This window comes from Mastacembelus armatus, chromosome 17 (genome assembly GCF_900324485.2).
Source record: "Mastacembelus armatus chromosome 17, fMasArm1.2, whole genome shotgun sequence".
In the NCBI taxonomy this organism is placed as follows: Eukaryota; Metazoa; Chordata; class Actinopteri; order Synbranchiformes; family Mastacembelidae; genus Mastacembelus; species Mastacembelus armatus.
This window is the reverse complement of record NC_046649.1, coordinates 18,774,371-18,846,459: the sequence shown is the minus strand read 5'-3', so window position 1 is coordinate 18,846,459 and position 72,089 is coordinate 18,774,371. Positions and strand designations below refer to the sequence as shown.

Sequence of the window (72,089 nt, the reverse complement as noted above, 5' to 3'; positions counted from 1 at the left end):
TTACTTTCAAAATGTCCTTGTCATGTCACAAAACAGAAGCAGATGAGGCAAACAAACATATATTCCATTCAATTAACAACAAGCGTTTATGTCTTGATGATACTGCATAATATTGTGGTATAATCACTTTGCTTTACCATAATACACATGTCCAGATGTAAGGACTGCAGTAATTTCTAATCCTCACAAACAAAAGCTATTCAGAGATGCAGACCTATCAAGCCATTCAAACATCCGCCCTGACTTTTTATGTGAAATGAAAAGGATGGATCATCATATCCTTCCATGCCTGGCATGGCTGCTACTCTCTACCTGCCAGCCTCTCTGAGGTAGGGGGAATATTACATGGCTCCTTTTTTAATGTTCTCTGTAAATCCTGTGGGGAAATTACCCAAGCCCGGTCACCACCGTTTGTGACAGATGGAAAACCTTTCCAAAGGGATTATGATGCCCTAGACTTGCTCTCGTTCTCATTTCTTTTAAAGCCCAGGTATCAGTTATCTGTCAGCCGAGCTCTGGATTGCCTTGACAGAGGTGCACATGTCTCACCTCGCCCCTTGCCAGTGAGTGGATGAAATTCCCCATTATGACTTCTCTGTCTCTGCCACTCACAGCTATCAGGCAACACAATGACATGATGGCGATATTTGAAATGCAGCTTAATAGTGCCCTGGTGGGCCTTGTTACCACTATCACCCCTACCCACGAAAAGGGTTTATAGTCGATCACTAGTGTGCCACATTCGCAATGGCCCCTAGAAACAGGATTAACTTAAGTACACATCTGGGATGACACTGTTTGAGGAGGTTTTGACAGACAGCTCCATCAAAGGGGATATTGTTGACTTTTCTTTTATTGAGATCTAATGTAGTGTTGGGCAAGGGTGGATCTAGCCACAAAGACTTGATGTGTAGACTGTTGTCAGCATGAAATTCTGAGAACATTCCCAGAAATACCCTCTTAATGGCAGGTAAAATTTCAAAGGTTTTGTGTTAACTTAATTTATTTAATTTTGGTTTAATCTTATCATAAAACAATATAACATAAAACAGTAAAAAAAAATCAAATCCAAAACAGAGATACAATCAGTATAGGGAATAACTACAGTTCATAGTGTGTTCTTTATTTGAGTGCAATTTTATTTCAATCATTGGTTACTTTATAGCTCTGCTTACTACATTTGTTTGACAATGGTGGCTACTTTTCAGATTTATATACTTATACTTGTGTTGATGTTAATTTGACTAAACTGGGAGTTTATATGCAGGACCTTTGCTTGTAATGGAGTTTGATATTGTTACCCAAGTAAAGGATCTGAATACATCGTCCATCACTGGATTTAATATGCAAAAATAAAACTAACATTAAAGGCAATACAATAACATTTAACAAAATAAAACAGAATTCAAGCATTGCCCAAGATAAAATGACAAAAAGACAACATAAACTATTTTTACTATCCTCATCTCACAGTAGTTTGAATCAGGATGTATTGGCTTTATGTTTTTCCATGTGGAATGGCTTTGACAGTTAATCAATATACAAGTGTCTCTGTCCACTGAAAGTATTTTCTTGTTTTTGTACTACTTCATTTCTGTATCTTCTACTTACTGTATACTCGCAGTGTTGTATTGCATACACACTAAGCTCGGTAGGATATGTTAGAAGATACATTTTTCCAAAATTCATACTTATTAAATGCAGAAAACACAGAAAATATGCTCTATGGCACTGATAGCTGATCCTTTTGCCTACCAGAAAAGAAGAAAGTTAGTCAAATTCACATGCAGAATTTTAATGGAATGCTTACAACTAGACTCCCTGTGGACAAATAATTCATAACGTCAGCTCTCCATGCTTACACTACTGAGCTCATATGCTACTAAAATGTGCACAGAGGTTAAATATTCAAAGAGCAAAAAATAGACTGTAATGGTATATTATTAATCAATAGATTTATTCTCAGGATGTTATTTTTAAGACCACATCTTCAGGTTTACCACATTTGATTATAATCTATGGGTAACAACTTAAGTTTTTCTTTATGCAAGTGTTTCTGAAATTTTTTTAATTGAATTTCACTTGTAAATATATTTAGATGCTTTGCGAATAATATGACAAAAGTGACTTTAAAGCACCTTGATAGACAAGCAGTTATGGATAGAGGAAAGACCCACCAATCCACCCCTATTGTTAATCATTTCCAAAAAAACAAGCATAACTTGTAGTTTTGTTAAACACTGGCTCATAGAAACAGCCATCATTTGTGGACAAACAAAACCACTGAAAACCTGAAATGACCATAAAATGGATTATAAAGCCAACAAGACTTATACTTTATCAGTATTTTACCTTAATTTTATTTGAAATTTTTTTGAAACAACCATCAAAGTACAAAAAAACACTCACCCAAAATGTATTACCTCAGCCCATAATACGATTACTGCTGGACATACCCAAGCTGATGTATGAAGGTACCTGTCCCCCCCACAGCCATGCCAACACAAATCTGACACTAAAATGCTTTTTCTTTATTTGTGGTGGATTATATATGACCTCAACAAAACCTTCAATTGAATAAGTTCACCGCTGCAGTATGTTTTCCTTCTATACTCCCGGGTCTTTCTCCAAATGTGATCTTATATTTATGTAATATTAATGATAGGTGTGTGACAAAGGTTTGGAGATTATGAGAACTGGTCCTGGTCCTGCACATTACCTCTTATAGCTTTTTATCAACAGTATTATTTTTGCAAAGCATTTTAGCCTTAAGATTTCCAACTACACTTACTGAAGAAAATGGCACAATTGGAATTACATTGTGTTTTCAGCTCAGTAGAATTAATAATATTGTCATTAGGAAACAATTGACAATCAGCTTCCCTCCAGCTGAAAATAGTGGGTTCTTCCAAATTGGACACTAAGTTGTAAATAATAGGCTGTTTGAAGCGCCTTAATTATGTCACATGGATTATTAATATTTCTATTACATTGAAAATAGAAGCACAAAAGGCCAGGACAGCATTGTTTGTTATTTTGTTCAAGGACCTTATGCTCAACAATCCCAATTAGCCACTTTAACTTGTTTTTTGTATGCCCATGACACCAAATATCTTCCATTAAAAACTAAATGAATATAATAAATAAATCAATAATACCTAAAACACCTTTGAATGATGATTTTAGTCTAATTTTAGGCTTTTATATTGAATTTAATTAAACTGAATGACTTGTGTTCTCCCACTGTGGTAAAAGCAAATCTGTCCATTGGTCGAGGCCTCCCTTCCTCTTAGAACCATTTAACACCTATGTTTTGTCAGCTAGAGATGCTAGATAATCAAGTGTTGTAGGATTGTTAACCAAAATCATTTATAAATGTGTAATCAGTATAAAGATGTATTTTAAATATAAATATGGATATCAGTTATGTTCTAGTTATCCTCTATAGCATAGGCTAATCATTCAGTGCTAATGTAAGCATAAGTGAGGATGGAGGACATCCTTGTTAAGCAAGAGTACAATAAATCCCACTGCAAGTTCACATACACATCAGACCAAAACCCAATTTTGATAGCCTGTAAAGTAAATATCGCCATTCTATTCTGTCAAATGTTTTCTCACCATCCAGTTATATTGCTAGCGCTGGATGCTGAATTGATTTTGCTCTTGACATTACATGAAAACATCTCCTTATATTACTAGAGGTCAAATGACTAGCAATGACATTTACTTGATCTATATGAGTCAAACACAGGCCCACGCTCCCTCTCAAGCCATATTGCAAGCATCTTTACAAACACTATTAAACCGGCTTAAGGGATGAAAATGTATATCTTTCTGAGTGCAAACCATGTTCCTTCATGCAAAATAGCTTACAAATCCACCTCATTGAGTAATAGTAGTACTTTTTTTTAGGTTTTCCACTTTCCACTGATATGCTGTTCCAATTTCTTTAATTCAGCCATCAGAGTGCATGCATGTGTTGATCTGTGGACACAGACCAGCCTAACATGCCTGTCAGACTGTCAGTATGTGACCTAAACCAAATGAGGTGGCAAAAACGAGGTAACACAGTGGCCTCTTCAGCATAAATACTTCTGTCACTTCCCGCAGTGCCACTCTGCTATTGTTTTGCCCTGCCTTTCCTTTTTCAGTGTTCCAACATATCCATCTAAGGCTAAAAAATCCATTATTTCACTTGCTCTGGCACATAAGCAAGAAGAAATAGAGAATACACTTAACGACATGAACACCAAGTCTTGACCCAAGGGATTAGGAGACACAATTCAATACTTGATTGAAAAAAAATCTTTAATGGAAGCCTGCATTTGCTATTCTTGTAACCACTTGCTTTTTGTGTAACATAATATTCCCACTAGTCCACTACTACCCACAATATTAGAAAGAAATAAAGCCTGAAGGAAGCTCATTTCCATATGTAGCCCCTCTCATTGCTGAGAGTGGAGACAGTACTCTATATACAGTCATTGTCTACAGCTTCCCCAGAAATATGGATACACTGCCTTACTCCTCCGACATTCATTTAAATGGCATTCCTTGTTTCAGTTGCGTCATACCTCCCAGGTCCATTGTTTTGTGCTGTCCCATTAGCTCCCAAAAACAACAAAGGGAAACACCCATGAGGAATGGTTTCAAAAACTCATTTGCAGAAACATCAATGACTCAATGCACAGAACATAATTTGTAAGTTTGTGTTGTGGAAATGTTTAGCTAATAAACACTAAACCATTGTATCTGCTGAGTTTCAGGAACACCTTGACATTTTAGGGAAATACATTTATTCGCTGTGTTAGCAAGAGTGAGAAGAAGGAATCAAAAAGCTGTTTTGTCTTGAGTGTTCGAGGTGTTTGTTTCAGATACCTGTGCAGGCCCTGAACACAATAACAATGCCTCACTATTTGTTGAAGGTGTCACTTGCTGTATTTTACATCAATTATTCATGACTCATTATAGTCTTGAAACAAAATAGATTTAGTGAAATTGGTAGTTTTTTTGGTACTGCATATTACATTTAGTGCCACTGGGTAAGACTTAAAACGCAAACACACCCTAATTTATTTTTGTTATTTTTTTGTTGTATTATACACATAAGCGAACAGAGTTCTGTTGGCATACGATGTCGATATGGGTTATTTTTTCAGCAAAATTTATAATCTGTGGAAAACTGGCCTTTTCTGTTCAGTTGAGCCAAATCCCCTGGTCCATCCCTAACCAAGAAAACAAAGTAAACAAGACTTTGAGCATTAGCATTATCTAGCATTAAAAAAATATATACTCAAAACACAAAACAAAACAAAAACAATGTTTTATATGAATGAGATTTTTTTCTACAGCAAAGCCAGTGAAGATGACACACAGGCCCTGCTGTGCTGTATTCAGAGATATTTAGGGCTGACAAACTATAACATTAAATGTGATATACAGCAATACCATGGCGTACCTACTGACACTCCCCCCACAGACATACATACACACTGAAGAGCCTCTCATATACAGCAGCTAGCTCAGCTACAACACAGGTATACACACACTGATGTTCTCGAAGGGTCATAAACATGGTTGAAATGGCTGTCAAAGCTCCACCAAACTCCCTGTCTCTCCAGCAGAGAAAAATAAAATCCAACAGTAGCTTCTCCTGGCTGGTTAACTTTGACTCTGTCTCTGCTACACCAAGCAGCGGTCCCCAATATCTCCTGGATGTCAGCGTCAAATTTTCGTAGCCACAAGACCACCCCTCCTACAATCATTCCTCCCCCGCTGTTCAATTACATATTTAAATATCCTGGAGTACAGGCTTCTAGCTTCATTTGGGGGTTTATTTATACTTTAAAGGGATAGTTCAATATAATATGTTTATGTAGTGAAGGAGGACATGAGGATAGTTGGTGTGGATGTGAAGAATACAGAGGATAGGGTAAAATGGAGGCAGATGATTCGCTGTGGCGACCCATAAAGGGAGCAGCCGTAAGGAGAAGAAGAAGAAGAAGTTCAATATAATATGTTTGTTTGTCATCTAGCCACTTGAATATTGCCACTCTCATTTATGGACCTAGAACTAGGAGGCATTTAACTTAGCTTAGCATAAAGAAAGAAGGGGAAACAATTGCTTGTTGCCTAAAAAGATCACAAAACAATATTTCATTTGTTTGATTTGTACAAAAAGACAACACTGAGCTATTAGTATGACTTACTATATCTGCTGTAACTTTTTTTGACAAGTTTATAATTCCAGAAACCTACTACCTTTTGAAGGTTTGATCATATATCAAAAACAAATTAAAAGTTCGGACAGATTTAAACTTAAAGAGTAATCTAAAATCGTTTCTCAAAACAGAAGCAGTAAATGAATAATCTCTCTCCAGAGAAAGTTTGAATCTGTACTCATTAGACCTTACTCTTCCTTTGGACTTGTGAGTTTTAAAGTCTTAAATATTTAAACTTTTAACTCTTCCTTTTATTTGAGGCTGCCATCAAGGGGATATTTTGCTGTGCATGTTTAATTTATTTTCATAACTGGTTATAGCCAGATATGTTTCAGAATTGAATATACCCTTGAAGAACTTGAAGTATAATTTTACATTTTTCCTGTACGTCACTATCTAATTGAAATAATGATCAAAAAGTCAGTCTCATAAGTACAACAGAAAAAGCTTTGATTTTAAGTTGACATCTAAAAATTAAATCTTTTAACTGACCAAGCCTCAGAAATAGGGGGAAAAGAAGCAGCAGGGAGGGTAATCTTTGGAGACAGGGTAGTAATTTTGCTAAGTGAGTCATCAAAGATAGTCATTTAATCCCAGATCTGTCCCAGACAGGAACAGAGAATTCTTTTGATCAGGAAATGAGGCCAACACTGGGCCTCCAGAGAAATACCCAAATCCATTTTCGGGGATTGAAGTCAATTCAGGGAATGAAAAAGATCAACAAACTATCTATTTGTCAAAAGCAAAGCCTGTGGTTATCTAATTAAGTAAAATATACACAAGTAACTATTCATGCACAGTGGTCATGTCTTCATGTGGACTTTTGAGAAATTTACATTTTCTTCACATTTTAGCCATCAAAAGAATAAATAACAAAGAAAGGACAAAAGACAAAATCAGCCCGTCACCCAGTTCCTCAAAAGTCATTCATGACATTAATAAAACATGATGAATAGATGTGCAAATAATATTCGTTATCCATGCATTGAAATCTATGCCCTGGTAAATACATAGCTGTTTATGTTTTTGTATTATTGTCAACATGTTTTATACCATTCACCATTATGCAACCATAACTCTTTCACCCACAGTAATATCACAGCTTTGACAGTTGTCCTCTATTATTGAATAGAAAGAGAGAAAAAAACACAGGTGGATGGCGTTTAATATTTAAGGGGTTTCGCTGGATTCCAGCACCTGCCTTGCATACTGAAGAAAAGCTGAGGATTTCTCAGCTGACCTAGCCTGCAGACCCTGTGGCCTCCACACTGCTGTCGATGCCCAGACACCCACTACCCACCCTCCCAACCACCATATATCTCAGCCCATCCCTATCTTCTCCACAAATCCTGGTCTGCACCCAAACACTTTGCCTTCATGCTTTATTCATTTTCCATAACATGAACATCACAAGTGAGTCTCTGTCTGTCAGCCACTCTTCAGATTCTGGGATTAATGTAAATCCTGACAAACAAAGAGGATTCTGCAGTGGATGATAATGGATAGGTGTTCTTTTTTTTTTCTTGGATCATAATATGAATTCATTAAGACTGTCTATAGCCAGGTGATGGCTGCCTATTTCAGCACAGACGTGACGTTTTGTTTAAACAATGTTAAACAATGCTTCCTCCAGATGAGGGGTGGAGATAGAGGTGTCCTTGTTCATCAAATGTTTATCATGATTCCCACACACTCCTTTCTTTTCTGACAAATCAGCTGCAACACTTTTACACCAACATTTGGGGAAGATATGCCGCCACACTCCCTTAAGACTCCCAGCTCTGACGCTTCTCATTTTTGTCCTCTCCGAAGCTCTCAGCAGGGCAGGATGAAATGTTTTATGTTTAAAATGAAAAGAGGTGTCATGAGGCATCACTAAATGCACAGGGACTGTGTTTGATTGCTTTGCGCTGGTGTGGGTCTAGGGGCTGTTCTCATGTCTGTTTGTTGCCTATCACTTGCTGCCGGTTTGCCTCATCATAAATAATGCAGTCTCCACCCTGCCCATCCAACAAACACCTAAATGAAGACAGCCTGCATTGCAGATTCTCAGAATGAGTAAGGTTACTTCAAGGAGCACGGCAGACCCAAATAAGAAAACAACAGGAAACGTTTGACAAGGATGCATCCATTTGAGGGCAGTGTTTACAAATATGTGTATTCTTGTGTGTGTGCGTGTGTGCGTGTGTGTGTGTGTGTGTGTGTGTGTGTATGTGTGTGAGCGTTTGTTGGTGTAAGCATGCTTGTTTTCACATGTATCTGCCTGTGTGGGTGGAATAAATAAAGGTACCATACACATCAGGGGTAGTATGGAGAGAGAACAGAGAATTGTGGGTGAATATGTAAGCCTGTAAAATACAGTAGCTCTGTCTCCCAAAATATCATGTTTTTGGTGGAGATAAGATTGGCAGAAAAAGATATGTATGTGATGACAGTTATCTTGCACATAAAAGTCTGCTCAAGCAATGCTCCAGAAAACTTATGGCTGAGACACTCCAACAATCGAAAATCTGCTTCCCCTCTACTTTTAATCATCTGAGTTGCTGATGAAATAGCTTAGCTGGAGGCATATCACTGTCAGTTTATACTGGGAGTAAACTGTTCTGACTGCAGTATACCAATGAATGGCTTAATCTATAAAGAGATGATGTTTTAAATGTTAGTAATCTATTTATAGATACTTACGTGTTTCTCAGTTTGTATTTAGATAGTGTAGTCTGCAGTTATGTTAAATGTTAGTGAGTCATTATTATTAGGTGAAGGGTATACCCATGAATAAAGCTCTCCCTTTATAAATGTTAATAAAGGCTCGCAGGTTTCTCACTTTCTAATAAGTCATTTGCAAAACGTAGACAATCATCTGCAATTCTGAATGTTAACAAATAATTAAAGGTTGCTAATGAATGTTAATAAAATGTAAATAAATGTGATCCATATGCTCTGCTTCCCCTTTTGAAAGAGGTACAGTGACAGTTGAATGGTCTTTCTGATGAACTATAGACCAAGCAAAACGACACAAAGGAAATATGATGCAACTGTCCTGTTGATTGTTCAATTGTATGTGATTTTGCTCATCCCAGGCACGTTTAATTTTCAAATTTAACAAATAAATATAAAAAACTGATTATCTTATATTCCCTGCTGTTGGTGCAAATATTTCAGCTGTGGAAACATATTTGTAACTGACATCCGAATCAATTCTATTGATTGGTCTGTTCCTCTGACCTGATTCGCTGGGAATTGAATAAACATAGAGAAGATCCTCCCTATCATTAAGAAACATGCTGACTTTGAATATGCATTCATTGTTATGCACAAGGTCTCTATCTTAAGTTTTGACATCAGGTGAATTGGAGTGGTCTTTTGACCCAGGTCTGGATCTGATCTAAGAACTGACTTAACGACCACAGTTGTCTCCATCCCTGATGCTCCTCACTCCACGCACACATTATGACACGCTAGTCATATAGTCATATATTTGGTATAACGTGCAGAAGTTAATGTTACTGTCAGATTTATTTTGAAATAATATCTTGACATGTTTGGTGGCTAAAAACAAAAGGTACAATAGCAGTAAGCTACGTTCTCCTACAATATGTTGTAATTTCAAAGTGAAATGAGAGCAGTTTAGGGGAGCCATCAGTGAAAGCAGCTTTGTTATTCCTTGCTCTGGCTGGAGTGTTTGAAGATGTGATCTCTTTCCTCTTGATACTAGTTCAGTTTATGAGCAACAAGAGTCCCTGTGGTTTCTAACATCCCAATATGTTAACCTCAGTGAAAAGTAGATTAGACATGGGTGAGTGAATGCTTAGTCAGGCATTTGCACTCACAAATCAAGATAGTGGACTTTATTTTACAGTGCATGCTAACCAACCGAATCAGCATTCTCTAAGTGTACCTAAACATTAACAAGCAGTCTCCACATCAAAATATGTTACCCTCAATCAAAAGTAGATTAGGCAGAGGTCAATGACTACCTTGTCAGCTGCCAATGGTCCATGTTGGAAATAATGAACCGCTCAGAACATGACAGACACAAATAGCATGATATATGAGAGTAATTCGCTCAGCACAGACTGTGCTGGCTTAATTGATAGTCAGGTGATTAATAAGGCAGAACACAAGAAAACTCCAATCAATTAACTGTTTCATGTTTACAAGGAAACACCTACACAGCACTGCCTGTAAAATAGAGAGATGCATTTAGTAGCGAACCAAGAATAATGAATGGGTGCTTGGAATTTTAATTAATGATAGTAACAACATTTGTCTGTGCTAAACCATGTTAACATGCGCCCAGCGTTGGTTGGTTATACTCTGTTGACTATCTCCTGAGTGTTTCCACAAGACATATTCAGCAGTACCATTCTCTGTAATACAATCCAAATTATAGATAATTGATTCTGGGATACATTCCATCTAAGTCTGCCTTCTGGGAAGGAGGCTAGTGGACATACAACTACTGAAAATCTTCAAAACAGGAATGTCAAGCCAAGAAACAGTATCTTGATTTATTGTAATTGTGTTCTTTATTTGTCCCCCTGACAGAAAGACGTGATTTAATAAACTTTGCAATATGCTCCAACAACTGACACCACTGTTTCCCAGGAGTCAGCCTTTAAACCTCACCAAATGTCATTCTGGCAAAGATCAAGCGACAGAGCAATTAACATGTTATGGTCAGCTAGTACACATTAGTATAAAACCACCGTACTGCCGAGCACAGACTGGTTATCAGCATGTCAATCCACCAGAAATCATTAAAGGAAATCTCAGCTCTCCTCTGCACCACATAAAAAGTCTAAACCTCGTCAGGACACAGCAAAAGAACCTCCGGGAATATGTGGACTTTTTGGCATGCCATACCTAATAAATGTCAAGTGGCTCACATGGGTTTGTAGACTTGTGAATCAAAACTTAGAGTTATTAGAATCAACATTTTAACATTAAAAAATAAAGCCAAAGGAAGAGCCATGCAAAGGCTTCTCCAGTTTATTACCTAATGGTAATATATATCATTTTCACTTCTGAAGACAAGGGTGTTTTTGTTTTTCGCTTTCATGCATGCTTTGTGACACCTTACACACTTTGATTCTATCATTATGAATACATTTTTTTCAAGGTCATCTTGTCATAAAAATTTAAATAAGCCTGTGGCAAGCATGAGCTAACCACAGTACATAAAACCACAATTAAACACTCAACAGCACCATCTCATCTGTCTATTGAAGTGCAGGGGCAGGAAATAATCTCAATGTGTCAATTGGCACATCATTCAGTTGGGAATAGTCAATAATATTATCTCCTCATTAGAGTTTAAATTTTAATGTTGATACTAAAAGAATGCCTTTATCTTCTTTCCAATTATAAGGAGAGCTTTTGATGAACTGATTTGTTATTACGGTTAAAAATGACTCGTGCCATTCATCATGTTGTGAAATGTAGCACAGCTCCCAGAAAGGTTGGCATGTTGCCCACCGCTCACAAGGCAAGAGATGCCGGGCTCCAGCTGCTTATATGCCCTGGTTTTGGTGCAGCTGAGGTGCCACCCGCTTGCTTGCATACCTGGCAAAGAATGGAAGTGTGCCTCCCACTCAATAAAACTTTTCATTCCAGTACAGTATTCCAGTGTAGAGAACACCATTTTATCTATCTATCTATCTATCTAGAAAGCAATTCCAATTATATGATGCAAACAAATAAAAGCCTTAATTCCTATGTGTCATTATAATTCCTTCAGTAGTGAATACCCTATTCAATATTTCATTTTACTTTGTCTTTAAATTGGATTTGGTTCTATCAGCACTCTTCCAGTCCAGGTACCATCAGTGCATCTTAATGGGGGTGTGTGTATATAGACTGGAAATGATGGGTGTTAAAGCACGGGGTTGTCTGTTTTAAGTATGGATGAACTTATTTAAAAGTACATTTACATCAATACCTTCCTTCCACTATTTGGTAAAGCTGTTGCATGTAAATTTTATTATTAATTTCAACAAATTGTTATTAGATAACTGAGATATTTGTGTAATTATTGTAAACCAAGTAGAAGTGAACTGAGGTTTACCTAGATTGCCGGTCTTTTTTAGCACTTCATCCTACACTGTGCGCTACTGTGTAAAGCCTGATGAACGAGAGGAGCTGTGATAGCCAGTACTCCAAGGCTTTCAGTGGTTCAGTGGTGCCCTATGGAACAACCACCCATGAAAAGATGCCAAAGAGAAGCCAGTAATGTCAGGGGCACAACAGTAGAAACATGTTCTCTGCATCAGGATGTGGTCTATGCTTTGACATAGAGTTCCAGCAACACTAGAGTTAGCTTCATATTCAAAAATTACTCTTTTACTTTATCAAAATTTGTTCAGCCTGACATTGTGTTCATATAGAGGTTGTGACTGGAAACTCAGACAGTGGCATGAGCCATAGTGACAGGAAAAACTCTACCAACATTACCAAGATTTTCTGACAAATTCCAATAAATTCAACTTTGAACTCAAATCTGCTAATTTCCACAACATCTTTTTAGAACTGACATCAGAAAGGAGATGTTATGGCAGTAATTTTACCACAGAGAACCATTCATGAAAAGCTAGTTGCTCTGTTTTGACCTAAACAGTCATTGTCAAGTGCATCCATTTTGCCTAAGTAATTAGTAGTTGCAGAAGTTGTGGTAGCAGGTTGTTAGAAGCAGTTGTTGCAAATTTAGATGTGTTTTTTCATTTTGCTGTGTCAGTCCCAGGCATATTTTGTTGTTTATTCACCTAGGACACCAGCTAAATCATTTAATGCTTTGTACAGAGCTGATTGGTCACTTGTTTCTCCGACCCAGGGAAAGTGTCATCAGTGAGAACAATCAGTGCAGTGCAGGCAACACTGGTTCACGACGACACTGTCAGTCACCATCACTGTGTTTCCATTTGTTTATGACAATTATATTATGGTAACACAGTAACAGTAGGTCACTGAATCACTAACTGAAAGAGGTGAGGACAGAAGTAATTACATGAAGCTGTATCTGTTTTATTTTACAAGTAAATAAAATAAATAGGGTTGTTTACAAAATTAAGTGTCTCAGATGAACACACACACACACACACACACACACACACACACGGACACACTGCAGTGCTTGAACTAATTCCAAAGTGTTTGGAATTAGTGGAGTTTCCTGACCCTCCCATCTCCTTCCTTACCCTGATCACTTCCTGTTCTAAGCTGCTCTGCAGTGGCTTTGGCATACTCTCCAGAAAAGTGTCACATATTTCTTGTATACAGAAAGTTTTATGTGTGGTAACAACCCACTCAAATTCACAAGTATGTCTCACTTGGTGAAAAGCTACACTGTCATGTGCCACGATACGGCAGCTCAACTTGTCACTTTAAAGGTGAAGTTGCACTCCAATTATCAGTAGGCTTTTGGTGACGCAATCAGCAAAGGTAAATAGTTATGACAACCATCTTAACCCTAACTTTACAATAGATGAGCGATGTTTGTCAGTAGTATGTGGATTTTCTTTAATTATAGCCAAAGGGACTCTGGAATCTTTATGTAAATCACCAATACCTGTAAAAACAACGTTTGGGTTAACTTTCACAGGGAATTGGGAAGTTATCTAATATTTATATCCCCTCTAATTGCATGGCATAATTACAGCCTTGGCCTTAAGAAAGGGTTTGGAATAAATTGAATTAATTTGGCAGCCATAAGTTGTGCCTGCATGCTGATTCACTGTGCTCCACCTCTGGAGAAAAATCTGATTAAATACACTAATAATACATTTAAATCAGATAGAAATACTTTTTGAGATAAAAAGCCTGAAGCTGTATGGAATCAAAACAATGTTCCAAATCTCAACACAAGTGGAGCAAATTGCAACCTACACCAGACCCGATGACAACGGGTTTGGAAAGTGGCCCAGTAGATTCATTCTTTCTCCCCATCTTATCTCTGCAGGTCTGAATATTTCTCCTCTCTCTATATCTGTCTCTCCTTCTTCTTTTTCCTTTTCTCTTTACTACTCACACACAAACACACACACAAGTACAGGACTGTCGATCCCATCCCCCTCTGCGGTCTTCCAACATGCAGGTGGGGTCACAGATGATTAAAGCAGTGGCAGGCGGACTCCACTTTGAAACTATCAATAGACCCCCGGGAGCTGAATCAAACAGCAAACCCTCCATCTCTGTCAGCCCAGGCTCTCAGTGGCACCAAGGAAGAGGACATGCAGTGGGTGAGAGGGCAGACTCCACCCCTGTATCTTCATCGTACACTGTAGCATGCTGCTGAAAAGCCACGAAGCAGCTATGGAGGAATTCCTAACTCTCAGTTGTGATTTCAAGCAGGCTTTGTGGATTTATCCAGCTGACCCCACAGCTTTTCACCAGAGGGTCCTAGAGTAGGCTGTGTTCTGTAGATTTTTTTGTTTTATTCCCACTCCTTCTGAACTGCAGTTTGCAAATATTCATATTCAGTGAACTATGGTCTAATAGCTCTAGCTGTGCTACTGTTTATGCAATTAAAAAAGATAAATCAAAGATGCAAACCCTCAAGGCCACTTTTCACAGCCAAACTGAAGCAAAGGTGATTCTGATTTTTAAATTTTCTAGTACTGGGTTGTTTTTAAAACTTTTTTACGTTCTGTTTTTAGCCATGATGAATCTAACTGACTTTGGTGATCCTTTTCTTCCAGCACAGATATTCATGCCCCTGAGGCTGAACTGTAATAACTTCTATGACTTTCCATCTAGTGCCATAAAATTTCGGTTGTCCAATTCAGTTGTACAATACTATTGGACAGTCCCCTCATGGGAATGGCATTACACAGCTGTATTTTGTGTCTTGTGCTAATTGCCAAATGTGGCAAGCTAAACTAAGATGATGACCATGGTAACAATTGTTCCTGCTTAACACCAGCATGTTAGCATTGTCAACTAGTGCATGTTAGCACGCTGGTGTTAACTGTTAGCTCAGACCTCTGCTGTGACTAAAGATTTCACAAATTATTTTTTCAAAAAGAAACTCATTCAAGGGTGACTGTGTAAACTGTTAATTTGGATTAGTTTTAACTTTTGACATTTATGTTTTTGTATTATGTCCATGAGACATGCTTATAGAGATGCATTATATATGCATGATTAGCTCTATGTATCTATGTGCACAACTTTAAGAAAAAATAAAAACAAGATATCTCTATATAAATTACACTTAGCCTATCTATCTATCTATCTATCTATCTATCTATCTATCTATCTATCTATCTATCTATCTATCTATCTATCTATCTATCTATCTATCTATCTATCTATCTATCTATCTATCCCCTGCTTAGAATCGAAATGAGCAAGCACAGTCATGCATGTGACTGTCAGGGTGGTATGGTAGTATTTCCAGGAGGAATGATTTAATGGAAATGTCAAGAGCAGCAGTCGCTCCAAGCAAAGGCTGAACTCTCTGATACAATGTGAGCCACTTACCTCAGTGGGGATGAGAGACTTGTTGTCATTCAGCTCCAGTCTTGACCAAAATCTGCTTTTATCAGACAGAAATGGCATTGTCACTTTTTAATGGGATTACAAGTCTTTCATTGCATATTAATTTGCAAGAAATCGATACAGGCGGTGGTGCTATTTGGGGGCATTTTAAACACTTAGCTATTTAGCTTACGTTCTGCAAAAAGTGTGATGAAGAGCAAGGAAAAGAAGGATGGAAATTACACTATAATGTACTGGTGTGTGGTTTCTGAAAGTAAGAAATAAAAAGACAGTGCAAAGCAAGGTCAAATTCAGTATGTGAAAAAGATTAATTCAAAGTAGTTACTCCTAAATTTTGAGAAACCATAGAGGAATTAATGGATATAAGGAGTAGGGGAAAGAAGGACAATTGAATGACTAAATGCAAGAAACAGAAGGGATGAGGAGGGAAGAGTGAAACCAAGTGGAAGACTCAGTTCTTTTTTTATTATAATAAACTATATTCACTGCAAACAACTGTTACAAAGTGCTTTAAAGCATTTTTAATGAGTAACATTTTACTTTCTTCATTGAAAATCCATTGAGCAGGTGGTGAAGTTGCCTACAGGGTGCAGGATCTGTCCAGGGTGCTGAAAACGCATGCAAGTAGATTTCAAAAGAAAGTGAAATCACTTTAATGTGAGAAAACTGAACAGCTTTCCTGAGCAGTTTGCACCTCTGCATTTCTTGTTAAATGATTTACAAACAACAACAGCAAAAAGCCTGTGAGCACGTTGTGTCTTTGAAAGAACACAAGCCTCCTGCACGCCCATAGAAATATGAATGAAGAATAAAAGGCTAGAGTTACTGTATTCTACAACTCAGTAGTTCTGAGCTTTTATTGCACCGACATGGGATACGGTCTACTCAATTACTGTGGTGACCTTCAGCTTGGCGCGGTTGTTCTTATCGTGCAATCTCCACCAGTTGGCATTACACCACAATTAAAATGCGTGTTCAAAGCGACCTGTCACCGCGGTCGTTTGCCGTGCTGCTTGGCACCCTGTAGTGGAGAGGGTGACATCTATGACTCCTCGCCAAGGGAGCCCGGTAGACGCACCTAACTGTAGTTATTCTTTCAGCTCTGCCTTCAAAATCCACCGAATAATTACAACAACAACTCCGACCCAGGGAGTTTTTTCTCCTTTCCTTTTCCTTGTTTGCAAGCGCAGTTCCAATCCCCTACATTCTTACATGAAAGGTAAGATCTTTTTTTCGTTTTCCCGAAAGCATCGAGTCCTGAAGCGGTGTGGTGGTGGTAATAATCTGTGTCTGTGACTTGACTCGGTTGTCGGCGTATAGGTAAACAACCAAATTAAATTATATTTCCAGAAAGATTTTTTTTCTCAACTTAGGTTGCATTCCAATTGCGTTGTAGGCTACGGTGAATTTCTGCCCGGAGGATTCGCCTCGTGTTAAGTTTGCCTGGGTTTGCTCTCCTTGTGCATTCCTGTCCTTTTTATGGCTCCTGGAATGTGATAATAAAAATGCAATGAGTTTACTTATTGGTCAGAATTACACGGCGAACGCTCTTCGTGTATGCCGTGTGCCTTATTGCAAGTGAATATTGTTTTGTATGCTGTATTGTTTTGATAGTTGTGTTTTCCAAATGACATCAGTGCCTTTAGGCTTGCAGCTGTTTGGGCTGAGAGACTTGGATGCTGCCGTGGAAAGCGATGCAGCCCATTGCTGAGTAATTATCGAGTAACTTCACATAGAATATTCAAGTTTACTGCCTCTGCAAATGTTTCCTTAAGCGAATCAATTCGTATCCTAATAAAAAGCAAATTTCTCCATCTAAATAAAAGGAAGATAATGCACTGTCGGCGATTTTAAGCACCACTGCAAGATATAATTAATTTCTTTGTTTAATTCTAGAGATGGGTTGTCTTTAAAATACAACACCGGTCTCGGTGACAAAACAACTAAGCTCAGAGGGCTCTTCCAATACATTTTTGCACAGCAAAGCAAATTTAACAACCGCCTATAAGCAAGGGCTGGAGTTTAGATTTACCAGTCAGTCAGTATTATCTTTAGGACCCGGCGGAGCGCTGATATGTAACTGGACATAGTGGCTCCATTTGAGGAAGATTGGTTATCTCTCTCTTCCTTTCCCTTCCACAACTCGGTAGAGGTGAGAAATCTATCTACCCTAACGAATGGACCTCAAGAGTTGCTCTCCATCGGGATGTGTTTTGATACGCGCTGATGGACTTAAATGAATTTGTGACCAGTGTGAATCCCCTTAACGGCTACTTGAAGTATTTGTCGTGCGCCATTCCGATGAATGCTGCGCCAAGAGCAGCCCTGCGTAAAGTCAAACAGCTTGTGTGGACACCGGTCGATACTCGGCGGCGTTTGTAAGAGCGAAATAATAGATCTGAATGTGAACGACTCCGGGAGTGCTATCTGGAAGGAAAGGCTGTTCTAGTGAAGCGCACAAGTTTAAAGAAAGTTGGGACAGCGTGTTCTCTCCACGTGAATACGCACTTTCTGCGCATATATCGCTTTTTTTTGGCGCATCTGGTGCGAAATTAGAAGAAATTAGGAAGCGAAGAATCAGGCAAAGGCTTATGAAAATCTCTCCGCTACTACACTTGGCTGTAAATAACTTGTTGAATGAGCTGCTCGACCCAGGAGCGTATTTAAATGTGAGTATTGCTGTATTTAAATGTGAGTATTGCTGTATTTTGAGCATCGTGTATTTCCCTTTTGCCTATCGTCATTTGTATGATGATGACATTCATGAGTAAATGAGCAATAATAGGGTAATTACAGTGGGCTGTATCATGGGCGGATCGTTAACAGTAATCAGGCTTGAAGTAGGTTAAATGAATAAAGAATGAGCGGCTGTTATGAAGTACACTGTAAACACTGCAGTACATGCGTTTTAGCATTTTTTTTCTTTTTAAGTAGTTTTACTGTGTTCTGTGTTTTGGAAGGCATATGGACGGTCATAAATCCGAATTTATACGGCATAGACGTCATACAAAATTGTTGTTGGTTTAAATGTGTCTGCATTAGCATAAGTTGTTTAATGAACAAAATGTTACTTTAACTTGGTGCGCAACAGGTCAGTAAAGTCAAATAGGTGTGACTCGTCTCTGCGCAAAGTGTGTCCCAGAATATGACGCATAAGACCACTGTTCTGTCAAGTTCTGTCAAACTGGTGCTTTCTTTGTATCTCAGTTCAAATTGGGTATATGATCAGATAAAACAACAATATTGGAGTTTTCGCTCTGTTCTGTGATTGCACGAATGCTACATGTTCTGGATTTTAAATGTTTTCTACCTGCTTTGCATTTTTGCTTGTAAGCCGTTCAAGAAGAGAACTTTAAATTATACATGGCAGAAGATTTATGTGGCAGTGGTGCAGGCGCACTGGCTGGTTAGCTGGCTGACGGGTTCCACACAGAGGGGCCCTCACATTGTCATCACATCAACCACATCCTCTCAAAAAAGGCTATTTGCAGGAACACAGTCTGCTTTTGTCATACTGTAAATAGAAAGGAACCTAATGTGATTTCAGTTGCAGAGGTTAAAGGTGCAGCCCTGGCACTGTAATTGTATGTTTTATGTGTTTACAGATACAGTGCAGCAAGGTTGGGTTTTAAAGACAGAGCGAGACAAAGAAGATGGGGTTTAAAGAAGAAAGACATAAACTGAAAGATTGAATTGAGGGATCCAGAGAGAAGGACAGAAAAACAATCACAAGACAAATGTGTGCCAGTACAGACATGCTTCTGCTTGCCAGTCGATCCCACTGTGACTCATATGGAATAGTTGGGTCTTGGCTTGGAGAACGTTGGAAGCATTAACCCATTTATTGTTTCACTCATCAGCCAGCCACCGAGCATCAGTCTGCTCAAACTGGCTATGGATCAGAAGTTATTGGTTGGAAGTCAGCAAAATCAATAAACCCAACGAGGCAGTATTGTATGTGTGCACATCCAAAATCCTGACCAGGTGTTTGATACAGAAAGGCAACACAATAAAACAGCAATTGTTGCAGGAAAAACCACAGAGGGAGCATCAGTCTGCCCTGTCAGTGCCTTTTTTTGTTTTTATATTAAAATCAATAAAAGTGTCATCTTGCAATCAGTGATGTCAGTCCATACAGTCGTTGTGGAGGTCCCAGTAGGAGCAGATGTGATGTCCTGTATTTCAAAACCACGGACAGGTCCTCTCCACATTGGCCCTGTAGGAGCCAAGAGGCAAAGATGGACAAAACACAAAGCCACACTTTAGTGGGATTACTATAAAATAAAGGGAATACATCCGCCATGGTTTTTAAGAGTCTGACTAGGAGTTTGTAACCAATATAAGCCACGGGGCACGGCTGCCTGCTGACTTTTAAAACACTCTGCCATGCTTGAGCAGCCCAGGGGATGGAATGCAAGCAGACACAAGGGGGTGTTTCAGAGACTTCAAAAACAAGTGAAAGAAAAGAGACAGAGAGAGAGAGGAAGGCAGAGAGAGGGGGAGAGAGAGGTGAGGTGGTCACCCAAAGATCTAAGCTCTTTCTCTCCCTGCATAGGGAGAGCTGCTCAAATATTGATGACTTTTAATATAGAATCTGACCTCATATTTTTCTCGGTGAAATTATGACTTTCCTAGATTTCTCCTCATATTTTGAGTGGCACTGAGGTAGAGATGCAGGGACAGGAAAAACAAGGGCAAAGATTATAATTTCGATGTTCAGGATATTGCAATTTTACCTTTGTCTTAGGAATTTGATGTTATGAGCTATGTAAAACCTCCACAACCTGGTAACCAGGTCAGCACAAAGGAAGATTATGACTCACAGTCGTTATCATACAATCACACAGTCATACAATAGATTTGGCTTTCAGTGATGGTTAAAATTAAAAATGAATTGGCTTTCTAAATTGTGTCAGAACACATTATATCCAGAAATTTTTCATTATAAGCCTTTTTTTTCCTCTCACTTTAGTCGTGTTCTTATGTTGAATGATATCTGTCCATGGTTCACTGAGCACCCTGACACCTTCCTTTTAAGATTTCATTACTCTAGGTTTCTATGAATTAAATCCAATATTCCTATGGTTAGTGCAATTTGCTGTCACTTATTAGCTTTGAATGTTCCCTATTAAATAAAATAAGATAAGTGACCTCCACCACCCTGCTGCTGGTACCTAATTTTACTGTCTTTATAATGAAAGTCAACCTCTGTATTATGAAATAGGGCTTTATCTCAGTGTGTGTGTGTGTGTGTGTTTGAGAAAGAGAGAGAGAGAGAGAGCAGGAGAGGTGAGAATGTTCCATCCCATGCTGTATCTCTGATCACTGACTGACATTTATATTTATTAAATTTGATACACGGATCCCCATGAAAGAAATAGCTTATTCATCACTCAGACCTCCAGTCATGTTATCAAATTTGTAATTGGACTCTTTTTAGTAGTTGTTTTGATTGACATGAGCACATTTAAAGAGCCAAACTTTTTCCTTCGCACAATTTTTTCTCTTATTTCTTCCCTTCTCCCACTAGAGGTCTGTCAAATGAAACCTGGTATCCATACCTGCTGACATGACTCACTTTGAAGGGCTGAATACCAGCACAGATAATTTCTCTGACTTATATTAACGTTTTTTCATTACATTTGGAGTGTATTCAAGCCTATAGTCATTTTGTAAAAGGGGCATTAGGTTAAGAGAACAAAAGCAGTAATTGCTTTAGATGTGGTCAAAACCCATTCAAATGGGCACCATTTTCAGTCTGAGACAAGGCAGCCAAATTAAAATACTGAATTCTAATGCATCCATATCTTAGTGGGGACCACAAAAACCTGCCTGCGTGTTGGAACACACAAGGAGACGCAGTGATTTATTGGGATGAGTTCCTGTAAATTTCATCAGAATCTTTGTTCTTTTAAATTATTAACACTTTTCTTAAAATCTCTTTATGAATTAGATTGTTATGGCTTGACAAAACTCTTGATAAAATAAATACTTTTTTGATACAAATCCAAAAGCGCTGCTCTCCCCTGAACATAAAAGACTCTCCCCATGCTTTAAACCCCAGGTTACCTGAAAATCTTTATTTCAGCAGCAACTGTCAGTCACTGGGGGGCGGCTGTCGCCTGAAGGATAGAGAAAAAAGCTGCTGACCGGAAAGTTACTGGTTCAGCTGCATGTATCAGCTGGGGGAATCTGGGCACAGAAATTGAATAAGTAACCCCTTTCCCTCAACAAGTGCTGCTGAAGTGCCCTTGAGCAAAGCATTTAACCTCCAGCTGCTTGAGTGCATTCTACATGATCATGACAGTGTGCCAGTCTTTTTTAGGACTGGATAGGCATTGGAATAAATGTGATGTGACGAGGCAAAGAGAATAACTGTACATATGTGTTAAAATTCTGCCATTAGCTGTCAAAGGTTAAATTGAAATCTTAGTACATTTTTATTTCATTTTTTATATCAACTCCTTGGTACATAGACTTCTTTTCACTAAGGCAAAACCTCAGGCCATCTGAGCACAGTGACAGTCAACAGTAACTTAACTCCCATTTAAAGTGTCATTACACTGTTTGAGGCAGTTGTATATAGCTGCTCCATTTTATTTTCCTTGCTACCCCACACACTTTTTACCTGAGACATTGAGATCGTGTGGGTCTCCACTGACTGCTGCCAGGCACCATTACCTGACGAGTTAGGCCATCTGACTGATGGCTTGTGATAGCTCTGAGAAATGTACAATCCCTCAAATAGACCATTTCTGTCTCCCAATTTTACTTTAATATTTCCCAAATGCTTCTGAAGGCATCGGGACAAACGCAACTCCACATTCAGCTATAAAGGAATAAGAGTCGGAAAAAGCAATAACTTAAATGCAGTGACTTGACACATGGAAATAAGCCTTTTTGTATGAAAATGGAGATTAGGCTTTGCAGAACAAGCTCGGTTTGATTGTATACCGTGTTTTTGGCAAGGTTATATTGAGGGACACATATAAACAATGGAAACTTGCATTGTGCTTGTGTATATTATGTATGCATGTATGGTAGCAGGTAGTAGAGCTCACAACTTATTCATCTTAGTGTCCTCTTTCAGCCTCTGTTAACCCTCTGGAGTCTGAAGGGTGTTTTGGGGCCCTGGACAAGTTTTGACATGCCCTGACATTTGTGCTTTTTTCAGTTGCTTTTAAACATATTAATGGCTAAAGTCTGATAACATTGTAATCAGAACAAACAGGGCTACAATAATATGTGAGCAGCATGTTTATACACGATTGTGTTTTTGAGAAAACAGTGTTTATGCATGGTTAGTGAAAAACTATCAGGAGAAGATGCCACAAAACGCGCCGGCACGTTCGTCGACCCCTGAGGATTGATGCAGTATTTCCAGTGTTTTTGTGTGTTTATGTGATCTGTTTTATTCACCAAAAGGTCTTTTTCTTCTGTCCTTTAGGATGCTGCCTCTGCCAAAAACCACAATTGACAAGAGATCAAGCTAAGACATTTGACAGCTACTGTCTTATGAAGAGTGTCACTCCCCTCTGCACATCACATTGTGACCGTTAGTTCACCTTTTCATCAACGCGCAAGCCTCCTGAAGAAGCTCACTTGTTGACACAGCTCATCAACCAGGCAGAAGTGGCAGCAATCGAAGACAAAATAACTGAATGGGGGCTCATCTTTGCCTGAAGCTGTTCACACAAAAGTAGCAACATGGTGCCACAGTTCCCAAATGCTCAATTGCATTGTTCAAAGCTGCAGTTAATTTAGAAAAATCTCAGTGATATTGTAATTACTGTCACAAAACAGCAACTGTAAAGTCAAAAAAGAAAAGAAGAATTCCACTGAAATCCTACAGAATGAGATCAGTGATGCTTTGGCCCATATTCTTCACTCTGCAAGCTGTATGCACTAGTGTGGCACATGCCATGCAACATTACCCAGCAGCCTGGGGACACTATGACGTGTGCAAGTCCCAGATCTATACAGAGGAGGGCCTGGCGTGGGACTACATGGCTTGTCAGCCGGAAGCCACCGACATGACAAAGTACCTACGAGTGGCCCTCGACCCCCCAAATATCACGTGTGGAGATCCACCAGAAACATACTGTGCTTTGGTGAGTCGTAACCTCGCCTGTCCCCTGATGGAGACAAATGAGGCTGTAGGCAGGATCTCACGGCATACTGGGTCAGGGATAGAGATCAGTGCATATAAAGCAATGTGCTGCTGCTGCTGCAGCAGAGATTAATGTACACATGGACCCAGTGTGCATTAGAATACAAGTACTAATATCCAGCAACACAGTCATAAGCTACACACACACAGAAATGGAAACAGACACACAGCAGTAAGAACAAATCTTGGAGATGTTTTTAAACAAACATGCATAAGTAAGTGTAACTACAAATGCACATACTCAGTAAACAGAGTCATGACAAAGACATGCAATCATGTACTAGATTTGTGAGTACATGTTCACACAGACTTACAAAAGCATACATGAATATATACTGTACATGTATAGTATAGTCACACTATCATCCACAGAGACCAAATTACATCAGTCAAAAAACAAAAATTCTTGTCAAATTATTCTACTTCAAGCCACATAAGATACAATGTTTTAGACGCATCTGAAAGAACACCCACCTTTTCCTTTCTGTATTCTTTTGCAAAAACCTATTGCCTTCCCTGGTTAAATTGGTGTGTTCTGCAAAAATTGCATACACCTGCAGAAATCTAATATTAGTTTTCTTGCTCCTATTTAAAGTATTTTCACACACACAGTACTCTTGCTTTGTAGTCTTCTGTTTAAAAATGTATTAGTATCAAGGTAGTAGCTGCTGTACAATAATACGATATCATGACACTGGATTTGTGGAAACCCAAATACACAAAGTGCATATAATGCACACATATATCATTGTATAGATGACTGCAGGTGTACACTCAAACCCCACAAAAAATGCACACACACACACACACACACGCACACACACACACAGAGCAATGAGCGTCTTTGAGAGTGACAATGTAATTGTACTGGTGCAGTTATTATGCACTGCATGCTCACTGCAGTGTTCAGTGTTGTGTTTCATTGGCCCTTATCAACTATTATCAACAGTTCAGCCCCAGGTTGCATTTGTTTAGAATCACACTCAAAGTAAGCAGCAAGAACCCCTAGGCATTAAAGTGCTTCATTAGATGTTGTGTATGTGCCCACTGAGAGCTCCTGCAAGTAAATATTTACCAATTAAAATGGGCATCTTTAAAAGGAGAATTTTTATTCTTGCAGCTCCAGATGGCATTGAGACATTTAATGCCACTGTAGGATGAAAAAGGAGCCAGTCTCTAGTCGTGTGTGACGTTCTGTGAAGATTTATATCAAAACAAACTGCGAAACCTTTATCAGCCCAGTAGATTATCCTGAATATGCAGTGTAACATAACACAGGAGCATAAAGAAGTAAATAGAGAGAAAGCGAGACAAAGTGGTTGGACTGATACTTCATTTGACTATAGTAATTGTTGGTAGTTAAAGATACCATGTCACTATCTTGTCCATGTTTCTCTTTTCATTTATTTGGAGTAGTAATTTCTTTGACAACACACTGCATACATGCCTTAATGAATTGCTTTATTTCTTTTATGGTATTCTTTACATTTTAAAATTATACTCTATTCCCATGTTTGTAAAATGTGTTTTTCATTTATAAATGTATGGATATAATTACAGCTTCTGGCATTCTGGAACAGTCACATTTTATATAAGGAACAGCAAGCAGGGAGGACTTGCACACACCAGGCAGGCAGGCAGATGTAGTGCACAGTTACTTTAATGAAGAGGCAGATCGGCTTACTTAAAGTCCAGGCAAACAAAACCAGGCTGGGATAACAGAAGGTGAAGTCAAAACAGGCAGAGACAGGCTGGCGGGCAAACCAAACAAAAAAATGCCAGAAGCACAGACCAAAGGTGGAGTCTAAAAACAACACTGGCAGGGGGTCAAAATCAGGAAGACAAAAAACATGTATAGGTTGACAAGATAATAGTACACATGGAACAGATGAACTGTGAGGATGTGGCAGAGGACATAGGGAAATGGGCTGCTATGTGTATATATCTTTGGACTGATAGTGAATGAGACAGTGGGCAGGTGGGCAGGACAGAATTAGATGATTGGAAACGAAGGAAAATCCAGGGACATCTGGTGGCTGGAGGGAAAACAGGAGTACAAATGATCAGGCTTGCGACAGGAACTGTGACAGAAACTCGATTACTTATCAGCAGATCAGCTGTCTAGAGAGACTGGTCACTCACTGCTCATACGTATTGTTCTATGTGGGTGTGACTGCAGTGGCTTGTTGCACTACAACGTTCAATGGACAATGTTCAAATTGTGTTCAAATGTATATGATCTCCTTGGCATTAGTAGATGATGTGGATATCACAATTATCCATGCATTGATATGATTTATATGAAGAGATGGTACTACTGACCAGTTAGATGCTGTGGGAGTATTCAGTATGTGCTGCAGTATTTATCTACATTTTAGACAGAGAACAAATTTGGTTATAGGGATGTTGGTGTGTTGCTTGGTCAGTCCAAAACTTTGGTGCAGACTGAAATATTTTAACTAAGATGGACTGACATCCTATCTTGTACATATATTCATGTTCCCCAGAGTCATACAGACTTTGGTGCTCTTTATGTACCACTATAGCAGGTCAAAAATGTTCACTTACTGTATCCAGTGAAATATAACTGCAAGACAGACTGGAAAATATTTTTGCACAAACATTCATAGGTACGAAACAATGAATTCTAGTGACTTTGGTGATGTTTTCACTTTTCAGTCATCAAATTAACGTAATGAATAATTTTTGCTTTAGACATTAGTGAAATCCCTGCAGGGGTTAAGGGGGTACAAAGAATATTGACCTGCCATAATAGCACATAATCGATCCTTTCCACCCCATGGGCAGAATATACCATTTACTTTCTATATGACTCCAAACGTGTACCCTCAAACTGTGCCTCGACTTACTTAAAAGGTTTTTTAGATGACCCTACATCTGACTGTCAGCATGTCTATCACCTCTGACATGAATTTGAGGTCATCATTGTCCAGATGATCAAGAACACAGACTCCTCCTGCACTCGCTCAAATGTCTGTTGTGTGTTTGATCTGTTTACATTCTCTGCTGGCACACAGGCAGTCTGACACCAGTGACCTTATCCACCGGTGCTTCCTGAGAGTTTGTTGGAGAGGAGAGGAGCATGCAGATGAGCTCTTTTAGCCAATCGTAGTTGCCTGCAGTTGTGAGTCCAGTCTAATCAGCTTTCCCAGGAGTCAGATTCTCTCATAAAGGATGGTCAAAGAATCCTGGATGGCTTGTCCCTCCTCCCTTTCCTCAGCCTTGTGCTTATGATTCCCATCTCTGTCACTCAAGGGTATTTTTTTGACCAAACTAAGCTCTGCCAAATATAGTTATGACAGAGTCTGTACTCATGAAAAGGGCATTAATCATTCAAAAGTGGTTATTATACAACTTAAGGTTTGAGGTTGTTTATTTTTTGGATGAAATGGCAAAGATAGCCTTTAGGTTTTGGTTCTGAATTTAGGCTTACATTCTCTTGAATGTTTAGGACAAGCGATAAGACAACCCTGGATAAACAGAACCTAGGCCAGGTGTTCAGCACAAGGGGGTTGGCCTGGTTTTATTTTTAGCAGGCCTTGAGGGTTTTTTCAAAATGTGTTGGTATCAAGGCTGTTCTCCTGTGGTTCACTGTGACACTGTCACTCACCATCACCACAATGGTTTAGGCACGCTTTTACTATGTAACAAGCAGTGCGCAAGCTAAAATGAATGAATGCATGATTGAAATGCATACACTTTAATTTAGCAGTGCAGTCATAATGTTGGATTAATTGATAAATTGTCCCTTATTACTTGTAAAAAATTTCTTCATGATGCTTCTTCTCGTAATTAATGGAAGACATTTTTAAAATTCATTATTAAAACAAATTATCTCATTAGACCCATTTGAATGGTTGTAGGTGAGGCAATTATTACACTATTGCACCACATGGGCTCTAATGAATAATAGCCATTCATGCAGAAAAATGCCTGCTGAAACACATCTGCATCTTAAACCTCTCATAATCATTTTTGATATGGTTAGCAGACATAAGAGTGCTTTTAATTACAGTACTTCTCTCACTCTCTGAAGTCCATATCAGGTTAGCTTTGCTGGATTTAATGGCAATTCACAAAAGTGGCAAGCCATTACATCGACTTCACTGAGAGAGGAGATTTAATTTTCATGCAATTCAGAGTTATACCACTTTTTTGTTACAAAGTAATGAGCATGGACATGTTTATCCCACAAAAGTAGCATTTGGTACATTGTTGCCACATCTTAAAATTTTCACAGTCTATTTTCACAGGGTAAATAAAATCTGTTTTGTTAAAAAGACTACCCTGTCAAGCATTTCTAACTGTGACTGCCATGGTGGAGTAGTGTTTGGATTAGTGTCCTACTGATTAGAGAACTTTTTACCTCGTGGTTTTGTGTTTTGAATAGTGGCAGGGAATATTTCCAAGTAAGAAGTTGAGAGACACGCTGTTCTCCCACAACACTTACAGTGATCTGGCACTTGATCTAAATGAATGAATGTGAGCTTTGAGTTAGGTGTCATCAGCCCACAGACGCCACAATATCTGCAGTCATTCTGATTCATGTGCATTGTCACATTGGCAAGTGTATAAACATTCGTGAGACTGACTCAGTAATGGCGTTTATTTTAGCTAGTCTGAGTCTATCTGGGTAGATTCTTGTAATTCCTCTGAACTTTATTCTGTTCTCTCAGAATGGATGAAAGGAGTTGTGGCTGCCAGTTCACCACACGGCCCCCATGGAGGCTTAGGAAGGAAAGACAAGATGAGAGCTCCCACTAAGCTGCTCGGAGACTGCTGAGTTATTGACAGTCAATGCAGCAGACTTATCTATGCTGGCAATGGTAGGAGTCATTGTGAACTTTCAATCTGTGTCTTACATGCTCACAAGAACTGACGTAATAGATTTTAGAAAGAGATATAGATTATAAACTAGAGAAAGGGATGTAAACTTTGCTACATAGGCTGTGAGGTCATGAAGAGAAATCGTGAACTGGCAGAATGACTAGTCAACTTTCTCCTGCAAAATATGTTTATATACTTTGGAGGGGAAAAAAAGTTAGCACCTGTAACAAGGTCTCTGGCAAAATTTTTCTCCCATCCAGGACGCTTCAGGCACCTGTAACCAGAGTTTGTATGCTGTATCCCATGCTGAACAATGAGAATATGACTACTTGTAGTGTGAAATGGGTCCCTCACTGACATTAAGGCACAGGAAATTATCAGGCAACTTTGCACATCCCTCAGCTCTACAGCATTTTCACCTCTTTTAGTTCATTATTTTAATTTTATGGCCCGCAACTTTACTGTTTTTGTGTAACTGCCCTCTCGAGAAGAACCACAGTATCAGTCATTTCAGCAAATGCCCCAAAACAACTTCTATTTACATTCAAGTCACAAAGCCTTCAAGACGCTGTAGTAAATGTGACAGGCAAATGAGGAATCATCATCATTTTCTGTACTGGTACACAGCTTTAACAAAAAAACATTGTGTTGCAATTGAGTTTTGCCACCAGAAAATTCTTTTTTTCTACTGAGTGTACTCAAATACATTGGTTATTATATATAGTGGTTATTGGTTATTACATTGGTTATTATACATGGTGCCCTGTATAGTAAATAGAAATTTATTTCAGACGCAAACTATTTCTGTGGGAAACCAGTTAGAGCATCAGTATCATGAATTGAGTCTAGTTCTATTTGCTGAAATAACTAATCAGTTCAGAGGTCAAACCTGAAATAGCTATTGCCCCTCGTTGATCTCTTTACCTTTTCTTCTTGGGGAAAAAGTCACTCACCCATGTATTTGTTTGGCGACAGGGAACAGTTGGAACATTTAGCTTTCCGCCACCCTGGTGCCCTTGACTCTGTTCTGAACTGGCCCTGCCCAGCCCATCATCACTGCACCACTGCTTACAACGACACCAAGATGACATGCAACATGTCCCTTGACTCTAGGAGAGGGGGGAAATCATCATTTATTCTTTCACTCAGCTGCCACCTCTTTTGTCTTCTGGCTTTTTAATTTCTGTGTCCCTTGTTTTCTGTCAGCTGATGACGCATAATATCCATGCATTGATTGAACATGTGGAAGCTGGATGCTCCATATGAGGTGAGCACTTGACAGATAAAGATATGTCGGCATTATGCTCTGGTATCTGTGACAGGTTAATTCTAAGAGGTTTGTAAATACAAAGACAGATGAATTATGCATGGAGGTATAAAGAAAAGTGATGGGCTTTGTGGTTAGACTAGACAGAGTCTTTCAGAATGGCTTAATATTTGAATGCATGTTTTCTATCTGAAATGGAGCAGCTTTAATTGTATGTATAAGTGCTTCATTCTTTTTAGATTTTCCTCCACACCCGGCACAGTACTTGAAAGCCAGTTTTAAATATGTTTTTCATAGGTGTAGACAGGACTATTGCTTTCTCAGCACAAATTCAAATAATTGCAGTTTTGCTTTTGTTGCCCGTAAGCTCAAATTACATGAGCATGCAAATCCAAATCCACATGCAAGCTCAAACTCCCCATTATCTATATTTAAAATAGAAACCTTTATAAACAGTTCTGTTTTTCTGTTTCTCATCCCAAATTGTACAGTTTTTCTGGTGTGTTTTACCCTAAGCTGTGTTCTGTGACACGTGATGGAACCAAGTTACTTGGCAGGGCACAGTCAACAGCTGGTGCTTGTGATGTTATTTTTCATATGATTAAATGAAAATGAGATATACAGTATATTCCACACTTAATATACCCGAGATCAGGGCACGCAAATGTTTTGAAGCAGTGCAGCACTTAACCATGTACTCGAAACATACATGGTTAAGTAATGTTAAAACCCATCAAATTTTATTGTGTGGGCCTTGTGCATATCCAAAGGTTATTGAAGAGAACAGTTTTATCTTTAGAGCATTTTCTGTTTAGAAGCCAGTTGTTATTTTAGGTACAATAGTTTCAATTATTTTTACACAAGTTTATCTAAGCTAGCAGTGTACATTTGAAATAAGCAAGTGAAAGTGGATTGAGTTCAACCCTCATCTCTTTTCAAATTCAGCATCTGCAAACTTTACATAAGATGTTAAATCATCTTACTGTAGTTTGAACCTTGAAGCAGGGACATGTTTGAGGACACATATTGGAGGAGATAAGAAGGTATTTTGGAATGATTTAAAGGAAATCCTCTTACCTCATGATATTACTCAGCTTGCTTTCTTCCATAATTCAGCCATATTTAGCTAATTTGCTGCAGACCTCTATGTCAATGCATTTTTGCCGCTCCTCTGCCAAAGGCGTTATGCAAGCATGAATATTACATTGGTGAATCACTGTGTTTGTCCTACACCTCACTACACAAGAAACAATTTGTTGTTTCAGTGTATGTGTGTGTGTGTGTGGTGCCTGTCAGTACCAATGAGGCAGTTCTTTGAGAGCTTTCAGTCAAGTGCTTTCCTACTGATGATGTTGTGGTGACCCATGGACCACATCTACTTTAAGTTTGAATCCCCCCTCAGCACCCAGTGTGGCTCCGGTTTTGCCGTGTCTCTCAGCTTTTTTAGGATTTCAGTAAAGGTATAAGAGTGTAACTAAACTGTCCATTATGTAATTTTAAAAATAAAAGGAATTCATTCACTATTAAATTTAATTCTTCTCACGCTCACGAGCTTCAGAGTATGTACACCCATTCACCATCCTTTTATTTTTGACAAGCTGAATGGGATTCTTGTAAAAGATACAATAATTGAATTACCCAAAAGCTATTTGGCAGGCAGGTTCTTTGTTTCTCCCAGACCAAACGCCCTCCACCCAAAAAAAAAAAAAAAAAAAAAGAAAACTCATCTTGGCTCACCCATCTGTCAAAGATTTTTTCTTTAGCAGGGAAGTGCATGTGTGTGTGAAGGACTTCCCCTCCCTCAAGACACTGTCTATAATTTTGGCCAGACTGAGGAGTGTCAAGCAATCAAGCAGTGCTCATGGGAGAAGAACACATTAAAGCTTTAACCTCAGAGGTCTCTGTTGGTGTGAATACAGCTGTGTTACAAATATAGCCTTTTAAAAAAGGCCTCATTCACCTATTTACCATGATAACACAGCAAATAATCTTCCAGAATATTATGGTTATAAGAAGGTTGTAGTATGTAGCTTCTGTTATAGTGGCTGATATAGTTAACCCAGTGCGTCTGTGCAGCATCTCTGGCTAAAGCATAGGAATGTGACTTTTCCTAAAATTATTCTTATTCGTGCTTGAACTTAGATGATGTAATTGATGCCAGCCTCATTTCTGTGCATTAATTATGGAGCTGGAGTCAGGAGGGAGTTGAGTTAGCTTAGCATAAAAAATGGGAGTAAAAGGAAACAGCCTGGTTAAAATCCAATGGCAAAAAATCCTTGAAGGCATCTTTAAAACTCACTGGCTGCATTCTATCTTGTTTTTTTTTCTTCTTACCTAATTTACAATAAAATTAGAAACCTATCTCTTATGGTTTTATGTGGAGTTACACATTTATGGGTTGGGCTAGCGACCTGCACTACATTACACATACAGCCATGAAATTCTGTTCATCTAATTTTCAGCACAAAAGTACAAGTATTCCTTCAAGTTATTTTGGAAGTTCTAATTATTTTCTCATTTCTAACAGAGCTGAGCCAGGTGCTTCCCATATTTCCAGCCATTGTGCTAAGTTAGACTAAGGACTTCTTGGTTCCAGCTCCTTACTTAAAGCAAAGGCATGACATTGACATCTTTTTACTTATATGCACAGTAACTCTGGAAGCAAAAGCAAATATTTCTAAAATCTGGACCTGTTTCTGTAAGGTATTATAGAGTGTGTGACATATCAGCTTTTAATTGTGTTACCTCTAAAATCCCAAAGAAGTCAAAATGTTAGCTGTGTATTTTGAAGCTTTAGAGGGCAGAGCTGTATGTTTTTGTATTCATTTTTATTTTGAGAAATCACAGTCTGAGTTGAAGGGGCAAGACTTGAAAGAGAGATATAGTGGTCAGATGGCAAGCAACTGTTGTGACTACAGTTGCCACCCGTCCCTTATAATAGTGGATCGACCCTTATTTTTTCACACTGAAGGTGGCAACCCTAGTTGCAACCCACCTCCCCTTAGGAAACCCAGCCATCATGTTGTCAGCCCAATCGATCTCTGAGAAAGAGTGAAAGAGACTGTGCTGTAGAGAGAGAGAGGATGGGGAGAGGTACGGATGAAAGTACAGAAGGGAAAAATGTTCGTTTCAAAAAGTGGCTGGTGTGATTTTATCATGCTCAGTGAAAGGGTGACATTTCAGTAATGCTTTATTCCTCACTTTGGCATTTCAAATTAATAAAAGCCTCTAATAACTATGCAGATTAAAAAGATGGGGGATGAGTTGACACACTATGAGCTAACACACTGATGAACAATGCAGCAATTTCACTCTCACTCGCTCTTGTTCTTTTTTCACTCTCTCAATTTCATCCCAGTTTCTATCAATTTCTCTGTGATGACCTCTGCATCTCATTGTAAATGGCTGAGCACTGAGTCTGTGTCACTTAGAATCCCTCAGTGTAGGATTTTAATATGTTTTAAAGCTGCTTATATGAAACTAGCTAGAGTCAGAATCAATAATGCAATGATTCTAGAATAGTTAATCAGTGTATTGTTAGGATGGAGGCATACTGGGGTAACAAATTAGACTTTAATTTTGTTTTCAATTGTTTCAAACTATACAGCTTAATAGAAGTAAAACTAAGTTGATTATTTAGAAATTCCAGTTTGTACAAACAGTTACACAATGTGTGATAAACTGTGAGGCTTGGTGGTGAGATGTGACATTCAAGATTGAAACTATACAAGAGGCTACGAACTCAAAAACATTCATAGCAGCAACATTTTAGGCCAAAATCCACCATTTCAGTGGAACTAGTACAGGTAATGAACTTGAAGATGAGGTCTGAGGGGGTTTCATATTGAAATCAAATTGCTGCTGAAAAAACATTGATTTGTAGTTATACATATAAGTTATCTAAACTAACAACATTTTATCCACCTGCCCAGTGTTTCTGAGCAGTTTCTGGTTGCATACCAACCCCAATGTGACTACAAGAGTTTGACAGGTCACTGCATTCAGCTGTTGTGTTGTGTCTATGATATAAATTAATGCTTAGATGAGATACTAGAGTGCAATATGCAATGCATAGGTACTGCATGAGTATAGAGCTGGTTGAAATATTTAATCATGTTAGATGAAACACTGTACTGAATACTGTAGAGAATAATTCATTCCAAAACTCGACACTATACATCTTTCAACACACGAATTTTGTCATATGGGTGAGACTATTTTTATCCAATGTGTCTTTCTGAATGAGCAGTGTATTAATATTTTAGGCATAGCAGAAGCCAATGAGACTCATACTTACCAAACTGGTATTATTAGTGTCATGCTCTGTCTGTATTAGATCAAAAGAAATACCTGTAAATTCATTTGGTGTGTTTGTTTTACACACAAACATCTGCATGTGGAAAATATTCAATCTAAAGTATTTTGCCAAGAGTGATATCAATTTTTACCACACAAGCAGGCGATGTGTCTGCTTTGGGATACGGAGCACAGAGAGAGATCTAGCGAAGCCTTAAACAACCTCTCATTATGGCAATGTTAAAGCTTTTTATTGAATCCTGACATCAGAGGGAATCTAATCCCACACATAACCTACCTCATGACCGCGGCAATGTGCAGCAACGCACTGTAATTACAAAAGAAAATACACAGCTATTCATATACATAAAAACAACAAATACACATGTTCAAATCGCTCTGATGCAGTTCTCTGTACATAAACCCATACAGATTTACACACTAAACCAAATGTACACACAGATGAGAGCCCACCACCATCCCCCATGATAATAAGGCGGTGTTAAATTTACCCCAGTGGGACTCTACCACATGGGACAGATAATGAGGCCAGGTGTTAATTAATGTGGAGTGCGTTTCCCCTCGTCTGTTGACGCCCCGTGAATCCCAATCAAGGCTGTGACCCTGGATCGCGGCGCGGTTGATTTGCCAAGCAGTGTACTTCAGAAGGCCAGACTGGCTGTGCTGCAGTCCTCAAAGGGACTGCTTTGGCGAGGGCTACATTCCAAAGGGCGGAGTGCTTGGCATGGGGCAAATCAAAACACGAGCGCCGGGAGAAGTTTGTGTTTTTGCTTTGATCAGATGTCTGCGCCGATAGAAAATTACAGCCATCAGCTCTGCTCCCTCTGATGTGCTGTTTACTTCCCCACCTGATGCATACTGTATGTTTTCATTTGTGTGCAGCCATGCCACTTAAAGGAACATACTGATGTGTTTTCCTTCTTTAAATCCTGACATTTTTTAATGCACTCTATCCAGTCTCAAATTATCCCTTTTTTTTTTTTTTATTGTTTTTTTTTTTGGTTGTTATTGTTCCAAGTGGAACAATAGGATGTAGGTCTGTAAAAGCATGGGGACAGCTTCTTCACTGTAACTTGGTCCACTCTAATGAGCATCTCATCAAATGGACAACAGAACTGTCACAGAAAATGTAATGCTGACTGAGACCCAACCCTAATTATTCTTACTCTTAGTAATATTATTGTAATTTCACCCACTGAAGTGAGGATATTGCAGCTTCTGCAACACCAGCTTTGTTTTTTTACATTTCTCTCTTTCAAGTGTCCTGTGGAAGTCTAATACTGAGTTGATGGAGAGCAGATCGATTTGAAAAGTCTCCACTGACTATATTTATTTTTGACAAAAATGCATGTGTGCTTAGTGGCAATAATGTACTTACATTAGTAGTGGTATACAGTGGTTTCCAACCTTTTTAGCCTGTGATGCCTTAAAATGAAGCCATATTTAGTTGTGAAAGCTCACTGGTTACAGCAGATTAAGTGAGGTTTAACCAGTGCTTTTCTGATTCTTTGAATTTTTAGAGGCCTGAAGAGCTGAGACTATATAAAGCTCATGTGGGCGACTTAATTTTCATACTACACAAAAATGAATGTATGTTAGTTGTTGCCTGGAAATTTTAAAAGTGCATTTAAATTTATAAAACACAAGCGCAGGCATTTTATCAGGGAATTATAATATATGGGGTTTATAGCAAATAGATAAAAGTAAAACATGGAAAAGTAGCAATATAGTTTAACGCAGCTGTTTATGAGGTATAGATCCTTTAAGGTTGAGTGACTGAGTTGCAAGAACAAGACCATTTTGATTGTGCAAGTTCATTACTAGCACCACAGCAACAAAAACAAACATTACAAATAAGAAAACAAAGACACAAAAGGGAAAGATAAAATAAATATTAGGCTGTGGTAAGTAAATAAAGCAGAGAGATTATGAAAGACCTAAAAGCAATGAAATGGTTGTTACTCCGAGAAACAAAAAGTCAAATCAGTGATGCAACAGCATTTTACATTTTACATTTTACATTTTTACAGCATTTACTAATTAAAAATGAAAAATGATGAAAGGAGTAGCACTGAAGCAAGCTGCATAGAGGTTTTTGCAGAATAACATGCATGCACCCCAGGGAGTCTGAGTCCAAATTAACAGTCCTGATGAGTCTGTGTTGCATTGATTGACCATTGGCACTTTAATGACCCTCACGACAAATGGACAACAGAACTCTGACAGCAAATGTAATGTTGAAGAATCAGACCCAATCTTCATTATTAATATATATCAATATCAAAGGTGGCACCATCAGTGTTTGTGCAGGCGATGAGGGGTCAGCTCTCTATCTACTTAGTGTTTTTTAGAACTCTTCTGTGCATGTGTATATGGGCACTGTTCTCGCTGCTATGTTAATGGCCAGAATTTCATGGGGTCATTACTTGTCCTGTTGGACTGTCTCGTCTGGGGCTTCATGGGAAATTCTACTACATACATGATATTGAATTCTCATTATCTGTTGTCAGATCTCTGACATTTATAAACCTCCAACCACAGATATGAAATAATGGTGCACTCACAGGTCAGATGTCAAATCCTCCTGTCCTTCATTCCTCTGAAGGTCAGAAGAATGAAAAGGCTGGCTCTGTTGTGAGCCACTGCTGGCCCTGACTGCAGGTCATTAAAGCACTATTGAGTTTCTGCCAAAGCTCTGACTCTCCCAATATCTCACCATGGCTCATCTCAGCTGTCTCTTCCATCAGGGCTTATACCAAACTCTGAAAAGATCCACATTCAGTCTCTGTGTTCACTATATACTTGAGCATTCCCTCCTCTTAAAAAGCCGACCTAGATCTACTTTGATATCTTTTTGGCCTGTCTTCCCTGTATCACCACAAATGTATCATCCTGAGTTATATCGACGTACTGTGTAAGTGCAGAGCAAAGAGAGCTTACCTTTTGCACTGACTCAAAGTTGAGAATTTACTGTGGTCTCTGATTGGCATCCTGTGATTTTGTCAAGTGGTACTTCAGTTTAAATCAGTGTCATTTTTGTTTTTCTAGATCAACTCCCTGAACACTAAATCACAGCCGAGTGATATCACAAAGCTGCCATTTATCAAATTTCTCCTCATCTGGTGCACCCCATGAATGAGGATGGGCATCCGGAAGTGTGATAAAGGGGGTTTGGGCCAGTGACAGGTCTGCAGGTGTCATGCGGCAGGTTAGGAGGTGTAAGGCCGAGCAGGATGATGGGGTGATTAATCCAGCAACACCTCAGGTCCAGAGGGAGAGACTTCTCTCACAGTCACAAATGCTGTGTTGCAAAGGAAGTTACTGAGGGCTCAGCATAAAACTAACAAGGTACACACAGGTCACAGACTCATTAATGTTATATTACTGTATGTTTCACACTTTAGCTTTATCTCAAATGATAGATGTAAAGGTGACCAAAGCCTGTTGGCAATAATAACATTGTCCTCTCCAAGTTTCAACTGGGAAATGCGTGAGAGCACTAAAGGCAAATCTTTTTTTTTTTTCTCTTTCATAATTGATTATACTTACAAATAAAGGGATTTCAACCTTTAAGATATTTCTTGGCCCCCTCAAACTGTGTCGACATTTAAGTGGAATGTCTCAGCATTTACTTAATCAAATCAAATCAATTCAACATTTATTTATATACTGCTTTTAGACAATAAAACTGCACATAAAGTGTTTTACAAGAAAGAAAAATCAAACATTTACAAATTGATTAACAAGTTAACAACCATACAATCTCAAAATAATGACCAAACAGGACCTGAGTTGTACTATGGCATTATCCTTTAAATTTAATTTAGCAAATGAAGTCATAGTTATTATTTTAAGACATAACTGTATATAGTGCAGTAAAGAAATGAAATGCAGTAAAACAATGACCAATAGAAGCATCATTCTGAAAAGGCATTTTGTTATAAGGCAACAAAACTGCATATATCTTGTCAGGTAATAGAGAGAGGAAGTTTAATAAAAGGGAGCGAGGCGATTAATATACTGTTGATCACTATAATCTTCATTATCATCATCACTATCACCATCAATTTTATATTCCTACAAACCACATCTGTGCACTGCCTTTAGTTCTAATCTAAAACAACCACCTCAACTATTTATTTGGTATTTACTGTATATGTGCCTGCATGTACAGCAGAATAGTGTAGGCGTGCTCTATGTCTGCGTGTTTATGCAGGTGGAAGGTTGGAAGGAACTCAGGCAAATAAAAACATAATCAAAATTGAATAAGTCATTATTTTATTGACCTGTCATTTGATTTAGTATATTTGCTGCAACTAACTGACAAATGGTGTTTTATAACTATTAATATTCTACCTTTCCATTGTTGTGGCTTCTGACTCAACTGCTGTGTAATTTATGTACAGGCTGATATTTCGACATGCTGTGGGCCTGTGTTTCTACCCAAAATTTTAAAAAAAATAAATAAATTTCCCCTAGGACTATGATAACTGATAGCACATTTTTTCCATTATTCATAAAAGGAGTTATAACTCAAGTGAAGTCTAGCCAAATTAATTTTGTAAGCATTTACTGAGGAAATCTGTTCGTCTTGGAGCGATTTAGGGAAAAACAAAGCATTGAATACATCTCTGACTTTAAGCTCAAATGTCACAAATTTGAAATAACAAGGCTGCCATAAAGGAGATGGCCTGAGTAGAAAACTGTGGTGAATGATCTGAGCTTCACGTCCAGAAAGCTGTCAGCTAAACTGATTGGTTGGATTGCCTGTGTCCATCCTTCAACAGCAGCTGTCATTGGCCAGAGAATTTATCTGCCAAGCCACATCTTGTGTCAAAAGGCACATCAACAGAAGGTTGCATTCTGTCAGTCTCATAGGCCATATGTCACTCATTTAATCATCTGTCTCACATCACAACATTATGTGCTTGTGTGTGTGTGTGTGTGTGTGTGTGTGTGTGTGTGTGTGTGTGTGTGTGTGTGTGAGGGTGTGTGTGTGTGTGAGGGTGTGTGTGTGTGTGTGTGCTCTATGCATAGCTTTTTGCATCATGTGCATTGCTCATTTAAAATGTTTTCTACATATGTGTTGTCACCAATTTCAGTTGCTATATTTTAGTAGATTTTTTGTCAATATTTCAAAAAAATTCAAAATGTTTTAATTGGTGTGGGACATATGTTGTTTGTTTTGCCACACTTCATAGAGTCTTATTATTACCCTTATAAACTATTGAACACAGTCATGAAATTACATCTAAATATCTACTGAGCCTTCATGATGATCTGAAAAGCTGAAGGTCCTGATTGCTTTATATCTGAGTCAATGGCATTTGGATTCACATTCCCAGTCTCTCTCTCTCTCTCTTTGGCACTGTCTCTCTCTTTCTCTCTCTTCCTTGTGTGTGCTTGCTCTCCTACTATATGACACCGTAATATTGGATTGACCTTATAGGCTGCAGAGATCAGGACATCATTAGCTGTGACCAGCCGCAGACTTGCTGCTCAGACCTCCTGCACTAAGCCACTGCCCCCAGACGGATCATATAGCATTGATAAAAACCAGCTGGGCTTGGCTACACAGCATCCATGGTGGCAATAAAGATGTCAGCAAAACCAATATGAGACAGGCCATTAGAAGCTCTTGCAGTATTGGCTATGCCGCATGTCAATAGGTGCAGAATTAGGAACACTGTTTGACTAATATGGCATGGGTTTTTAGGGATCTGTTTAAATATTCAAATATAAAATAAAAAATAAAACTCATGATAATAAGTAAAATGTGTACCATAAAAAATATTGGTGGTGTGAATTTAAAAACCTGATACATTTTAAACTGAGGTAGGTAGCATAGATCTTTGGGATGAGAATTAAGTATTACAGCAGCACAAGAAACTGATAATAAGAAAAAACAAGGTTAATGTTTGATCTGTTGTTTAAGAATGGTTTCCTTTTAATTGCTTGAATGCTCCCTGAAAAGGACTATGTTGATAATCTTTGTGCACAAACTTGGTGGATTGTCACTTTTATATTTAACAAATTTAGTGTAATTTATAGGATAAATATAATGAGCAGAAGAAAAAGACATAAATTAGATAAAATCATAGGTCTATCAACATGACATTTGGTTAGAAGTTACATTACGATAACCTATACCTTAATAATAATCTATGCTGAATTACACTTTTATGGAAACAAGTCAATTGTAAGGCCAGGTCACATTTTTCATTAGGTTGATACAAAACTCTTAATTCTCTCTAATTCTCTGCTGACTATTTTCCTCTTCAACATCCATGATGGCAGGTAACGGATCAAGCTGAGGGTTTATTGTTTTTCAATAGCTGCCCCTCGGCATGGTACTGAAGCCATGGATTTTAAATGACCACAGAAGGTATTGATCTTCATAAGGCAGTGTTTTTGTTGTGAAATAACCATGACAGGAAATCCAATTAAAGGTCCTGACCTTTCTCTATCATCCCACCTTCACTGGGCTCTATGAAAGCATTCCAGTGTAGTGAGTTTTACGAAGGGAAAGTAAATACTGTACGTGTCACTTAATGTTCGATTGGAAAAGTGCCCTCACATTATTGAGTGTTATTAATGATGGAAGGGGCTTTTATGAAAGGTTTGTCCCCAGCTGGCTTCCATATGTGAACACGCTCCTTGGTTAGAATGATCACTTCCCTGAAGGCCTGAAGTCGATGCATGATTATGGATTGAATTTATGACTGCTTTCCACTGGTCTCTGAACATTTCTTCTGCTGGCATGAGGAAGCAAATTTCTCTCTCCTTAAAGCTTCTATTTACTCGGCTTCTCGCTGTTCAGCTGGGAAATAGTTTTTCTCATTAGCCATGGACTGTGTGGTCTGAGTTCTTTATATTGTCTGTAAGTAAGGTTCCCATTTCAGCAGATGCAAAGGCAGCCACCCCACTGCTCCCATGAAACAAACCGTGACAACAAATGAAACAAATATAAGTGAAAATTCATGCTCTGCGATGACAACAGGGAGCTCAGTCTCTCTTACAATGTCTGTGTCTATCTACCTCCCCTCTGTCCCCAAGTACCATCAAGGTCTGAGCTCTGAGCAGACCTCCAAGGCTGTTCAAGCACAAGTATGGAATATAACAAGCCTCAGCACACATCACTGGTAAACAGTTGACACAAGTACAATTTATTGTCCCTGTGGCCAAACTCAGGCAGCCACCATCCTCCCTATTACCCCTTCACTCTCTCTTTCACATCTCTCTTTCTCAGCATTTCTGTTTTCAGGCAACAGTGTGGCCTTTAAAGCTTTATGTTGGCTCTGCATGTGTGTGTGGGTTTGCATGGGCGTGAGAGGAGAATACTTTTAGCAACTGAGAGCTTCTTTCAAAAAAACATGGCAAAAAGGTCTACTTCTTCAACATTTTCTCTCCCTCCCACTCTCTCTTATTCTCCCACTCTGTGTTAGCAACATAACCCTTATTACCCTCCTAATTGGATCATTCAACGCTCCTTTGAGTCAGCTGAGCAGGCCTAGTGACCCACAATCCCTCAGTCCTGTTCTACCTCATTGCATAGTTATCACTTCTAGCTGAGGAGCAGGTTGCAGATAGCATATCACAGTCCCACAGGAAATAAAATGGACTGCGCAGATCTGTATCTAAAAACAGGGAAGTCATACATATATCTTTCTGTGAAGAAGATAAAGTATCTAATAAAATTCTTCTTTAGCAAATTTTTTGGGTCCTTGCTCAAAGACAAAAAGCAGCTATTGGTCTTTTCAAATAAAATATAATGGCGTCAGCTTATCAGTATTCCTGCCAGTGATCTTCACTCGACAAAGTGGCAGTCGGGGTTGAATGCACTGCAATACTGAAGAGATAAGCGAGTAATGTTGCAGATAGCTCTGTTCTCACCTTTAGATAATTTTGCGTGTAGAGTGTTGAATGATTGCTGATTATCGAACCGCTTTACAGTTGATCTGAATCTCATCAGCACTTAACCTCATTGTTCCTGGAGCAGAGGTGAGAGGAATGTCAATTGGAGTGTGTCTTGTGCTCTCTGGCAATGTTTCAGCTCTCTCCCTTCCTCTTTACCATTCACTCACACTTAAACGTGCGCACACACATACACACCGAGGGGTTCATACTGCTTGTGCACACAACAAACACATTCACAGCTCTCTATTCCGCTCACAAATAAACACAAACACATGAAGAGCTCTGCTTTCTACCCACAAACATGTTCACACAAATATCCAGACTCTATAGTACAGAGCAGACAGAGGCCCATGAAAAATGCATGTCCCTTTGCGTGTTTCATAAGAAACACTCATTGGGATTCCATTCCCATCTCAGCTGAAATACCACACAGGAATATCAATTACACTGGCAATTTGGGTGGTAGTGGAGGCAGGAATGGTGCTGAACGGGAATATGGGATTCACATTGTCATCTTAATGAGAGGGTCACTCTCTCCTGCGGCTCTCGGGCCAGATTATAAAATACACGTTAGCCTGAATGTGTTAGAAAGGCTACTGAATATGGTGGTGAAATCCTGATAGGATGGCAAGCCAATGGAGCACTGGAAAAGAAATAACCTTTTGAGGCAAAGTGGACCAACAACTGACCCGAGAGATGCTTTAGGGTTTGCAATCATGAGGGTTGGACCATTATATTGTAGTGAGCTGCTATATCTAACAAGTATCCTAGGATTCCACTTTTACTCTGAATATTTAATTCAAAGCTAAATATTTTACTACCTTTCATACATTTCAAACTACTTAACATATCTTTCTCAAACTAACTACTAACTATACCAAGTAACTAAACTGCAGTACCATTATTGTACAAAACATTTTCTGCACAAAGATAAACTGACAAGTTAAAAACCTCTAAAATATTCCAGTCAGGCTCTTAATTTGAAAAATTTCAACACCATTTTAATCAAAATATCAGTCGGTTTGCTGTAGTGTTACCTACTTCTCAGTTAACATGGGCAGCAGCTATCACATAGAAAGCCAAGAAGAAATTCAAATATTTTAACACAAAAAGCAAATGAATCATCCCCAAGCACAGATGGAATTAATCTAATGACCTGGATCTCAGGTATTAATTACTGTATGTCATTTGTTGTGGTCAGTGGCTCAAAGTTTAATGAGGAAAAAAATTCATTGCAATGATTTGAAGTTACAGTATGAAACATTTTGCATGATCTACTACTTCACTGGGCAAACACTTGTATTATGTATATATGATCATAATACTGTACTACAAAATGCTTTCCAACAACATATAAAAGACAACATCAATTACATAAAACTATCAAAGCAGTGGAATCAAATAAAAAGAGGAAAAGCAATGTGTTAAAAATAAATCTTTAAACAAAATTTAAAAATGACACAGAGTCAGAAAGTCTTATTTCCTCAGGCGGGTCATTCCAGAGCTTCAGACCTCTAACAGCAAAAGCTCTGTCCCCTTTAGTTTTTAACCACAATACTGGGATAAGCAGAAGCCCACTGCCTGAGGATCTTGGGTTACAGAGAGGTTCCTACAAAGCTGAAAGATCGGAGATGTAGACTGGGGCCACGTTGCAAAGGGCTTTAAAAATAATCTGTAAAATCTTAAAATTCTACCTAAAACAAACCAGGAGCCAGTGAAGAAAATCCAGAGTGGAAGTAATATGGTCATACCTCTCCCTTCTAGTTAATAATCTAGAATTTGATTTATAGTATATACCACTTAATTTTTGATATAGGTCTATTGCATGAGAAAAGGTGACAATTCAGAGAACCCAGTTCTCCAAGCAGAATATCTCATTTGGAGGAAGATCAGTTTTGTTCTAATTACAAATATTACAGTACATTATCCTGTTTTCAGAATATTTCTTCTTTATTTCACCAGTGTGTTACAGGACTGGTTACTGTTTAGGACCTTCCATGTAATGTGCATTTACATGTGTGTATCTGTTTGTTTTTATAGGAGAATCCTTATATGTGCAATAATGAATGTGATGCCTCCACTGAGGAACTGGCTCATCCTCCTGAGTTGATGTTTGACTTTGAGGGTCGCAACCCCACGACTTTTTGGCAGTCCACCTCATGGAAGAAGTACCCAAAGCCCCTGCAGGTCAACATCACGCTCTCGTGGAACAAGACGATTGAGCTGACTGATGACATCGTGCTGACCTTTGAATCAGGCCGACCAGAGCAGATGGTCCTGGAAAAGTCACTTGACTATGGGCAGACCTGGACCCCCTACCAGTTCTACGCCACTGACTGCCTAGATGCTTTCACCATGGAACCCAAGACAGTGAATGACCTCACCCAGCGCACCCTGCTGGATATCATCTGCACAGAGGACTACTCCCGAGGCTATGTGTGGAAAAATGATAAAACAGTACGTTTTGAGATAAAGGACAGATTTGCCCTGTTTGCCGGGCCTAGACTGCACAACATGGCCTCGCTGTACGGCCAGCTGGATACCACCAAGAACCTGAGGGATTTCTTCACCATCACTGATCTGAGGATTAGGCTGCTGAAACCAGCCACTGGAGCCACCACGGTGGATGAGAACAATCTGTCCAGATACTTCTATGCTATCTCTGACATCAAGGTGCAGGGCAGGTAAGACCCTTTTACATTTCTTACTGCTTTTTGCAGTGAATTAAATCAACATCTTGAAGTTTCAATAGTTCATTTGTCTTTTAATGTAGTTTGTTTTGTTTTTTTATTGTAATTTTTATGTTCATAAACAACCAAGAGAGAACAAATTTTTCCAATTGCAATCTTCCAGGTCTGCACTAGATGGCTGTTGTTCTCCAGTATATTATTGCTTCACCAGTAGTTCAATGGTCTACTTTTACCTTTTTCACTAAATGCAAAACTTTCAGTACGTTAAGACTGGCCTTTGTGCGGGTGAAATCAGCCTTCTAAATTTGTCTTCAGACAGTAGGAGGTCTGTGATGAGGTGGCAATACGCTAGAATTTCCTTCCTTATGCTTAGTATCGAATAATGCCAGATTTATATTTACACAACAGAATTTTGGGGGATTATTATTATTATCACACATTGTAATTATAAATCAACAATGTGCTACAAAGAGACAACAGTATGCAGGTTTCTATTCCAAACAAAGACACCACATGCTGGTTTGCACTTCTTCAAGGAGGGAAGAACTATTCATCATGGTAGTCACCTGCTGGGATGATCAGTAGGAATGAAAACCTGTAGATTGTTGCTTCTCCATGTTACAGAGTTGTCCCCCCTCCTGGTATGAACAAACCTTCATTTTGTTATGAAAAATACTTACAATTACTTGTGAAAGCTATTGTTCACATATTTCTTCCTCTTTGACTTGTTGGTGGTCGATTTCTGGCACTAATTCATCAAAATACAGAACTTGTCCCATTATCCCAAAATTACAGTGAGACATTGAAAATGTTGCTGTCACAGTCCAGACATCAATGGATGTACAGAAGTCAGTGAACAGAGCTTACTAACTGAGTGAAGAACAGTACGGTCAAATTTTCAAAACATGTTTTAGTTGCTTCAACTCAGCCCAAAATTCTGCTTCTAAACTGGAGGAAACATGGCAGCTTTGACACAGACTGAACTCTAGTCTTCTAAATTACTTATTATCATCCTAACATGACAGGAAAGAGGGCTGAGATTGACTCCTGTGAGCCGTGGTAAAGGGAAGAGTTTTAATGTGTGTCTCTACATTTTTTATTGCAGACACACATCAAGATTCCACAGACATATTCCCATAATATTATATCACCATCACTGGTTCAGAGAGCAAGTACAGTACATGTACATTCAGTAGAGTTGAACTTTAGTTAACAGCTATGCTTTAAACACTATTGTCTATTCAGTTAAACATCGATGATCTTGTCTTTTCACTGATGATGACTGAGAATGTTTGTCAGCTGCTAGTGTGAAGAATCATATGTGACTCAAAAAAATGTATTGAAATGAAACCAAATCAGTTAAAATTAACTTCCTACAATGCAGCTGACAGAAGCCACAAATCACCGTAGGAAAAGTAGTAATAGGTATTGAAAGTGATAAATGACTTTAGTTTAATTAAAGCTGAATAAATAGGCAGCAGCAACATTGTATTAGCTTATATATTCCTTATGGCAAAATTGTTAGCAAACAACCACATTCCCAGGACAACCGCATTCCTATTATCTTTCTGGCCACCCAATTAACATAAGTCCAATTTTCACTCTCCTTTTAGCTCTATTCTGGTCACTACCAACTCATGAGGGAAAAATCTGACTTTTAAGCTGCTAATTGCTGTCTGCCATTTGGTGTTAAACAGGTAGTATACACTGTTTATCATTATTCGCTGGAAACAAGAATGATGAAAGCATGTGTTTGCAGTTAATGGTTTACTAATTTTCCAATTCTGAAACCTACCCTTTCAGTAAAATTAAAAAGACTTCCGGTCATTAACACAGCTTGCAATGTTACTGTGTATAATATGTTCATCAGTGAGTCATTAGAAAGCCTCTGTGATTTTCAGGGAAATGGAAACATTGTTGTTTCATGACGCATGGAAATGGCCCACACAATGGTTGTAAAGCCTCTACAGCTGCTCTCCAAATGGGACCTGTGTTGCTTGCTGCAGTTGGTTTATATGAGAATAACTGGGTTGGTAATGACCCATCAGATGGGCCCTAGGTGAATTGAAACAGTTAGTCCCTAATTAGAATTCAGTCGACTTCAATGGCAGATTAGAACCATTAGCACGTTAGCTAATTGGTAGGAGACTAATCTTGTAATTAAGAGCATTTGCAGCTGATTAAATGGTAATCATCAGGGACACATCAGTGAAATGTGGAGACATTCAGAATTGCCAGGCTGTGTTTCCAAATTTAGCCTTGCCCTGTTTAATAATGTGTAGATTTATGGTTTAATCTATTAGGTTTCCCTACTGAGAAAGCTAGTTTTTTGTTTTAAATAACTCACATATTCAGAGCTATCTAGTATTTTTTTTAATTATGTCTGACTGCTGTTTGCAAAATCTGAACAAATCGGTTGCTGCACATGAGCTTTCATAACCAGCAACCAATGTGACAACATTTCATGATGTCTGATGTCTTTGATCACATGCCACAACAAGTTTTTCATAATGGTCGCATACAGTATTCCCAATTGAGCCCTATCAGAGAGATATACATGTTCTGCAGTCAGACACACTCTTCCAATATTCACACTTATACTGTAAACATGAATTGATGAGTTCTAAATTGCAAGACCTGCTACCCAGCACAGAATAGCATCTCCCACCGATATCTTATTTTGCCATTCATTAGAAAGAGTAGCAAAAGGTTGGATGGTGGGAAAATAAGCTATTTTGCCCAATTTTCCATCTTGCCCCTGGGCATCAAATTCAATTTTCCACCAAAAGTTTGCAGTGAAAAAGAAAAGAAAATAAACATACGATTTCTGTCCAGAGGTGGATCAGTAACTCACTTGAAACAGGGTGATGGAGGCGGGTGGGGAGAGACTGATTAGAGTTCCCACCAACCTCAGCAGCCTTCTGGCTACAACCAAATGTGAAAGCCTTATCACAGAATAGCCATCCTGTCTAAGAATTCCCAGAATACTCCATAAACGCTGATAAACTCACCCACAGCTGAATATTTGCAGTGTCAGGTAACCTGTGGATATGTTCATGAATGTCAGGGCTGTGAATGAATACTGGCACACTGGATAAATGTTAAATTACATTTTCACAGTGATCTGGAAACAATTTTGCTTCATTTTGCATAACCATATTTTTACCAACACCTTTCATTAAGTATTTTAACATAAACATAATAAATAACTTTGTGAGTCGAGAATTTGGGTAAAAATGTTACAAAAAACCAATCACATCATAAAACAAACTCAAGCTATTAGTACTGGTAGCAGTAATAGGTGTACAGTGAGTGGGACTTTCATACGTTAATATCCTTTCCTTAACAAGCTGCCGCAAGTTTCATTTATGCCTCAGCATTAAAGGACCGTGCTGTGCATATGGGGTCTTTTAGGTACTACTGTAGCTGACAGCAGCTAAGAAGATACTACATGGGTACTGCTATAACTGTGACAGGTCATCTTGGACTGCTTATGTTTACTGCTACAAGTTTCAGTTGCAAGCAGAGATCAATAGCACAAAAGAAAACATGGACATGTTGAAAAAGGCTCCGTTATCTTCTCCTTTTCACTTCCACACATCTAGTGAAGCCATCTCCTCTGCCAACCTTCCTTTCACTGTGTCCCCTGCTCGCTATAACAGTGAATGAAGCAACAAAGATATGGCAATTGATCACATATGTGACATCTGTCTAGTGTTGTGATATTACTATCAGCAGAAAAAATATCCAACCCAACTTATTCAACACACTACACACAACGCACTACAAAAATATTCAGTATACATATTTAAGGAAAAAATGAAATTAATTCTGTTTTTAAAACTACTTCACCTTGCTCTTGTTTGCAGCATCGTATGCTTTGATTTGTATGTCTACATTCAACTTTAATTGACTATATAATATTTATTACTGCATAAATTTACTTATTATTCTTCTTAATGAAGTTGTTTTTTTAACCCAAAGTATTATATTTTCCTAAAACTAACAAAGTGTTGCATTGTGTTGTTTAAGCTGGAGCACTTGTTGGGCTCATTTATGGCCTGCACAGGTTGTGTGTACGAATGTTTAATGAATGAGGCTCATTATTGGTAGACTCCTGGAAGTTGTTGCAAGAAATCCCAAACTTAAGTGCCTGAGGCAGGTTGAAGTAAATCAGGCACCAATAAAAGTAAATATGCTTCATTCAGAAATAAATCCTGGGAAGGTTCAGATGCCACACATAGCAGCACAAAAATAACAGATTTTTCATTTAATAATTCAATTGTTAGAGAACACAAGCTTTGAAGACTGATTTTACATTACTCTGACTGACATTGCACTGAAAATAATGTGACAAAATTTACAATGACCAGCTGTGATAGAAATTGATGGGAAAGAGGAGACGTAAGGAAAAGGCACAAGTGGGACTTTTTTCTTCACCACTCCTGAGTGGTCAGAATGTATGGGGGGCTAGCCATGGTATTGATTTCTAATGTTATTCCACAGCACTGGAAAACAAAAACCTTGAACCATGCCGGCTGTCCCACCTTTCACGTCTCCCTCTTCATTGTTCCTCAGCTATTGATCAGATGTCTGCTTGTTAATTAAGACATGACCGCTCCTGGCTAGCTGCGTGGTCAGAGCTGCACATCTGCAGGGCTGCAGCAGGGCCTGGGAATGAGAGGCAGCTAATCCATAAGTGCTAATGTGCTATTTCTCTCACCACCCCACCCCATCCTTTCCACCCATGTCATTCTCTATTTTTCCACTAACCTTTTCTTGTCTTTTTTCTTACCTCATTTTTCCTTCTCACCTCCCCCTTTACCCAGTATTCAAGATTTTGTCAAAGTAACAGTAAAAATGGCACCTGGCCAGGTCCTACATGGTGAGGACTGTGCAATTCAGTGTCACTGTTTTCCCACTACAATCTCACTTTTTAATTCAGTAACACAACCCAAAAACAGAGTAAAACACATCTCAATAAACTCAGAATATAGACTGCATATTGAGATTGAGATATACTTTGAAAAGTGATCCACACATAATAAATCTTGATTTTTATCACTTGGTTGGTGATTTGATCTCCAGCTCTCCCTGTCTATATACAGGGTCCTTGAGCAAGACACTGATCCTCAATTGCTGATAATGATTGATAGCATCTCCACTGGTGTTGGTGTGTGTACATAAATTAATATATAAATAAGGTCTAATTAGGGTAAATTTACTTAGTACGTTGTGTAAGAAATTAAAGTGTCTAATTGTCCTGTAAATACAAATGTGTCAACAGATATTTTCACACGAGAGAAATGATATTTTATTTTAGTATTTGTTGTCAGTCCAGTGGCATGCTCAAGAATGCCCTACACTTTACATTACAGCCTCTCTTACCACTCAGCTGGCCTTTTGTACGACTTCATTTGTGAGTGTATTTTTTGTAAATGCAGTACATCATGTTTCCCTTAACTGCAATAATGACTGTTAGCATTACATTACATATCCCATGTGTGCGACTTCTGTGACGTGAATTAGAACACAGAAGATTGAATTAGTTAATTCACTACAGCGTGTCTTTGCTTGTTTTGGTCTAGCAGTCTACTGATGGGGATTTGTAAATTGGTTGCACCATCTATTCATACAGTTATACTATAATAATAAGTAGCGTGTGACCTTTTTCATTATATGTGCATAAATGGGGGAAAAACATGTTTTGAAGTTAACAGTCTGCATGAAATTTAGAATGAGTAGAAATGTAATGTTATTTGGTAATACTGGTGTAACACTTTGTAACATGAGGTTTTGTGTTTTGTGAAAAGCAAAGGACAGTCTTCTCAGTTTGCGTCTTTAATAATTTGCATTGAGTCAGATATGTCAGCCATACTATATAATCTAAACAGGGGAGGCAAGGCAGTGTTGTTTCTATAGCATCTTTTACCAAAGAGGCTATTCAAAAGGCTTTACATAAAACATAAATGGCCCTTGAATTGCCTATATTAGCAAGCCACTGTTAGTTTGACAATTGCTCAGATAGCGACACACTTGCATATTGCAAACAGAGGGAAAAAAACAGCTTCATCATTTTGTTATCAACAGGTCAGGTGCAATTCTGTACCCACTAAAACATAACGACTAGCACTAACAGAGTAACTAACATTAACACAGGGTTAGCGTTGTGTAAAATAAAGAGAGATGCTTTATTCCCTACTGACTTTCTACGCTGACAAGTGTTAAACAAAAGCAAACTCGCTCTGACTAAAAAACATATTTTATCCTAAACCTTCCCTCTGAGGTATACATAAGAGTTATTCAAAGGCAATTTGGATACAAAAGAATAATAGTTTTAGATAAAATATAAAACATTTTACTGTTATTTTATGCTCTCCAATGTTCCCCTCGGGCCACAGACAAACTCTGTATCTCCCTCTCCCATTGGGAATCCTGAGCTCATAAAAGTACCGTATCACACACTTCAGCTGTATCTTGCACTTAAAAGGAGTCTTAAATGTGTAGCTCCTCTACAGTGCATTCACATGACGGGCATCACTCCCCGCAGAACCACATACAGAAGATCTAAACCCTGAGGATATCTACAGTACGTGCTTTCCATGGGTCGCATATATAAATACAAGAAAAAGCGATAATGATGTTACACCATATCATCTGCTGTGTAATGGGCCAGGGCATTTCCCTCTCTCATTTTAACTACTGACAATTGAATATCCTTCTATCCTGAAGAGATAGCCTTCTCACTCTCGTTGCGTGTCTGTCTTCCTTCCTCTCTCAGGCTTGCAGTTTTATAAAGGCAGGACTGAATGCAGCAGGAGGAAATAAATCAATATTCCTTCTGAGTGTTTGAGTACTGGATAATATTGCGTAGCTTTTTGGAATCGGTTGTTGATTCTTAGTTTAGTGGGTGGAAATGATTTCATAATTTTTTTAACCAACACCTTATTTTGTGCAATGTTACCATATGACCCTCATTCATTTTTCAGTCTGTGATTGGTAAACACAATTTTTATTTATTAAACAAATATGACCCTTTATCTTTATCTTGTATGCCAGTCACCTTTATTCTACTGGCAGCTAAGACATACTTCAAAATGGAAATTGCAAATGAGAAGTGCAAATACAATAGTCAATTTCTGCATTTCTGAAGATGGTTGACCTCTACCACAAAGATGTTGCATGCTGTGTAAACCACTTTCCAAGAAAATGCTTCTGCCCATGTTTTATTCCTCTTACCTCAGTCCTGATTTTTCACATGAAAAGGTTTTTGAACCCATATTCAAATTCATCTAGGAGCTATATCTGTTATTCTTCCTGCTAGGCTGTTTACTGCTACAGACGGATGTTTTTTCTCTTTGTGTGTTGTCAAGACTGTGCTGTTTATTTGAAGAAACCATTGCAAAGGTTCCATTTTTGGCCTAGTATTTACATTAAGCCCTCCTTTTCCTTTATGATTCTCTATGCAGTAGGTGAAAAAACATTAAAATGTGTCTTGATGAGTTACAGCCTGCAGATATTGTCAAACAAAACAAGATGGTAGCTTCCATTTAGAATGCAAAGTATAGTTTATGGGTAATAGTGTATATTCTCCAAATATGGATGATGGTTTTAAGGCTGCAGATTTTTTTAAATAAAAACTCTAAATTTCACACTAAATCTCTCACTTTAGTGTTACAAGGATTTAGCATTTCACCACAAGAATTATGGCCTTTGAAAAAGCTTTTAGAACATCATTTAGTCAGATAACAGTTGACAGCAGTTGATAGCAGCTGAAAATGTGACTAGTTGGAAAAGGTTACATTTATAAGGCAGAAAGCCAAAGTAATTACTGAGGCAAGCCCATCAGACACATGCACAGTTATTTTTTTCAGCTGGAATCTTTCTTGTTGCCCCTTTAAATGGCTATATTGCAATCTTGCCCTTCACATAACCACATGAGCCAACAGAAACTGCACACACACAACATGCACACACAAACTCACTGGCTCTTATCGAATCTCTCACATACAGTACACACACTTCCAGTCCACAGAGCCCATGCCCTGTGAACCATGACAGCTGTAGCCAGCTTGATTGACAGAGTTTGAAAGTCAGGTTCAAGTGCAGGTTCGCACGACCCCCAGCGTTACTCCACTACCACCATAAGGCTTTCTCCAGCTCTGCCAACGCCTGCTCACTTATCTTCCACCAGATGTGTGTCACATGCTGCGATGTTTTCTGCCAGTCATCTCCCAGTCTCCAGCGTTTAATTAGTGCTCATTAAGGCCCAGGCTTTCTTTGTAAATAATATATGGGTGCCAGAGAAAGTAAGCTCTCTCTGAAGGGGCAATAGCAATGAATAGTAAAATCATCAACATGGCCTTTTGCTACACTTACTGTGTGATCACGCTTTACTTGCAATGGAACACACAAGGCTGTTGTGGCTTTATGAATTCAGATGGTGTATATATGTGTGTATAGGTTTATGTGTGTTGTTCTCAGTAGCAGAAGCAATGTGTGTGTTTTCTTTTTTTACATTAGAGTGCCAACGCTACTTTTCTGAAAACAGATTTTTTTTTTATAGCTGTACTTTCAACCCTGATACTGTATTAGGTGAACACATGCACTAACACTGTGCTCGTGCACACAAACAGACACACACACAATGTACAGAGCATGCAGCTGGCCTCTGATTTCCATATTAATATGTCTTCCCATTGCTGATTTCTTCACGGCTTCCTCCTCGTCCGAGCGGCTTACATCACATAAATGAGACGGCCCTCCACCATGAGGGCTGAGGTGGGACAAGGGGGGTAGACATTACCATACTGTATGCCTACATCAATGCACAACCTCAATAATAGGCCCTGTCATTGAAACAAATCACAGGCTTTCAGTAGCAGTGGCCCAAGCCACGCAAATTCAAATTTCATTTCGCCTCAGCAGAAAATTGGAGCATGGGGAATGAACTTGTGATCCATTCCTAATATTTCTCTAACAATTTGGGGAGCCCTGGTGGGGATACTTTATATTTCGATGGAGGACGCAAACAATTTGCTTGAGATGTATTACATTACACCCCGAAGAATGACAAAATTGGCCACAGCACAGAGCGACGAAAACAAGCCTAATCGGACTCTTCAATTTCACGGTGACACAGTCTGGTGTAATGAGGTGACTCTGTGACTCTCCCCTCTCCTCGTGAAAAAGTTCAATGCTATCCAAAATGTAAAAGGAGTCAATGCACAGAAGTGCTGTCAAACTCATTATGTTGGCTGGATTTGCCTTGTCCCTGCTCAAATTACTGTTGAAGTAGAAACATCTGTCTTTTTTTTCCCAAACTCTCTTACTGCTAAAGGCAGCCTGGACAGATTCACTTCAGGTTGTGCATTATAGTAGTTTATGGAGCTTAATAAGTGCTTTATTCATTTATTTATGGTTGTGAACCCAAATATTTTAATAAATATAAGTTTCAGATTATAGCACACATCTTCATTTTTTATAAACATTCAACATTTAGCTAAATTTTTATTTTTAGATCACATTATGCAACCTATATTATTAATCTGAATATACATGAATAATTTAGTTTATTCCGAAAGAGTAAACATAGCAAACCAGATAACACTGAACATGTTTTCCCACATGAAAGGGGGCAGAAGGCAAGGCAAGGACAGGCAAGTTTATATTATATTATTTATTAAATACCAAGGACATGACCTCAGGGGTGGCTACTGCAATGTTCAAAGTGCTTTACATAAGACATAACCATGGCTTTGTGACACAGTTTTGAAAAGCAATATCAAATGGGTAAAAATATGCTAATGCTAAATCCAAACTGATTAAACTAGTAGGTAGATATTGTAGTTCAAAGTTGAAGTCATGAAGTTATAAGACTGTCCAAATTTAGAATCAATAACAGGCAGTGGCAAATAAAAAGTCTTTAAATCTAAAAAGAATTGCAGACCCCCAGGTTTGGAGGAGTATGTTCCAGATGTGTGCTTTCTGGCTTAGATTAGCAATAGGGCTTCAGTAATCTTAATCATACTTCTTCGGCCCCAAAAATAATTAATTCTGTTTGCAGAAGGTGTCCCTTTATGGACATGTAATATGGAGTGGATTGATTTTTCCTATAAGACAGTGGAAAGTTGTAAAAGAGATACATTTTCAAATAAATCCAGTCATGTAGTCGCACATACCAGCTCACTGAAAGGCAGTGTAGTAAGGCGCAGGATCACACAACTATTAAACATAATGGCAGCAGGACCAGCTTTTTAATTTAAAAGTGATTTTTGATGCTCCTGTAGCTCAGATGTGTCACAGCAGTCTTTCCTCTCATGTAAAAGAAATCAAACATCCTCTCTTTCCCTGCAAGATGTTGGCAGGTTACTCTGGTTTGTCCAGGTAACACTTTGACATTCATCTAAAACTTTCAGCAAGGCCAAAGTTTTACTCAGCAGCCTTGATCTCTCCATATCTGTCAGAGCTATCACGGGTCAGGATATGTGAGCCTCTCTAAGTGTCTTGTCGAGGAAAGTTTCCGTATGTATTTATACAGCATAGAGGCACATTACAGCTTCTGGCCATGGGCAACTTATATGAGGAACAGGTGAGATATAGAGCTGAGGGAGGCTGGTGCTCAGTCAGTCTTATCTGAGCGGTGGCCATGGGTTAAACCTCTAATGGAAGAAGGAAAGAAAAGGGGCTTTCTGTTTTAAATGACTCTATAGCCATTTTATGAAAGTTTCAAAAAGTAAAGTCCACATAAACATTTGAAAGTTTTAGGCTGTGCTTTAAAGAGAAGTTGCATTTTTATTTCAGAAACCATTTTGATGGAGCTGCCATCTTTATTTTCTTTATCTCCACAGCAGCAGAGCAATGCACAGACCGACATTTTAGCTACCTGCCTTTCATTAGTGTGTGGCCTGGCACTGTGGGCTTCTCAGCATTTCTACCCTGCAGACAATTAGGTCAATCATATCACTGCCTTCACAAAGAGAAAGAGAAGTCAGGTTGCTGTGTGGAGGCAAATGTGACATACATTGTGTTAGTAAGTATCGGTGATTGCTTTTATTAAAAAGTGAGTAGTTCTCGAAATGTACATTTAACCGGATTTCCAGTTAATCTGCAAAAGAAATTTTTAATTAATACACATTTTTTATCCACTACACTTATGCAGAAATTAGGAGCTGATTTGTTAAGATGATTGACCAGTGACGTGTCCTTCAACTTTCAGAAAACATCAAATGAGATTATATTATTAAGTCTCATTAAAAATAGAAAACCTTGGGCATAATGAGATGGAAGTATTGCATGTATGTTTATTTAATACATTAACTGCAGGATCAGTACAGGGTGCTAATTAGTCAACACAAATATATTGCTTTTGCTAGTCTCCATTTTTTTCTTCTTCAGTGACAAGAGACATTTAATCACAGGCTTCATGGACATCATAATTTTATTTATGCAACGACCTGACCAGATTAGCATAAAAGATTTTAAAATTTTGAACTTTGTTGTTTTCCCTGTGTGAATGCAGGTGGATCGTAATGCAGACAGTGTTTTAGCAAGGCAGCACACAAGACCAAGACCAAGTATTATTATTTACATTTACACATTTATTTTCCATGCAAAGGTCTGTTTTGATGAAAACAATCAATCTCACCAATCTGACAACTGGAGAGTGAGGGAGATGCCAATCAAGGCAAATATGTAACACCTGCGTGGGTGGACTGCAAGAGCATTTAACAAAATCTGAGTGAAGATACTGGCTAAAATTGATGGATTTAAAATTCAAATATCTTCTTTCTATGCAGATTTTTTTTTTATTTTCAAATTATCTCCTGGCTGACCCATGTTGTGCTGTGCTGCAAGAGAGCTGGGATAGGCTCCAGCAGATCCCCACGACCCTAAATAGGACTAAGCAGGTATAGATAATCCTGTTACATTCTTTTTTCATTCTTTAGACCACTGGACTCTTTTAGGCCAGATTATCATAATGACAATTCATTGCGTAAAATTCATTTTACTGTATTTTTTTTTTGGTGAAGTTAAAGACAGATAGCGAAACTGCAAGATGCTTAAACTTAAACTTTATTCATTTAGTTATTTTAATGTTCTTTTTTTCATGGAAGTCATTGTAAGGTTCAAATTAGCAAGTGACAATTTACTGCAAATAAAAGTTTCCCCTAACCTGTCAGTTCAGGCTCTTCTCTCTTGAGGTTTCTTTTTAACAAGTACTGTGAACCTCTCTTGTCTTGAATCAGAGATGCTAGAAGCTGTCACAAGGAAGAAAAGCTGTGTTAGACACAGAGTGCATGTCAACACAACACCAAGCAGCCAGGCGAAGCCAAGAGAAGGCAGCAGCCAGAGGAGAAAACATAGGGCACTGCTAGTGTCTACTCTAGAATATCAATCTAAACTACAGTACGCCCAAATCTCACCTTCCTTCACTGTAAGGATTTGTTCATTGTTACAGTAGTAGCCTGCACACTCAGAATTCCCAATCAAGATCAGTATATACTCACCAGGTGCAGCAAAACCAGATACAGTAGTGTACAATATCTTTGTTCTCAGTGTGGTGGTTAAAAGAGGTAATTTGTATTTAGGATGGTCATCGCAATTCTCATAATTAGATAATAGATCTATTAAGCACAATTTAATATTAAAGGTATTGTTTATTCAAATTACAAAAAGCAAAGATCAGTGGAATGTCTTACTGGAATGCGGATTTAAGATTACAAATAGTTTGGGTTTTAATTGCTCAGGATGACTGTGAGATTCATACCTTCATACTAATACACAGAAGAATTTCACTTGTGCTGCTCACAGCATTGCAAATTTATTTATTATGAATTTAAACAACTGTATGTTTTTCCACAGGCAAAGTCCTGTTTACTGTGGATGATTCAGAGCACTCTATGTGCACGCTGTGAACTGTTTTCACTGTAACGATTTAATTTAAAAAAAATAATCTCAGAGAAAATTATTGGCAAATGTTTGGTTGCATTATCCAACAAATCTGGGACATTTGTGCCTGGACTGAGATGTTGTTGTTAATGAAGACAGACATCTAAAAACCTGTTTTAAAAAAATAAATAAATAGAAAACCTGTATGGTTAGGCAAATACAGGACTAACAGAGGCTGTTTATGTGTGTAGTTTATTAGTGGTTAAATGAGAAAGCATCAGTGTTTTTTAAAAAAAAAACAGCTGTGTTTATATTCAAGTGACACATCTGACTAGTGGTAATAATCATGACGGGTGCACTGAGACCATGGTGGATGAATGGGTCAACAAACCAATGGATTTTACACAAGACAAGTCATTTCCTTCCCATAATAAATTGATTAGTTAGGCTATTTATTTTCAACAGTGTGTTTTATCTGTGGCATTATATCCTGCTGCTACAATACATGGCTCTTTAGGTTGTGTGAGTGTTTGGAGAGAGTATGTGTCCTTTGGTAATTTGGCTGATTGGAGCCTTTAACTAGAGACTCACAGTAACTAACATCCCTCTTGCTCACAAAACACATGCATGCACCTTTACTATGAAAGCATTAATTTCATTGTCTCTACGAGCATTTTTACCATCAGTTGAAGGAATACAGTTAATGGAAAGGATGGGGGGTTAACTTGTTTGAATAATGGATAATACCAATTGCTATTGGGCTGAACACAGTATAAAAGGTCATTAAAACTTTATGAAATGTGTCTTTGTAACAGTCCTGTTCAAAAGGCTGGACATACAGGGAGTCTCTTCTCTCTTGTGACCCAAGCTGGGGACAGAAAAACTCTCTGATTTCAATATGACAATGCCAACGGCAAAAGCATTACATCCCAAAGCTCCCCTGAGTACACATCCTCTATCAGTGTGCTACCAGCACAGGTTGGGCCAGATGATCCAGATTTTGCTGGTTTTTAATTAAGTGGAAGGTCAAATCTCATCGCTCTTGACTTCAGGGAGCGGCTGCTGTCTGCATGGCAGAAGAGCTACACCCAGTCATTAATTTTATGGAGCGGGGACTTTAATTGATTAAAAAGTTAAGGACTATGGGGAATGCGTGTTAAGAGGCACTAGCATTTAGTTGCTCTGATGTGGGCTGGTATTCTGTGGCATTTATTATGGCTGACAATATTGTGAGACAGCATTTAATCTAAGGAAGATGGTGATTTTATAGATTTTATAGATAGAGATGTAGAGTTGTTTTCAACTTTAATGTTGCTGTAGCTGTGAAATCCATGAAATTGAAAATGACAATTACTTTTATGGCTTCAACTTAAAGGTTTCCAAGATAATCTAAAGTTTATGTGGATTGCTACATGAATTTAAGATTAATCATTGAAAACGGTTCTATTGTATAATATCTAAAATGCAGAGGCAGCAGTGAGACATTTACACACAGGCTGGGAGGTTAGTATTTCCTGGGACATTTTGGCCACTTTGGTTACCAAGTGATCACTTCTCATGACACATATTTGACAAGTAATATTTACAAGGCACCTTCAAAAATGAAGATTTTCTGCTTATAGTACTTGAGTGAATACGATGAATAAATGTCTATAGCACACACGTAACATAGTTCTAAACAGATATGTAAATGTCTGTATTAATGCATTAATAATGGATAGATAACTAGCCAGGAACATATACAAGAATGTGCCGTTAGTATTTTTAAATTCATGTATGCACAGTTTCACGGAAAAGAAAAACAAATAATAAATACATTATAACACACTATAACATAGTCACAAGCCAACAACTATATGGATATATACAAATGGACTATATTCAACCCAAGCTTTGTCTTACAAAGGCTTTGCATGTCTGTGCATTTATGCATAATGTGTTCCCATAGTGTTTGATTTCTTAAAAATTGCAACATATTAAAAACAATTCTTATGTTTTGTAATGACACAGCATTTATGAGCAAGTCTACTCCTTAAAATAAACTTTTACCTACAAGAAGATGTTACTAGAAAACCGCATTATTTAAACCTTGTTCACTGACTTTCTACTGCTGTAGAGAGCAGGGTATAGTTTCCCTTGTTTCCCGCAGTTATCTATCATTAATGCCAGATGTCACAGTAAGGCCAGGAAGTCAATTAGAATGAATGTATTTCTGACTGCTGCTGTCATTTCTCTGTCTCATGTTCATTGGTAATTGTAGGCAGCAGATACCCGGCTCCTCAGTCTCAAATGGAAGAAATCTTTCCTCGGAAACACTTTGTAAAAACAAACATAGGCATGATGTGAAACCATGAACCGCCCAAAGCCCTTGGGAGGTCTCTTGTGACAGATCCTCTCGATGGTTCCCCTCTCCCCAACTGTGTCTCTGTCTCTGTCACCCCCCCCCTCCCGCCCAGTCTCTCTAGAAGACGAGGTCACTGGTTGTAACCTCTTACCCTCGTAGGAATAAAATCAAATAGAGACACATATATTTGGAACACAAGTGGAATATGAAACTGTAACATCTAATGTGATAACAAACACAGCCTGTTCCTTCCTTTGATAGGGCTCCTTACTTCATCTCACTGAGATGAAAAAGGTTATCTTCTGAGAACATGCAATTTATTCTCTACTCATTCAGGCTGTTGGACCCACAGTAGTGAGCATTAAACTGCAACCAACTTGTTCTTTTTCGACAAGCTTAGAAATACAAGCACATTTGTTCCATGTGGTCAAAACAGGGGTAGGTTCGGTTGAATGTTGCATGTCGTCAGGCCGTCTCTCCTCTCCTGTCAGGAGCATCTGTCAAGTCTGCCACAGTTGTGTCTAATAAACCAGCTCCGCCGACCGGTAGGGTTTCCTGCCTGAAGGCTCCCTTGTCAAATAACACAGTAACTTTGAAGAGAAAGAAAAAAAATCTCAGGCTGCGCAGCTTCTCTTTATGGTATCATCTCTCATCAGATCCCTGTTTTGTGCTCAATTAGGAAATCTTACAGAGTGCCTTTCATTTAGCTCTCAAAGTGCCAAAAGTGACCTTATTCACATTACTGTGCTCTCCACAGGGGCAGCAACAAATGAGGCCTTGTTTTTTAAAGGAGAGCATAATGAAGCTTTGTGGAGGCATGATCCAAGTCAGACAACTCACCAGGATTTCACTATACTCCTGTCAAAAAATTTGAAAGCGGCAAATAAACACAGCAGCAAGGGCAGACTTTGTGTATTCCTTCTAGAAAGTATTGATTCAGCGGTTGCAGAATGATGCCTATTCATGTCTCTGTTTTTTGTTATCTTTCTGTCTCAGGTGCAAGTGCAACCTGCATGCCAACAGCTGTGTGTTTGACAAGGGGAAGCTGGGCTGTGAGTGTGAACACAACACCACAGGGCCAGACTGCAGCCGCTGTAAGAGGCACTACCACGGAAGAGCCTGGAGTGTAGGCTCTTACCTCCCTATACCCAAAGGAACTGCAAATATATGTAAGTATATCAGTGTTTCTGCTGTTCAGTAGATACAGACTGAGTGTGCCACTAATTTACTAGTGAAGAGCACTCATTCTGATACTTTTACACTGAATTTACCATTTCTCCATCAATGTGAAGTAATGCTAGATATTTTTCTGTCTGTTCACATGGTATCTCTGAGGCAGAAGGTGCTCTTTTGCATTATCCCCATTATAATCTTGGATGGGAGCTGAGTCACATTTATCAAATCCCATGCCTGGGGGAGGGGGCTCATTGCCTCAATAAATCTAATACAGCCACTCAGGGATGTGGTGGTGGATGGCCAGGCGAGGCCAGATGGTAGAAGATCTAGCCCTCTAGTCCTCCATTCACACTGATTCAGCCTTGCATTCAAAAATTCTCGTGGCAGTGGATTTTGCTCACTTGCTAAGTTTGATCATCTGACTTAGTTTTGTACAGAGACATAATGTTGCTATTGATCCGCTGATGTTGTTTGAGTAAACTTGTGCTTTTCTTTGTTTTTCTTTGGGGTATTTGATGATGAATTGGATGATTACGCAGTAATTTGTATGTGTGTTCTGTGTCTGTGGATGTGGATGCATGTATGTGCACAAAACTGTGTATGTGCCTCTATGCACATGCATTACATTTGATTGTGTGTGGGAGTTTGTTTGTGGGAATGTTTGTGAACTCTAAGGAGATATTGCTAGATTTATCCCTGCACCTCTTCTGTGTTATGAGTCTCCCTGCAATGTGGTGCTCACTGTCAGATTGACAGGCCGTTATTAAAAAATCCAACACTTGGCCGCATCTGCACTGAACTGATGAAACCAAGGTCTAGCCATATCAAAAGCAATATTAGCACTTGTTTGGCAGTGGCATAAAATGCAATAATGTTACACATGGAAGTGACGTAAGAATATTGGTCCCCCAGGTGTTGAATGAACACACTTTTGTCTTGAATTATTCTTATTTCTCTCATAAGTAAAGCCCAGGCCCTGTGACATGCCTTTATCCATTATGTGAAGCTCATATTTCCTATGAGGATATTAAACATACAGGCCTTGTATCAAGATAAATATGCTGAACGTGCAAAATGTAATTATGGTTTAATAGCTTTCATCTGTCATCAACTCTTCCTCTTTAATCATGGAAGGCATTTATCCCACAGGTAGAAACAGGATGAGGTCTATTACATATTCAAATCCCTGCTCATGCAGATATATGGACATATGTGACCCTTCATCTAATAAATTAGAGCCCAAAATGGAGCCCTGTGTTTCTATGAGCCATAGCTGTCAGCAGCAGCGAGTGCTTCGAAGTGATTCAAATCCAAGGTTTCCCTAAAAAAGGAGGAGAAAATCTGTAAATTGCCTGCAGAGCACAAGAGGAATCACTTCGAGAATTATGTTGACAGTCCACTTTGCAGAGACCGTCAACTCATCTTGTGTTCCAAAGCAGGTTCACAGGTTAAGAGGGGTTGGGGCTGAGAGTTTGATCAGACTGTAGAATGTATTCAGGCTTCAAAGGGCAATATTGTTTGCCCTCCATTTCTTACACAGAACAACTATTGGTTAGGAATTGCAGCCTGCTTGCCTTCGTGCAAATTGGAGCTTAAAATCTGCAATTTCCCTGCTGCTGCAGTGTTGGTCTTGCCAGAAGTTGTTGTGACAGCCTTAAACTGGAAATGGAGTGATGAATGGGGTGCAAACAGTATGAAACCCCCACTTAAACATAAGGATAGAAAGACACATTGATAAAATTTGTAAAAAATGATCACAAATTGTTTTAATTGTGTTGTGTTGTAATTGTCTGCTGACATTACACAAAGAATTTGACTTTTTAATTTTTCTTTTAGGTCACTGTCACATGCATGTAAAGTGTTCTGTGTAGCAGGATAATATGAATGACAGCATTTTTGTGATTCATAGGGAAATAGAAGTTATTTTTGTTATTCTTCAATTAATTGATTTGAAGATGATATACAGAAATATAACCATTATCTAGAACGAAGACAAGCCAAATAGCAGCGAAAGAAAACAAACTGTTAACATTTTTATTCTAAACATGAATGAAAATGCTGATGAAAAGACTTTTAGACATTTTGTTCTGTTGACATTTCATCATCGGTAGACGTGTTATTATCATCAGATGAAGGCAGGTGTTGGTCCAAGCAGTGGTCAGGTTCTTTGCAGTGCCCTGGCTGCTGCTAATCAGTACACACAGTGGAGACCAATTGGATATGTGATAAGTTGCAAGAATAAAATGAAATGAAGTTGACACGTTAATGAAACGTTGCTTTTTGCTCTTTCCACAGGTATTCCCAGTAATCATGGACCAGTGCGTAAGTTGCTCAAGCTTTTTAAATTGGCATGCAGCTAATCATTAATGATTAATTCTTGTTTGACTGAAGCTGTATCATACATTGTCATTATGTTGTTCATCAGTATGTTTTCCACTGTGAAACAAATCCATCCTAATGAAGCATTTATGTAAAATTAGATCTTTAAAACCTACTTTTATGAATGGAAGTGAACAAATACATGGTGTGAGAAAACTTTTCCCCATGCATTTTAATAGCAACAATTGTGCTTACAAACTATTAAAACTGCATTGAAAAAGTAGGATTTCCTTTAAAAAAGAATATTTAAAATTACCGTACCTAATTTTTTTATGTTTTTACCAATGTAATACAAATCACATGCTTTAAATTTCTACATACAGTTATGCCAACCATGCTGCTGTTATTTCACATTTCAGAAATTCTGTTTTCTTCCCTTCTAGGAAAGGAATAGAAACTTATGGCTTATTTCTGTTTATTTCATAGTAAAAATATTTACACATTACAATTACATGTACTTCTAAGGTTTTTAAATGCTCTTTGATTTTCATGTTTTATCAAAAGGAAATCAATAAATGCCCGGAAGGTTTTCTACCTTCCGGGCATTTATTGATTTAAGATAGGAAAAATGCTTTGAAACTCTGGCATGGTTTGCAAAATGTTTTAATTATAACTAGACATAATTTGTACTTAATGAGCTAAAACTTACAATAACTCTAGTGTGGCTTGAGATTAGGTGTCTTCCTAGTGAATAAAATACTGTAGGAGTCCTGCATGTTTGGGCCAGTGTGTCAGCAGGCACTACTGAGAATGATTCCTTCCTGCTACACTAGAATATTTGCTCTAAGCGCACAGACAGATATTTGCCCTAAGTCAGAGTAAAGAAAACCATTTTTTATGAAGTCATGGTTCCCACCATGCATCCCTATGCATGTTGATGCCTGAAGGTGACTCCTCATACTGGATAAAACAGCAGCTACCATATGTACATGTCTCTGCCTTTATCTTGGGGAAAATTTATTCAGTCAAGCTGCATGCACAGGTTTCTACATTAGCCCATTACCTACTCCAAACATATGGCAGATTTTTTCCAATAATTCAGAGGTAAATTCCCCAAAATAACAAACAGATTATTTTTTAAAACTAGAATGTATGCATGCTGGCCCTGTGCTTTAACTACATAACAGCATGGAATATATAACAACTCAGTGTAATATATAACCTTTCCCATTTTTACACAGATCGAGCAAATGCTTCATCTCTTGGTGTTGCAAATCGTAACCAAGGTAGGCTTATAGGCTTTGTAACTTCAACATGACATTAACAACACAAAAAACAAAATGACTGCTTATTGATTGGAAAAAAGGTTTAACAGAGAATATGTGAACACCAGTATGCAGTAGGTTGATGTTTTCCCAAAGCCTGTCATCCTGCATGTACACAAACACACACTGGTCCTTACACCACAGGCCCTTTGTTGTGCGGACATTGTAGGGAATAGACCACATGCCTCATAATCAGTCCACAGCTACCCAACCTCTTTGGTCATGCCCGCTTTTTAATTACCTAGAATGCTCTCTTGGGGGGCACCCTTTCTGTCATGTTCACAAGGGGAAAAAAAGGAAAGAGGAGAAGGAGAGGGAAGGAGAGAAGAGGCTCCAGGGGGGTTTATGTAGATTGATCTCCAGCTATCTCCAGCTAATCCCCAGGCCCAGATATCCTATGTAGTGAGCGTTAAGTCACATCTGCACCACTGCTCTCACAGCAAGAAGAGAAAAAAATAAAAGAAGGCTTTCAGGATTTTCGCGATCTTTTCTGGACCCACAAAGTTGGGGACTAGATGTGACTGTTTATTAAAATAATCAAATGCTTGCTGCACTTAGAGGTGAAACCAAACTGTAGTGGAGTACAAACAATTTAGCTTTTCCTACGTAATTGGCATCATTTCCATATAAAGTGTCAGAACCTATACCAAATTCATGAAGGCTTTTACATGTAGGTGTACTGCATTTTCTGCATTTCCATTATCAGTTCTGAGCACCCTATGTCAGTAGGTGCTTTTAGAGAAAAATATATTTGTGGAGCTGGAAGCAGAGAACGTTTTGAGTTTCTGTTGAAAAATGACTCATTTATCAAAATAGTGCAAATAATTATTCTCTGTTCTTCAAGTGCAACTAATCAGTTATTTGTTTCAGATATAGTACCATGGCTAAATTACAACCTATGAAAATCTCAACCTGTGCAAATGTGACAGAACTATGGATGTAACAGCTACATAGCACCAGTGATTTAGTAAATATGAAGAAAATATAATCATTACATACAGTGCATTTCCTCTGGCAATGCTGTGCAGAATTTACAGTAACCCAGTGTGGACACCAATAATGGATATACTGTAGGAATTTTGAAATGACCTTTTAATATCTCCCCATCTATCTCTCAGCAAGAAAGCAAGCATGCATGGTTCCCCAAACTTCAGTAAATTTCAGATCATCCATTTCTGACTAGTATTTACTAACACAGCTCTTGTTCTTGAGTAAAATAAAAATCGGTCACTTTGCGTCTTTAGATGCAGGAGTATCCTCTGTTGCTGCAAAGTGCTACTATGCAGCTGACAATTTATATTCCTCGGGCCTGTAGTCATGACTAATGATGAAGCCTTCATGTTAATATGATAACAGGAGGCATAGCTGAACGCAGGTTTCAGCTTACCCTGACATCATGGCAAAAGATATTGATCCAGTGTAATTGTACCAACACTGTTCTGTCTCAGAGAATATAATTAGCAGATCCTGTATCTGAAAACTGTCTCCAGTTATAGTTAATTGCGTTGGTGAATCTACAGTTATAACAGCCTTTTAAAAATATTAAATAAATCCCTATAAATACACGGAGGTGCTGATGTCTCTGCAGGGTTTTCTTGCAAACAAACGGTATCTTTAATACTAAAAGCTACTTGCAGGTTCATATGACAGCGATTTGTGTAATATCAGATCTATTGATATGAATGGAAATATTTAACAATGTTGGCTCTTCAAAAGAATTTATTTCTACGTCAGTATTCCACAAAAAGGAGTGACAGAAGCCATGGTCCAGGTCATTGATTTGTGACTCTCAGCTTGTTATCATGCTGTGAATTTTTGTATCTCAGAGACTTCACTCGCAGAGTATCTAAGGACATCAAGAGTTGACTGAGATGAGAGGATTAGAGAACTGCCTGGATGTGTTTACAGCATAAACAGACCACCAGATCCTGTAAAAAGTCACAATGGAATGAGCAGTATGTTGAATATTTCAGTATCATAGCAATTTAAATGAATCATAATTGACACAATAATCCAATCAGTAGTGTGTATTGCACAATACGACTAGACGGCTTTATGTTTAAAATACACACCTTTCAAATGCATTACGCTTCCAGTCACACAAGCAGCAATATGAAATTTCATTCAGTTCTTCGTCTTTCCTATCTATCACTGCTGTGTTGCTGCTATGGTGAATTTTCTCCATGTTGCTTCGTGCGACACCAAAGCCCAAGGATGGATCTGTCATAACAGTTATACTGCTAAAATGTCACACATCTGTCAGAGGTGTGAGGCGCACATATGGCTCAGAGAGAGCACGCTGGTGCTTAGCCAGGACTTGAATTGCTGTGTTCTCACTTACTGCCAGCACAAGTCCGAGAGTGAGTGATGTCATTTGGAGCAAGTATATTGACACTCTTACAGATGTTAAAGTTTTATGTAGAAAATCGTTTATAAAAATCCTGATATTGTATTTTATTGTCTATTATTAAAGCAGCACTCCAGTGGTTTTCCACACTAAAGGTCAGTTGTATATTTTCCTTGACACTGCAGGGAACTTTCCAAAGAAAAAATAACCCCTAATTATGACACTGGGGCTATTTTGCTTGGGAGACTTGCAATTTCAAGCAGAATGCCTATATTACAAACTAAGGGCACTGAGTTTAAAAATATGTTAATTTTCCATATGGGGAAAATGTACAATCCGCATTACAAGACTTGTACTTGAACAAGCATATCCTGTTGATGCTCTCTGCTGCTCTTTTGCTTTAATCTTAATGATTTCTTTTCAAATCCATCTTTTAAGTCCCCCGATTTTATGGAAACTCAGCATCAAGTCATCAAACATCTTTTATGCTGTCATGCACCCTTTTAGCTTTATCCATCTAAGAATAATCCAATTTTATATTTCACATTCATAATTCATTAAAAGGTTTATATTTAAATTAGTTATACTAGTGATTGCTAGTCATATCTAAATGCCTCCTATATTTAGCCCAAAGTCACACATTTTACTTACTATACAAAAGATTCACTGTTGTTAACCTTATTTCACACATGCCTAATCACTATTTGACTTTTTTTCTTCTGAGTGACACAGAATAATTGATTTATTTTACACTCTGTTTTGTCATGACAGCAGACCCTGTGGCTCCACTACTACAGGCTTAAGCTGCTGCATAAGCAAACTAATTGGACTACAGATGCTTTTAGAAAGACAACGGTCCTGAGGGTCTGCTGGAGGACACAACGATTATCCTTTGGCCACAAGCAACAAATTTAATGTGTAGACTAGATAATGGAGACTCAGTCGATCCCATGGAAGTTTTTCCCGAAACACCAAGCGCAGGTGTTTTCCATTAGCTGTAAAATAAGAAAACCTGATTTGACATCACTGATTGGGGTGTAGCCAAGAGGCCATTAATGTTTGAACCCACTGAGGACAGGGCAGCAGCACTATGTGATTGAGCAGTCTATTTTCTGCATGCAAAAAGTCCAGGTACATACACTTGTAAGGTGGTCATTTTATTAAGCATTTTACTTTTATTTTTATTTCTATTCTATTAGGCATGAGTGAATTAGGATGTGTAGTTCTGGTGCTGTCAGACTAAGATCAAGAAAAATAGGACCTGAGATACGTTTGGTCTGAGCTTAGATCCATACTGCATGCAGCATCGTTTTTGTAAGGTTAGGCCCTTTAGCTTGATTTTAATCCACAGAATCTCCTGAGCTGTTTCATGCTCCACTCTATTCAGAGCCACAGGTACTGTAGCTGCTAATTTTTTCTGTCTGCCAGTTGGTGCTGGGCAGGTAGTGTACAGTAGGGGGGGGTTTGCTCAAAATAGAAACCAACCGAATGAGAGTAGCAAAAGTTCCATACAGTGAACTGCAGAGCTTCATTTTCATATTTTAATGTTAAAAAAATAATACAAAATATTGATTATAGCCACTTTGAGTATTGAATTCTTAATGTACATCAATACATCAAGACAATAGCAAACATGTACATCATTGTCTTTTTTTTTTTTTTTTTTTTTTGCTAAATATCAGTACAGAACAGTGGGCGTGGTTCAAATGATGGTTCGAATGATGGTTTTAAAACAATGAGAGATGTTCACTTTTTCAGCCACGGCTAATGCTAGGCTCTAATACACCCATAATAATATGGTCATTCTAGTCCAATAACATTCACAGCTGCACTATTGCCTCTTATTATGAAAATTATTAAAAATCTGTTGATCATGCTCTGCATCTGGACTGTAATTGTTTTTTATTGTTCAGCATTGATTTGACCTTTAAAGGAAAACAACTGCAAGCAAACAGTTTATTCATGATGTGATTTGCATATCAGGGTTTGTTTTGTGCTTTTGTGTTTTAGCTAAATATAAACATCACCATGTCACATTCTCTGCATTGATTCAAAGAGGTTTTGTGGCAGAAAAATTTTAATCGATCTAAAACATCAATGGTAAATGTCAGGTTTCAGTGTCAGTCTCTGAATCAAAAAGCAGTGGCTTCTTTCAGGACTCATTATTTTGCACCAGTGTTCAGCAGTCACACAGGGAGAAATCCATCATGCAACAGAGCCATAAGACCTGCTGCATTTTAAGTAAGGAGTTTGAGTGACTGGAAGAACTGCTATATTTGCTCTTATAATTTTAGTGTTATCTATCATTCCATAAACACATAAAAACACTGGAACACAATAAAGCAATTATAACAAATATCTCGGTGATCAAAAGTAGAGACGGATGAGACATGGAAGGTAGATCCGCTAAAAGAGAAATTTACAATTCATCACGAAATGAAGATGCCATACTGACAATACAATCCCATATCCACAGGTGGAATTCCCTTTTAAAAGACATAACAGCAGTGTTGTATGTGTGAAGTGGGTTGAAATATTATTAAGTTAAATGCAATTCCAATGACTTTTTAATCAGTTTTGGCAGCAGCAATGATTATTTGTTGAGTTTATTCTGGTGCATGAGTCACATTACTGAAAACCAAAAATGTGATTACTGTTTATGCAGGGAGAGAGATCCAATTACACTGAAATCTCTTGGCAAATATTACCTCTTCCAGGATTTCACCTCTGCCAGCAGAGAGGCTTCCTGGGATAATTGAGTCATGAGTTTTTGTCTGGAAATGTGAATATTAGCTTATGTAGTCCTAATCAGTCTATATCAAATGTTCAGTGACCACTAGAACAATGCAGTTCTGGATATTACATCTTTTTCTCCTAACATTGTTGTATTGTTTGTTGTAATGTTAACCTCAGAGATGAAAATAATAGCAATTGGTGATTTACCTGCAAATGTAAATTTGCATATCAAAGGGAGTGGTGATGTGTTGGAGCCAGGTATTCATCCCATGTCTTCTCCTCTTTCTGTTCTTTGAGTGTCACTGTGCCAGAGGGAAACCATTTTCAATTCTACTGTCCGGCACAGAGGGGCTGTTTCACAATACTCTCTGGCATCCTTTGATTCACTAATCATTAATTTCACTTCATCACTGCCATGGTTTGTTTGCTCTTTTGTTTTGCCAGAATTATTTGGTCTAAAGTCCCCCCGGTGCGCCTAAAAATATCCATAAATCCATAAATTGTGTCCATGTTCTTTTGTCATAAACAATAATTCATGGAAAGGCTTTACACAGGCTGTGGGCTGCATTCCAGTATTCATACAGTATATGCCCTGGTTATCTGTCTCTTCTTTCTCTCTGCACTCCTTCATAAAAGTCCTTGGCTTCACCCTGCCTAATGTGTCAGCTGTGCTCTAAGGACACAGAGCAATGCAGACAGGACAAGAAGAGGCAGCTTGTGCCCTGTGAACCTGCCTGTTGATGTTCTGTGCCGCTCTATCACTGAGTGATCTATTAATCACCCCCTCCTGTCTCCCCTGCCCTTTTTACTTTGTCTTCGCAGCTCGGGTGTGTGACAACGCGATGCTGCGCTGTCAGAACGGTGGCACGTGCCACCACCATCAGCGGTGCCATTGTTCCCCTGGCTTCACGGGCGTCCTGTGCGAGAGAGCTCGCTGCCAGGGCCCCGGGGAGTGTGATGACCAATTGTCTGGACAGGTTTCCTTGCATCTTCCCCTCATCAGCCGCCAGCTCGCTCTTACCCTCCTAGTCCTCCTGCTATTGATTGTTTCCCTCTGCTGAGAGACCTAAATGGCCTCCCATCCTCAACCAAACCCTAAGACCACAGTGGCTGATGAAACTGTTACTAGTGCAACAGGTTGTGCACTGATCTATTATACTGATTGATAGAAGGATTTGTGAAATGGTTGGTGAAGTCACTGCTGTCTTATAATTTCACTGAGGAAATGGTTGGACCCCTCGCTTTGTGATTATGTCATTGGCTGATACTTCATTAAAGGCAGACTGGAGACTCAGACAGTACTACCCTCAGTCTGAGTGCAAACTGTACAAAACTAAACACATGATTTCTAAGTATCATCTGAAGTTATTAAAAAAATAATAATGTGGACGGGGACATCTTAAAACATCTTGCCTCACTGCCTCCTTTCTTACTTGTTCCCTTCTTCTCTACCTTTCCCTCACTTCCCTTTTCCCTTCACTTCCTTCCTGTGCTTTGGTGACTCTGGTGATTTTTCTTTGCTAAAGGGTGTCTGTTGTTTTGCCAATGCTGCACATGTATTATTATCCAGCCCCTTGACAAGTACCAATCTAGTACAGTACTTTTCCTTTTTCTTATTCAGAGGCGTTGTAGTCATGCTTGAGCTCACCTGTACGGGAAAAAAGTTGTAACATACTGTAACTGTATTTAATTTTTGTATAAAACAGATATTTTCATGACTACGCAAAACAAAAGATGTATTACTTGTTTTCTATTGCTGCCGATCTGTCCTAGATGTGGACTATGAGTATGTAAGGAGTTTGGTTGTATTATTTCTTTGCTTGTGCGGCACTTGGTTCTCTTCATTTGAGAGCTGCTGTCAAAACTATGTTTACATACACACTTACACAATACACTTCCACCAAAGGGAAAAAGAAAACATGTCTTTGTCTTGTTGTTGAATAGTAGCAATTTTATTAAGTAGTAACTTGACACAAGATGTGTAGAGTAAAACAGTGTATTATTTGTAGATAGGTAAAAGCCA

General features: G+C 38.5%; 1 protein-coding gene across 1 annotated transcript; it reads left to right on the top strand.

The window, feature by feature from the left end:
* Positions 1 to 23,572: 23,572 nt before the first annotated feature.
* Positions 23,573 to 71,127, top strand: LOC113134695 (netrin-G1-like). Its single transcript, XM_026314174.1, has 6 exons — positions 23,573 to 23,830; positions 44,279 to 44,922; positions 61,160 to 61,332; positions 63,635 to 63,661; positions 64,900 to 64,944; positions 70,889 to 71,127. Exons 1-6 carry the CDS (start codon positions 23,573 to 23,575, stop codon positions 71,125 to 71,127), a joined length of 1,386 nt encoding a protein of 461 aa, XP_026169959.1.
* The last annotated feature ends 962 nt before the right edge of the window (positions 71,128 to 72,089 follow it).

Excerpts from the sequence above, each read along its gene's own strand:
- LOC113134695 (XM_026314174.1), top strand. The coding sequence starts at position 23,573 with ATGAGATCAGTGATGCTTTGGCCCATATTCTTCACTCTGCAAGCTGTA. Across the intron at positions 23,831-44,278 it reads CAGAAACATACTGTGCTTTG|GAGAATCCTTATATGTGCAA; the intron begins GTGAGTCGTAAC and ends TTGTTTTTATAG. Across the intron at positions 64,945-70,888 it reads TGTTGCAAATCGTAACCAAG|CTCGGGTGTGTGACAACGCG; the intron begins GTAGGCTTATAG and ends TTGTCTTCGCAG.